This window comes from Castanea sativa, chromosome 1 (genome assembly GCF_040712315.1).
Source record: "Castanea sativa cultivar Marrone di Chiusa Pesio chromosome 1, ASM4071231v1".
In the NCBI taxonomy this organism is placed as follows: domain Eukaryota; kingdom Viridiplantae; phylum Streptophyta; class Magnoliopsida; order Fagales; family Fagaceae; genus Castanea; species Castanea sativa.
This window is the reverse complement of record NC_134013.1, coordinates 49,260,048-49,332,136: the sequence shown is the minus strand read 5'-3', so window position 1 is coordinate 49,332,136 and position 72,089 is coordinate 49,260,048. Positions and strand designations below refer to the sequence as shown.

At 34.4% G+C, this 72,089-nt stretch overlaps 2 protein-coding genes and 1 pseudogene across 2 annotated transcripts; 1 reads left to right on the top strand and 2 right to left on the bottom strand.

Moving 5' to 3' along the window:
- The first annotated feature begins 2,906 nt into the window (after nucleotides 1-2,906).
- Nucleotides 2,907-5,219, top strand: LOC142628858 (MDIS1-interacting receptor like kinase 2-like; annotated as a pseudogene).
- Nucleotides 5,220-14,847: 9,628 nt separating this feature from the next.
- LOC142622483 (translation initiation factor eIF2B subunit delta) lies at nucleotides 14,848-19,513 on the bottom strand. Its single transcript, XM_075795956.1, has 7 exons — nucleotides 18,797-19,513; nucleotides 17,764-17,907; nucleotides 17,123-17,487; nucleotides 16,080-16,824; nucleotides 15,882-15,978; nucleotides 15,739-15,793; nucleotides 14,848-15,351 (listed from the first exon to the last, which is right to left on the bottom strand). The coding sequence occupies exons 1-7, from the start codon at nucleotides 19,236-19,238 to the stop codon at nucleotides 15,289-15,291; spliced, it is 1,911 nt and encodes a 636-aa protein (XP_075652071.1). The 5' UTR covers nucleotides 19,239-19,513; the 3' UTR covers nucleotides 14,848-15,288.
- Nucleotides 19,514-35,798: 16,285 nt separating this feature from the next.
- LOC142613804 (cyclin-B1-2-like) lies at nucleotides 35,799-41,319 on the bottom strand. The gene is made up of 4 exons (XM_075786314.1): nucleotides 41,079-41,319; nucleotides 40,470-40,570; nucleotides 37,122-37,219; nucleotides 35,799-36,069 (listed from the first exon to the last, which is right to left on the bottom strand). Exons 1-4 carry the CDS (start codon nucleotides 41,202-41,204, stop codon nucleotides 35,969-35,971), a joined length of 426 nt encoding a protein of 141 aa, XP_075642429.1. The 5' UTR covers nucleotides 41,205-41,319; the 3' UTR covers nucleotides 35,799-35,968.
- Nucleotides 41,320-72,089: the final 30,770 nt, after the last annotated feature.

The following is a 72,089-nucleotide window of genomic DNA, read 5'->3' as shown; positions in this document are numbered from 1 at the left end:
AATATCTTATTATAGAAATAATTGTCAATTGATTGTATAATTTTGATGGTGTGATAAATTTTGTAACCACATGTTATTTAGGATTGAATTTTTTTTTTCTTTCTTCTAAAGGTCATTCATCAATGTTAGAGCAAGAATATGTTACACATTTATTTAAAAATTTCTCACACATTGTGCAAGTTAACAACAAGTTGATCTAAAATTGCTATTTCAATGCAAATTAATAAAAACAACTTAATGTGCTATGAACGTTATCTTGTCATCTTTTTTAATTGCAAACATATGTCTTAAATAGTATATAAGAATTTCAATAAGGCAAGACTTAGGTATAATACTTAGATATTATTCTTTAGGTTCCCCTTTTAAAATTCTGTCATATGGCTTTTTTCTCATGGATGAAAGTGTATTTTTTAGTTAAATAGCCATATGATAGAATTTTAAAAAAGGAAATTTAAGGAATAGCACCAAAAGTACTATACATAAATTTTGTCAATTTCAATATATTCACTTCAAGGCTCAAGCATTGAACTTTTTTTATTCGTTTTTTATTTTTATTTTTAATCCCTTCTAAAAAGCCCTTTTTCTAAACCATATACCAATTATTTTTTATAAGCCCCACAATGTTACACCACAAATAAAGAAATGCCTTTAATCTAAGCTACAATAAAAAACAATCATTTGCCCAAAGAGAGAGAGAGAGAGAGTGAAGCATCTGTTGATATTTTTGAGAGGAGATGAGATGAGAGCATTTGTTCTTCAAGAGGTGAATCTAGCTCAAAAGCCTAGAGATAATTTTTCCTTGTGTGTTTTGGGTATGTCAAGCTCAGAAGCCTCCTGCCCAATAACCACCAGAATTTTTGTTACATTGATGTTCTCCATCGTTTACTAGCTTGCACCAAGAAGTTGAAATTTGATGAGAGGTAAGACTAGGAGAGTTTTTGTTGCATTTGTCATTATTAGCGAGTGTTTGAGGGTATTTTAAGAAATGGAACCTAAAACATGTGCGCATTGTGAAAATGAGATCATAAATTCAAAAATGGTTGATTTGTGTTGTTGTTTAGCCATTTGGGCTGATTTGTATTTGTTTGGGGAATTTTTTTATTCAACTTTCAAAGAATGACATCTTAAATTCAAAAATGGCTAATTTGTGTTGTTGTTTTGGCTGATTCGTATATGTTTAGGCAATTTTTGGTTCAACCTTTATGGTCTGTTTGGATTGAAGGGGAGAAAATGGGAGTAGAGTAGATTTAACCCAAAATTAGCTTATTTTTAGCAAACTTTACTCTACTCTCTTCTACTCTCCCTCCTTTCTCCCTCCATCCAAACGTGCCATTAATAGACCAAAATTTTGAAGTTATTAAATTTTAAAATGGACTTAAATTTTTATTTAGTGTATCAAGTTTTCTACTCTCGTGGCTATTCTATTTGCTTCTTGTAATGCGAACCTAGAGCCTTTTGTTTTCCTTGACTGTGGTGTAGGAATTAGTGAATTACTACTTGTTGAGCTTTATCTTAGAAAAAATTTTAGTTTACATTGTACTTATAATATAAACCTACAATGTAAGCACATAAAAATAGTAAATATTGTATGCATTTGCAAGAAGTGTAAAATATTTACCACTTTTTACAAATATGTATAATATTTATAAGTACAAATCTATAAAAATGCATTAGCTTATTCCTATTGTTCCTTTTCTAGGTTAGCTGCTTATGTTCGTAGTGACAAGTGGGTGCTAGAATGTGATTGTTGTATTGCAAGCAGATAGCTATTGAGATATCAAGCACCTAGTTGTTGTTGAAGGAGTTTCCTATGCCCTATGCGTCAGGATTTTAAGTTTAAATTTAAAATATTGCTTTTGTGAGGAGTTATTTAATGTTTTTGTTAATCTTTTTAAATTTTATGGAATTTGGATCATTTGAATATTTTGGAGATTATATTTATTGATTAAATATAGACTTTTAGGGATAAAAAATTGCTGAGATTAAAAATTGGGACTTGTTGAGTGACTTGAGTCATGACCCTTTTTCGATTGTTATTTATTTATTTATTTTTGTTTAAAAAAAAAAAAAAAAAGAGTTTCTTCAGGGTAAACTCAAGTCAATTGAATGAATAGCCCTGCAACTTGAGTTTAGCATGAAGAAACTCAACTCGCTACAAGTTACAACTCAACTTGTGCGTGCTGGTAAAGTCATGTTGTCTTTGTAGAGGGAAGACTTTGAATGGAAAATGGAAAATCTGCTCTCGAAAGTCTTTTGACCCTTGTTGCATGCAAGACTTGCAACTCAAATTTCTGCATGTCACATCAAATAGACTTAGAAGTTAGAATACACAAATTACAATGATGCATGTGTTTTATTTTTTCTTTGAGAAGATGATGCATGTGTTATTAAGAGAGCCTAATCAATTAAATTTAATGTCCAACCTTAAATTTACATGTCACTAAATTATACTTAATTGATATTCATCTTTAAAAAAAAATTAAGATAATTATCATCCCATGCAAATCTTGTCAGAACTATTTGAACATTTACAATTGAAATAATTAAATTGATGACTAAATCATATCAAACTCCTTAAACAGCCCTATAAATATAGGTACACTCCTTTGAACATCAAAGCACCAAACTTTTGAAGAGCTTCGATCAATACACAAAAGCCTAATTTTTTTCCATGCGTTGTCTCGAACTTATATCCTTGAAACCTTCGAATCCTGATAATAATAATAATAATAAAAACAACTTTCTAATCAAAACCAGTTTTGAAGAGAAGAATAAGCGAATCTTCCTTTGCTAAAGATTTTATATGAAAAAAAATTGTTCTACTCTTAAGAATTCAATGATATAAAGAATTGCCCATACTATTTAGTCAATTTTTTTACTCAAATTTATTGTGTACAATATTCTTAATGAATATTGTACACAATAATAGACTTACTGGTTCAATTCCTCCATATTTGGGTCATTTAACCAATTTAAGATATCTAGACATGCATTCAAATCAACTTACTGATTCAATCCCCTTAGAAATAAGGAACTTGACATAGTTGGTTTTTTTGGATCTTGGTCTTAACAATCTCATTGGTACAATTCCTCCATTCTTTGGTCATTTAGCTAGTTTAAGCCATCTGGACATTCATTCAAATCAAATAAATGGTTCCATAAATTCAGAAATTGGAAATTTGCAATATTTGGTAAAGTTGGATCTATCAAATAACTACATATCTGGAATCATTCCAAAGGCTTACTCAGTTAACCCTACTGCAATATGTTAATCTTTCCTTTAACAGTCTTTTTGGCGAGATACCACAAGATGTAAAAAACTTCTCTAGCCTTTTTATTCTCGACCTCTCCCACAATAATCTAAGCGGATCCATCCCAATGCAACTTGACCACTGCTATTCTTTGGAGCTATTGGTTTTGAGCTACAACCAATTAAATGGAAGCCTCCCTCCTCAAGTTTTATATCCATATAAGTCAGCTATTGTCGACCTTAGTCATAACTTGCTTAGTGGAAATATACCTCCTGAACTTGGGTACCACACACCTTTACTGCGCTTAGATCTCAGCTTTAATAATCTCACTGGTACCATTCCTTACAGTATTCTTGTTTGCCTATGCCAAATGAATATGTCTTACAACTCCTTGGAAGGTCAAATCCCAGATGGCTTTTTGAGATATAATACCCTTGAGTCAGTTATGGGCAACAAGGATTTATGCAGTGATCAAATCTCAGGATTACCTCCTTGTGTTCACTCTCCCCCAAACATTATTGGCTCCGCAAGGATTTTGAAACACAAAAATGGCACTAAGATCATTGTTCTCATCACCATTACACTTGGCTTTTTATTACTAATAATTGTGTTCCTTTCTCGTCCTAAGATAATTTGGAACACTGAACATGAGTCTAAAGCAATGAAGAAAGGAGATTTATTCTCAATATGGAATTATGATGGAAATATTGCATTTGAAGACATCATTACAGCAACAGAGAATTTTGATATTAGATATTGCATTGGAACTGGTGGTTATGATAGTGTTTACAAAGCAACCTTATCCAGCGGAAAAGTGATTGCCCTTAAAAAACTTCACCGTTTAGAATTTGAAGAGCCAGCTTTTGATAAGAGTCTTAGAAATGAAGCCAAAGTCTTGTCTGAAGTTCGTCATCGTAACATCGTGAAGCTTTATGGATTCCGCCTACATAAACGATGCATGTTTTTGATTTATGAGTACATTGAAAGAGGAAGTTTATTGTATGTCCTAAGCAATGACATTGAAGCTAAGGAATTGAATTGGAAGAAACGTGTGAACATCATTAAAGGCATAGCAAATGCTTTATCTTACTTGCATCATGATTGCATTCCGACGATTGTCCATCGAGACTTGACTACTAGCAACATTTTACTAAACTCGGAATTTGAGGCATTTGTTGCAGATTTTGGCATAGCTAGACCCTTAAATCCTAATTCCTCCAATTTAACAACACTCGCTAGCACCTGCAGATATATTGCCCCAGGTGATTTTTTTTTCTTACATACACAAACACACACTCTAAAAAAAGAAAAAAAAAAAACGAGATTAATCATTGATCATATGCTCACATATATACTAGAAAGATCAAATTGCTGATATGTTTCCAAGTTGTTGACTAACTGTCATACAATAGTAAAATATTCCTAACAGGTTACATCTTCTAAGTAGTTCAGTTGTGCTCACACTTTCTTTTTCTTTTTCTTTTTTGTTATGTTTTAGAACTTGCTCACACCATGGTTGTGAACGAAAAATGCGATGTCTATAGTTTCAGTGTAGTGGTGCTAGAAACAATAATGGGAAGGCATCCGGGAGAGCTTATTTCCTCATAGGCATCATCATCTACTCAACATATCATGCTGAAAGATGTCTTAGACCCTCGCCTCTCACCTCATATCAACCAAACAATTGCTCAGAGTGTGGTTCTAGTTGTAACGCTAGCGTTGGCAGGCCTACATTCCAATCCCAAATCCCGCCCTACAATGAAACAAGTATCACAAGAGTTTTCTATTCAAAGGTCACAATTGCCCAAGCCCTTTGCTGAAATTTCAATGTGGCAGTTGATGAATCAAGAAATTTATCTAACTTCCCTCCCCCCCCCCCCCCCCCCACACACCCAAAAAAAAAAAAGAAAAAAAGAAAAAAAAGACAAGAGTAAGGATAAGTTTACAGATGTGATCCCATCAAGATAAGTAATCTATTTTCCTTTGTATTTTGTTGTAGCTATCTTAATTAATATATTATCATAATGAATCATTTCATCAAGAGTAATTACATAATTGCAATTGCATTTTTGTGGACATGAATGAATAATATACCATGAATTCCATTATTTATTATTATTATTATTATTATTATTATTATTAAACTTTTTCTTTGAAAATTCAGATATTTAGGATTTTAAAATCAACTTTCAAGCCTGTTTCCCGTTAATCCATTCAAACAAGATGATCTAGTCCAATTTTAAAAAATCTGCCTTTTGTATTATATAACAATAATATCCAATTGGCCTTCATGTCAAGATTAGACATGGCAAAACAAGCGGATTGGGTCGGGTCAAAAGAGTTGCAGGTCAAAAGACTCAAAACATGTCATTTTAAGTGAGTTAATAACAGGTTTGGGTCAATTGAGTTGCGGGGTGGGTTAGGTTGGGTTAATTCGTATTTTTTATATGATTTTTTTTTTTTTTTTATAAAGAAAACAACTTGTATTTGCCATTTGGAAAGTCATGCAACAAATTATTTGATGTAAAATGCATTACTATGAATTCACCACTTATATCAAGAATGAACTCAGTTAAACTTATTAATACTTATTCAATAATTTTAAAATTATACAAATCTCAACATTGCTAACTAAAACAAAATAACACAAAGATAAGTAAAATAAATACACAAGTTTTATTTCTACACAATATCAACATCCCAAAGTATAAAACAAAATTACAAATGACTTATTGGATAACTTATTTGACAAAGAATAAACATATAAGAAATTTACAATCTTGAAAATTAATTTTATAATCTATTATCAATTGTGGTTGGCACTTTATTTCAATTTGAGAATATACATTAAAGTTTGATTGTTTACTTATTTATACATGGTCTTTTTTATGAATATTATATCATTATTAAGCAACACACACTCTAGAAAATATCATAATTTATTTTGAAAAGCCGTTTATTTTGGACATAAATTGTTAAAAAAGGTCTAAACATTCATAATTTATGCTAATTTGATACTTTGGCTTCACTATTTTCACAGTTATGAATGTTTCCCACACATGTCTACAATTTTAAATCTATGTTTTTGACTCTAGTGTAACTAGATTATCTTGACATGTATTTTGCTATTTGATATCTAAAAATCTTTACTCATTACAAAATGTTCAACCATTCATGTTTCAATTCATTTGCATGCAGTTATGTAAATGTCTCAATTGTTCTCTTAAAACTCACAACAAACAATTAAACCAATATTGTCTTAATTTTATTATTTTTTATACTAAAGAAAAGTTTTAAAAATGGTTCAGGTTGGGTTGACTAGCAAAAAATACAAGTCGGGTCACGAGTCAAACCGTTTTTGTTTCGAGTAAAAAAAATAAGATCCGGGTCAGGTCAAAAAATTCTGATCCGTTTTGCCATGTCTAGTTAAGATCAAAATGTGGTCTCAAGATCAAGACCAAATGTAGTTTTGAAAACAAAATTGAGACCACTCTAGCCCCAATATCAATGGCTCAATAATAATAACGAGACTGAAATCAAGATGGTGATTTTGAGCATTAATAGTTATAATTGGCATAGAGTCAAATAGTAATCTTATAAATGACTACACATGTAAGTTTGCTACTATTTCATATGTTAGTTTGATAAATACGCCACTTGTAATTTGGCAATTACATCATGTGTAGACTAGTTTTAGCCTAGCTCATTATCTTGATAAGTGATAAAGGTGTAGGAAAAAACTACCTCCCTCCTTATGTGACATAAGTGACAATAAATGCCACTATTCAATTACATAGAAGACTTGAGGCCACTCGTCACTCAAGTGGAAGATATGAAGATGAAGCGAGGTCATTACTAAGAAGTCAAGATGCCACTTGATAATGCCAAAAATCATCAATTAGGCCAGTCATCTAAATCTAGAGCTTTGACGGTCTTCTAGGATCTACAACCAAAAAAAAAAAAAGGTGGTCTAAGAGACCATTGGGGTGTGCCCCAGTGGAGGAGCTTCTGATGTTTAAATTAGAAAGTGGATGATTCCCCAAAATATCATTAGTGATTAGAGTAATGAAATAGCTATTATTGCATATGTTGCCTACCTTTCCTTCAAGTGTTGGGTTTGTTTTATACTCTCTTCCTGTTTACGGTGTTGAATGTGATGTCTTTAAGGAATGAAACGCCTGTCATTTTTATGATGGCATTTATAAGGGCCAACGGCTAGTCGTTCGTTGATGAGCGTATGTTACTCATCATTCATTGTTGGCATTTTAATTTTTTGTCAAGTTGTTCGTCTTCAGCTTGAATGACCATTACTTATTTATGATTATCAGTTACATCTCTTTGATGACTCGCTGGTGATACAAAGGTCGTCCACCTTATATGTTACCGATTTTCCTGTACTCATCAAGTACTCATAATATATGTTTATGGGATAGTTATTGGGCAGAGAAATAACGGTCCTTTTGTCTATAAATTACAGGAGGGTTTATAATAAACAACTGGACCATGGACACGACAATCGTCCAGCACCAACACTCTTGAAATGCGTCTTCTTTTATCCTAGGACTAGGAGTAGTGTAATTCATGTAGCCGTTCTTTTTAGTGTAATGGGCTTGGGAGAAATGGCCTATGTATTATGGTTTTCCAAACTGTCTTTCATAGTCTGGGTGCTCCACATAGGAGTCTTTTCATTAAAATAATGGGTCCTTCTTTTTGGGTTTAGGCTCATCATTCGGCCGAAGAACGGTAGTCCAAAACAAAACAAAAATTTAGCCTACATTAGTGACAGGCCTTTTAGGACCAAATGGGCGGATATGGGAAAGTTGTACCCAATTTTGAATTAAACTTTTCGTAGGAGGATGTGGACGCGAATGATGATATACCATTAGATTGTGGTTTTTCTAGAAAATGTTGGCATTACTCTAGTGTCTAAGCCTAATTTTGGGCTTTGTTGGAGGGGGAAATCACATAAGCTTATTATTTTGTGAACACTTTATAATAACACTGTCATTTCCTTTAGTTTACTTATGATTTTTTCATAACTAACTTGATCGTTGGAGTACTTCTAATCGACCAACCTCATTAATTGGCTTCCAGCCTAGTATAAGTAGGATATCTTCATTTGGTAGACCTTTATGATTAAGGTCTGTTTAGATACCGTTTATTTTGCTGAAACTGAAAACTTATTACTGAAAATACTGTTAAATTAGCACAATAGAGCTCATGAATAGTACCAAAAAGTGCAGTGGGGCTCATGAATAGTAGCAAAAATAAGCTGAATAGTGAAATAATTTTCATTTTTAAGTGGTATCTAAACGGAGGCTAAATGATTAAATTCATAATTTCTAATAATTTAAATTTTACAAAAATTGATAATTTATTATAGTATTTGAGTAGAAGATTTTGAGTTTTATTTTTTATTATTTATTTTTTATGAATAGAAGATTTTGAGTTTGATCCCTATTTTCTCTCTACCACCTATTTAAAATATTAAAAATATAATATGTTGAGCCCCACATTAAAAGGAAGTTTGAGCCTACATGTTAAGAGGAATGTTAGAATTATGATTAAACTTTAAATTCACAATTTTCTAATATATTAAACTTTTGAGATAATTAGTAATATATCACATAACATCTACGCATACCTATTTGCTAGAGGGGATGGACTAAGTGATAGAAATTTAGTATAAATGAAATCAGCCATATGACTATTGCACTATGATATTGATCATGTGTATTTCTTTTCATGATAAATCCTTTAGTTTATTTTTTTTTTTTTTTTTAAAGAGAGGTTATATTAAGCTTAACCAAAACCTCGTAATGGAAAATTAATCAATACCCTGCAACTGCAAATAATGTTATTTTTTCCCATATGAATAATAGGTCTTATTCTTATCAAAAAAAAAAAATCTTACTTTAAATTTAGTTGGTAAAACCCTTTATTATGGGAGATGAGTAAATAATACTCTTGAAATACTGAATAATTATTCTTGAAGTTGATTGTTCAGAGAGAAGATTCACAACTTAAAGATTCAACATGACACAAACACCATAAACTTAAGGCAAAAGTACGCAAAGTTCCAATCTGATTGCCCAAATGAACCTACCAATATATAAGATTGTCGTGCTCTTGGTTAATGTTGGGCGGCAGCTCCTATTTGAAATCTTGTACGAGGAAACCAAGATTAGATCATTTATTACAGCAATAGGGTTTTAAATTGATAAGTAAATTATTTATAATTAAAAAAATAAAATGGCTTTTAATTGGTAAGTTACTCATTTAATCACACGCCCAATGAATCTTGAACTGTTCTTAGTTCTTACCCTCTATTATAGTATTGAAGAGAAAGAAGTGTCATTTAAAATAGAGCTCATTATAGCAACATTAGTTTATAGATCAATGATTTTAATAGATGGTGACAATAGGAAAGATAGAAACTTTACTTTTAATTACTTTGATTCACCCCCTAGTCCTCCTCCCTCTCCTCTTGAAGGACTTGGAATGGAAGATGGAAACTTTACTTACGATTACTTTGAATATCCCCCTGCCGAATCCCCCTCAACCATTGTTGGCTCCACAAAGATTAAGAAAGTCACAATCATTCTTCTTTTCTCCATTACACTTAGCCTCTTATTACTCTTATTACTTGTAGTTGTGTTCCTCTATTGCCAACGCCATTAGGTAACTAGGAACACTCAGCACGAGTCTAAACCACCAAGGAATGGAGATTTATTCTCAATATGGAATTCTAATGGAAATATTGCATATGAAGACATCATTAAAGCAACTGAGGATTTTGACATCAGATATTGCATTGGAACTGAGGGTTATGGCAGTGTTTACAAAGCAAATTTACCTAGTGGAAAAGTGGTTGCCCTAAAAAAACTTCACCGTTTAGAAGCTGAGGATCCAACTTTTTACAAGAGTTTCAAGAATGAAGCCAAAGTCTTGTCTTAAATTTGTCAAAGTAACATTGTGAAGCTTTACGGATTTTGTCTACACAAACGATGCATGATTCTAGTTTATCAATACATGGAAAGAGGAAGCTTACTTATTGTCCTAAGCAATGATGTTGAAGCTAAGGAATTAAATTGGAAGAAGCGGGTGAACATCATTAAAGAAGTAGCACATGCTTTATCTTACTTGCATCATGATTGCATCCGAACGATTGTCCATTGTGATATGACAACCAACAACATTTTATTGAACTTGGAATTGCAGGCTTTTTTTTTTTTGGCGAAGTAATCTATTTTCCTTTGTATTTTGTTGTAGCTATCTTAATATATTATCAAAATGAATCATGTCATCAATAGTAATTACATAATTGCAATAGCATTTTTGTGGACATGAATGAATAATATACCATGAATTCTATTATTTATTTTCATTAAAGTTTTTCTTTGAAAATTCAAATATTTAAAGGCATGTTTGGTACATGTGTTATAACACATGTTTTCAGTTTTTAAACAATATTACATGTATTTCCACATACTTTTTCACTCACACGCATTTCCAAAAAAAACTGAAAACTGTTGTTTAAATACACGTACCAAACGGATAGGATTTAAAAATTAACTTTCAAGCTTGTTTCCAGTTAATCCATTCAAACAACTAGTCCAATTTTAAAAACTATGTTTTTTTTTTTTTTTTTTTGTATTAAAACAATAATATCCAATTGGCCTTCATGTCAAGATCAAAATGTGGTCTTAAGATCGAGACCAAATGTGGTTTTGAAAAAATTGAGACCACTCTAGCTTCGATATTAGTGGCTCAATAATAATAACGAGACTAAAAATCGAGATAGTAATTTCTTGATCAAGAGGAGCATTAATTGTTATAATTGGCATAGAGTCAAATGGTAATCTTATAAATGACTGCACATGTAAGTTTGCAACTATTTCATATGTTAGTTTGATAAATATGCCACTTGTAATTTGGCAATTACATCATGTGGGGAGTAGTTTTAGCCTAACTCATTCTCTCTCTTTTTTCTTTTTTTGAGAAGAACTTAACTCATTGTCTTGATGAGTAGTAAATGGGAAGGAAAAAACTACCTCTCTACTTATGTTACATATGTGACAATAAATGTCACTTTTCAATTACATAGAAGACTTGAAGCCACTCGTTACTCAAGTAGAAGATATGAAGATGAAGCAAGGTCATTACTAAGAAGTCAAGATGCTATTTGATGATTCCAAAAATAGTCAATTGGGTCATTCGTTCAAATCTGGAGTTTTGACGGTCTTTTAGGATTTACAAGAAAAGAAAGTTGATCTAAGAGACCATCGGGGTGTGCTTCAGTGGAGGAGCCTCTTATGCTTAAGTTAGAAAATGGATATTTCCCCAAAATATCATTAGTGATAAGAGTAGTGAAATAGTTCTTATTGCATATGTTACCTTCCTTTCCTTCAAGTGTTGGGTTTGTTTTATACTCTCTTCCTATTTAGGGTGTTGAATTCCATGTCTTTATGGAATGAAGTGCCTGTCATTTTCATGATGGAATTTATGAGGCCCAACGGCTAGTCGTTCGTTGGTGAGTTTATGTTACTCTTCATTCATTGTTGCCATTTAATTCTTTGTCAAGTCGTCCATTGTCAACTTGAATGATCGTTACTTTTTTTTTTTTTTTAAGAGAGAATGATCGTTACTTTTTTTTTTTTAAGAGAGAATGATCGTTACTTATTTATGATTATTAGTTATGTTTCTTTGATGACTTGCTGGTGACACAAGGTTGTTCACCTTGAATTTAGATCTTCTAGATTTTTAAAGATATTTTACCAAATAAATTCCTTTAAATTTTAACCATTTTTTTATGATTTAAATGTTTAGATTCTGCACACCCTTGGTGCAATGGTCATTTCACAAGTATAAGTACTTGTGGGGTGTGAGGGCAAGGGCCGGGGTTCAAGTCTTCAGTAGGGAGATTCGCACACATATACACTTAAATTAGACTAGAGTGGAAATTCTATCTTATATAAAAAAAAATGTCTAGATTCTGCCATATCAGCATTCCACTTATAATACTCTTAATTGTTATGTTTGCAACATTATTTTATTATTTTAAGAGTATTGTTAGTGGAATGTAAACATAGCAGAACCTAGACCATTAAATCATAAAAGAAATGTTAGGTTTTAAAAAAATCTACTAGTAGAGTACTCTAAGAAATCTAGAGGGTCTAAATCTCTACCACCTTATATGTTACCAAATTTACCGTACTCATAATATATGGTTATGGGATAGTTATTGGCCAAAGAAATAACTGTCCTTTTTGTCTATAAAATAAAGGAGGGTTTCTAATAAACAACCGGATCATGGACACAACAATCATCCAACGCCAACACTCTTAAAATGCGTCTTCTTTTATCCTAGGAGTAGTGTAATTCATGTAGCCATTGTTTTTAGTGTAACTAGTAATTTGCTCGTGCAATACATGGATAACGATATAAAATTTTATGTAAGATAGTTTTAAAGAATGTTGTACATATATTGTAACATAATTGTTATAGAATTTTGTTAGTAATGAGTTCATTATAAGAAGAAACAATTATAAATTGCACACACATATTCATTATAATTATTCAGTTTAAGTAATGAGAAATAAAAAATAACTTTGGAGGAATATTGTAAAATAAAAGTTGATATAAAATGTGTTTTTCTCTTTCTCCTTAATTCTAAAACAAAATACACATCTCAAACACCCTCAATCAATCACATCATTTAAAAACTCACAAATCTACAACGTTTAACCTTAAAATCAAAATCGTAATTACTATTGTCACTCAAAATAAAATGCATGCCCCCATTTTTGGCTGTAGCCAATTTATAGGGGTTAGAATTAGATGAGACAATAATATTAGAGTTAGGTAGGTGTCCTTGAAAGATTGAAGATAAATAAAATCATTTTTGGTCTGTTGTATTTGACATAAAATGGCATAAAGGGTTATAGGTAGGTATATATAAAGAGTAGAAGTGCAAGAGATGGAAATGGTGAATTGAAATGTAAAGAATATTGTTTGTATGTGCGAGGGAGGAAAAGTCTTAATATATTAAACCAAAAGATACAAATAATATTTACTTTTTAATTAGAAAAGTCTTGAAACATTGAATCAAATAAAACAAAATTTTAGCATTTAATTTATTCTTATCTCTAATGTGTCACTTGAGAATATTTCAATTTTCTTTATCAAGAATGTGACACATGGCACAACTTTATACTTTTTTACGTAATTAATGGGCTGGGAGCAATGGCTTATGTATTATGGGTCTTCCAAACTGTCTTTCATAGTCTGGTAGCTCAACATGGGAATCTTTTCATTAAAATAATGGGTCCTTCTTTTTGGGTTTAGGCTCATCATCAGGCCTTCTAGGACAAAATGGGCCGATATGGGAAAGTTGTGCCCAATTTTGAATTAAACTTATCGTAGGAGGATGTGGACGTGAATGATGATATACCATTAGAATGTAGTTTTTCTGGAAAAAGTTGGCATCACTCTAGTGTCTCAGCCTAATTTTGGGCTTTCTTGGAGGGGGGAATCACACAAGCCCATTATTTTGTGACCGCTTTATAATAACAGTGTCATTTCCTTTAGTTTACATCTGATTTTTTTTCATCACTAACCTGATCGTTGGAGTACTTCCAATCGACCAACCTCATTAATTGGCTTCCAGCCTAGTATAAGTAGGCTATCTTCATTTGGTAGAACTTTATAGTTAAATGATTAAATTTTTAATTTTTAATAATTTAAAATTTAAAAAATGTATAATTTATCATAGTATTTGAGCAAAAGATTTTGAATTTGATCCATGTTTTCTCTCTACCACCCATTTATAATATTAGAAATATAATGTGTTGGACCCCACATTAAAAGGAAGTCTGATTGTCCAAATGAACCTACCAATATCTAAGATTATCGTGCTCTTGGTTAATGTTGGGCGGCAGCGCCTATTTGAAATCTTGTATTTCTTTGTATTTCTTTCATTGCGAGGAAAACAAGATACCATCATTTATTACAGCAATAGGGTTTTTAATTGATAACTAAATTATTTATAATTAAAAAAAAAGTCTTTTAATTGGTTAGTTACTCATTTAATTGCACACCCAATGAATCTTGAATTGTTCTTAGTTCTTACCCTCTACTATTGTATTGAAGAGAAAGAAGTGTCATTTAAAATAGAGCTCATTATAGCAACATTAGTTTCTAGATCAATGATTTTAATAGATTGTAACAATAGGAAAGATGGTTGAATCCACTACATCAAGCCGCGAATTTTCAATAGTAAAAAAAAAATCCTCTTCTTGTAAGTTGTAACTATTGAATTTTCAATAGTCAAAAACTTAGAACAAGGCAAAAAAAGTCGCTCTATTATAAATGGAAAGATGAACACGGCAGTTCAGCATCCATGGTGTCTGCTGTGACAATATATAATCAGATCGAGATGTATTTGTCCACCGTGCGCGTGCCCTCCAATTACAATTTACAAAACCAATTTCCCGTCTTAATGTTGACTTGAAACTGGCGTGTCAATACAAAAGAATATATAGGTACCGAATGAATGCTAACCTTACTTACGAAATTATGATATCCAAGAAAGTGATTGAATTACAACTCATTTAATGCTAGCCTTACTTATGAAATTATGATATCCAAGAAAGTGATTGAATTACAACTCATTTAAAGCATGTGAAAATCTAGCAACAAAATTGTCACCTAGCATTGTCTGGGGTTTTACATACCAAAAAAGGAAAATAAAAAGGTGAAAACAAAATAAATTTGAAAAAAAATAACTGTTACAAGAAGAAAGAACACAACACTAAAAATCTGCTCGGAGAGGCAAAGAAACTGCACTCTTCACTGAGTCAGGTTAAAAAGGTCAAAAAGAAAAGGCCGAAATTTGATGAGGCATACAAAACATTATTCCCCCAAAAAATTGGATTAAAAGAGAGAGAGAGAGAGAGAGATGGAAGAAACCAACTTATTGTTTATTGGTCGCTCAACAAACAAAATTTTGGAGAAGCTATCCAAGCCGTTACCCAATCTATATCCATACTTGATCTCTACAATATTCTCGCACAATGACAGGCACACTGGTGGGTGGGACCTAACAGAAGCACGAAAGCACATATACTAGATTCATAAGAATATAAATTAAATGTATGTATGAACATATATGACCTATTAGTGAGGTTAAGCAAAGGACGTGTGTTTTAAAAACGCAGCACTTCCTCTCAAAGCATACACTATTAAGTTTGTCAAAAGTAATTGAAATAAAATTAGGCCCACATAGAATGTATGAAATTTTACATTTCTGTTATAACAATTAAGGCTCTAGGGGTGTCAATTTGTGTTGGCATGCCGTGTTTGTGTTCATATTCATGTGTCAAGTTACAGGTATATGAATTGACATAAACACAACCCATTTAAGAATCGCATCAAAACTCCATCCCTAAATTAAGCTAATAGACTTTGACTTTGTAAAATAACTTACCATGCCATAATCTGTGACTATCATTGAAACATAATCTGAAGGTGTTGCATCATAACTGCCAATAACAATCCAAATAAGAACTTCAAGGTCAGTTAGAAAAATCTCACTTGGTACTGCCTATCACCTAAATCATCAAAACTTACATCAGATTCAGAAGTTGCAAATTTTCACTATTAGTGCAACCATCCAAGTAGTTAATGTCCTCTTTACCAGGAACTTTCGAAATGGCATCTGGATCACCTGCAAGAGATGAAACAGATACTTGATCCATAGGCTAGAGAGCACAAGGAAAATCATAAGTTGTAAGCACTTTCCAAATCTAAAACCGTAGAGATGCATACCAAGTTCATTCGAGCATATTGAATCAAGTTGTACCCTTTCATGAAATTTATATGCCTCGCAACATACTAAGACTGGTACTCGAAATTCATGGGCAACCATAGCAACACATGCAGTTCCAACTCTTGAATAAACTGTTCCATTAGATAATACTGATGAAGCTCCCAGAAAAACTGTAGTAACTTCATGCATGATATAAGAAACAGCATTTATATTAGCGTAAGTACAGCTAAGGCCCTTTCCCACCAACCTACGAAGTAAAAGTTGCCCCTCAAGCTTGGGGCGAGAGTCCACTATTACAACACGGAACTGTTTGCCAAGCTCATGGGCATGTAATAGAATCATTTCAACAGCAGAAGATGACCCATATGTAAGAAGAACATCACCATCCCTTATTTTTGTAACAGCATGCTTGACTATCACCTTGTCTGCAAGTATGATCTTCTCATTTATGAATTGCTCAATATCTGACCGAAGAAATGCTTTTGCTTCTGACTCAGAAAGTGTCAAAGGTAACTTAGCAATTCGATTCTTTAGAAACCTAATTGCATTACCCATGCTGATTGAAAGAGGCCTGCACTCATTAAGAAATGAAACATAACTATTTATTTTTGCAGTTAAGTCTCTAGTCACAGTTTTTTCATCTGGTGTTGAGTAGTCTTTGATAGCCTCTTGAAATGCTTGAAGCATTGCGATGCAACGAGCATTGCCACCAGATATATCCCCTGATATATACTGTAATCCAACCTGACACAAGCATTAAAAAATCATAATTAGGCAAGAGTATAGTAATCTCTTTCACAGAGAATATCTTAAACCAATGTACCAAACTGCTACACACCATCTCATTCACACTGTCATCTAGATCAGACCCCTCCAAGGTAGAATGAAATAGTGGAAAAAATAGAGTAGCCAGTACTAAACATTTAGTTGAGCTGACATGGTTTTCAAAAAATTAATCTCCTCAGCTCATATATGCATGTACTTGTTAATTCCAAGCAAATAACTCAATCAAAGGTGCAAAGTAACAAGTTCATATTGGCACCTTGTAAACAACAGGATGCACGGGATCAAGTTGGAAAAACTTTGACTCGAGATCAGGAAGCTGAGTTCCATGTTCATATTGAGGCAAATGCCTAAACAATTCAACTCTGTTCCTAGCTTCAGTTTGTTTTACCACTGCACGCCTTTTTGCCTTTTCAACTCGGCTCTTATCATCATATTGCATACGTGGATGAGGAGCATCTTTCTTTCTATCTTTCTCTGGTGGTCGGTCACCTCCCTTCTTCTCAGAAGATGCAACTGTAGCACTGTCATTCTTTTGTGAAGAAGGCTTTGTGGCTTTAGCTGGTTTCACATTTGCTGAAGCCGCTGCCCCAGAAGTAGTAGCAGGTAATTTACTTCCTTCAGCTGATAGACATAGTAATGAAGAAAAGGATCATTACAAAGTGGCACTTAAGGATACAATGTAATGTTCCACAAATCAAACTAATAAACAAAAATAAAAATATCACAGATTGTTCTTTTAAGACATACTGCATTGTCAAAATAGAAAGGAAAAGGACAAAGGCCTGCAGGTGTGGAAAACACATTCCATAACAAACAATGAAGATGATGACACTATATTGCACATTCACTCAAATAGGTTCTAGCATGATAAACCGCTAGCAAAAGAAAGACATGCACCTTTTGCAGCAGCTTTTGCAGCTCGCTGTGCCTCTTGAAGGGCACGCCTTTCAGCTTTCGAAGTTCTCTCCTTCAGTGGCTTCGAGTTTGCAGGTAGGTCATTTTGTATTTCAACTGATCCTCCTACTTTTTCTACAATTGTTTCTGGGTCAAAAAATGCATCAATGGTCAACACTAGCAATGTAACCTTCCAAAGCAAGAATCATAAATAGTAGAGAGTTACTTTTCTTATATATGATAGAGGAAACTATCTGTGCGACTGAAATCAAGTAACAGGCGTTCAATTATATCTGGATTCAAACAAACTCCACTCAACTCAACAAATCACCGTTGTAGTTCTGACTTACCAAAGACCCACCCCCATTTCTCACGCTTGTAAATTTGACACTACAAAAGATATGGTTGAGCAACACCTGAATGGGGTTACAAGTTCAAAATTCATTGCCGTGGCACAATCCATTCACACACTGCCTAACTCATTGTTATAGAGGCCAAATTGACTATAACTATAGTTATACCAATAAATTACACAAGGTATCCCATTTAACCATTGAAAATCTTTTTCCTTGGTATTCCATAAATTGCTCAATAAAAACAACAATTATGTAGTATAGAGTATAGAGAGAAACCATGTCAAAGCAATAGCTTCCATGCATCAAGATTGGATCTCTAAAACTCAAGCTCAAGAAAGTTTCAACTAATATGGCCATATGTATCTACAATTTACATTTTACAATCCATCAAAAGCAACAGCAACTGGTCCCGAGTTCCGGGTATTGGGGGTAAAACTGCCTCCCAATTGCATCTCTTACAAAAGTAAAAGCTTTGTAAAGGTCTCAAAACAAAAAAATTAATTAATTTGTACCTAATGTCACGTCATTCAAAATAAGTCAACAAATTTGACCATTATACCCAACAATCAAAACCTTTTTTTTTTTTTTTAAATTAATCTTTTCTTTTTGTTTTGGTTCCAATAGTAAAGAAAAATAATAATATTATTAAGGTTAAATTGGGAAGCGAATTTTGGAAATACCAGTGAAACCAGGAGGCAAGGTTTTGAGGACGGAGACGGTGGTCAAGCCACTGGCGGGGACGCTACTGGCCTTGACGGCGGTGAGATCAAACCCTCCGCTGGGAGAGGACGAGATGTTGTTGTTGTTGTTGCTGTTGCTTCCGACGGTGAGGGAGAGAGTGTCACGGCGGAGAGGGGAGGGAACCAGACGGTGAGTGGTGTCGGAGGAGTGACGCGGCGGAGGGATCATGACCGGAGGGAGCGAGTTGCCGGTGGGAGAGAGGTCGGAGATTGGAGGAGAAGAGGGGGACTTGGCGGCGGTGGTGGTAGTGGCGGGGTATGGGGTGGAGGTGGAGATCGGGTCGGGTGGGCCCGAGAAGGAGCGGTCGGGTGGTGGAGCGAAGAATCCGACTTGGCGGATCTTAGGGTCGCTGACAGTGCGTGAGGCTCGGCGAGAGTCCATTCGTTTGGGGATTTTGGTTTTTTTTTTTTTTTTTTGTTTGGGTGGCGGGAAAAATGGTATGGGCTTACGACGGGAAATATGAAGGTTTTCTTGGGAAATTTTTTTAAAATTTTCGTGGAAAGTTTTGGGGTTTGGATTGATATCGCAATGGGCAGAGGGTTTTATGGAAATGGGAGGAGAGAGAGAGTGAGAGAGAGAGAGAGAGAGAAAAGGGGGGAGAGAGAGTGGAGAGTTTACAGTAGAGAGCTCAGAGAGGAGAGCCGAGAGGAGAGCTGCGCTACCAAAATAATTAATAAATTTTTTATTCTTTTTTTTTTTTTTTTTTGGAGAGAGGGAGAGAGATAAATATAAATAAAATAAAAAGTTTCATCCTTGTTTTTTTATTCATTTTCTATTTCAAACCTCATAGTTTGTACTAGTTTTTAAAAATATATATATAATAAAAATTCAATTTATAGCGTCAACCGTAGTAATAATTATTTTTATCGTCCAGTGTGAAATAAGATTTATTTCAACTACCATTTTGATTTGTATGAATTAAAAAAATACAAATGCAAGTCAAATTAATAAAAAAGAAAGAGGGAAGAAAAGACCATAACCTTTGGGGTTTTTTTAAAAAAAATTCTTTTAATAGATACAATATAATTAAATTAACTTGTAGAGTCCGCTTTATGATTGTTGCTTTTATTAAATTTACCTTTGGATTTGATGCATCAATAACACTCATATCCTTTGAGTTCTCATATATTCCCTAGGATCAAATCAATGTGGTTTTATTCAACTACTACAAAATCAGAAACAACAATATTAAAATATCTTAGAGAATAGACTTCAACTAAACTAATAAAGGAAACAACAACCAAGTTCTCTTAGTTAAGGCATCTCTTTCTCCACAAAAAAAAAAAAAAAAAAGCTAAGGCATCTATAGCATTGTCTTGCCTCTTGGTGCATTATAAAGATATCATTTATGAGATTATGTAGTCAAAAGTTTTGTAGTTAATGGTATTACTGTTAGGATGTATGCCCTTAAATTTTATTGTATGATGCTATATATGTTATTATGTATGACTTAATATTGTGCTTAATAAAATTGTTTTGCTATTATCTAAAATAATGGTAACATGAATATTGAGACATTATCATATAGTCCATGAGATGCATAGTATGTGATTTATGTGAAAAGTCACAGAAGATATAAATCACAAATTTTTTATAAATTCAGAATTTTAATTCGTAGTCAGTGATGAAATTGGGCATTTCATCTGCGAAGACTATAACATATCAACTAAGATGATTTGTATTAATCATGAAAATGGAGATTTCTAGTTGATATGTTTTAAGAGTTAAAACATATTGAACTGGACCGGTGTGAGATTTATTATTCTCCTAATGACTGTCAAATGGATAATAAACTCACGACTTATATTTGCATGAACTCTTAATCCTGAGAAAATAATGGACTTGATCATGAGGTGTAGGTTGCTTTGATATATCAGAAATGAGATCTAGAGGTACGATCAAAACTTCAGTATGTTGGGCAACCACATTTAATGTTGATGGAACATTTATTCTCAAGATGAAATTCATAGTCTCTTAACGGAGATACAAAATATTCCCTTGAGATAAGTTTAATGGGTTTGTTATTCAGAATATTAGGCCTAACTACTTTAGTAAATGGTTACTAGAGTATATATTTATGAAATAAATATATGATGAATAACTTAAAGGATTAAACCGAGTACTCAAGGATAAGATGTAATCTACAAAATGGTAGTCTACATCCATGATTTTGTGTTACTACGAATATTTTATGAAGGGGTTGCATGTACAATAAAGTCTTGGGATATAATTTATAAATAAGGTCTAGAGTGTAACTATATTTATATAGTGGTATTAAATATAGTTAATAGTAACTTTAGACTTGTCAAGAGTTGACAGAAAAGTCCAAGGCTCATTGGAGCTAGTGGCTTATTGTTCCCTTTTGGTCCCACTCCAAGCCACACACTTAAGCCCAATTGGAAAGACCTAAAAGACCAACCCAATTAGATAATCGGTTAGACACACAAAGGGAGATACACACAGAATTTTCTGTAGAGAATTTTGGAAGAACTATTGTGAAGTAATGCAAAAAGTGTTAGATACTTTTTGACTTTCTCCATTTAGAACTGATTGAGAGATCACACATCTTGGGCATTAGTGGAATTGGAGTGAAGATTGAAAGTATTCCTAAGTGCTTCTGATTTTCGGGTTTTGAAATTCACCGCTCCAAGGTACACTCTCTTGTTCTTTAATTCTGAAACTTATATAGTACATGTTAACTTTTATGAATGAAGTAGATCCGTTTGTTTTCCGCTGCGCATATCCATTTTTCCATCAATTACCTCTTCTTATCTATGAAAAAAATAATCTCATAAACTAATGTTAAAATCTCTTATTCCCACTTATAGAAATTATATTTTTAAAAAATGAATTTATGTGAAATTGATGTATCACTTTAACGTGTTGGAAAAAAATATTTTGACCATAATAATGCCCTGACTACATTTTCCATTGAGCTTATCAAATCCAGAAGATAAATTCAATATCATATACAAAATCTTTGAAATATGACTAATTTGATATATCTACGCTCTTACTGCATTTTCCATACAGACGGTCAAATTAATCCAAAAAATAGATACAAAATCAAATACAATTTTTTTTTTTTAAAAATATGACTAGTGTGATATATCTATGCATAGGCACACCAATTAGTAATTCATGGTATAGTTAGTACTTTAAAATATGTAAAAAATAGTTTTTTTTTTTTTTTTGGGTTAGTGAGAAAGTGCCAAGTCCTCATAATCCAACCAAACTCTCTTCTATGGGAAAAGTTGGGAATACCACTTGAGTTAAGATGCTCATTATTATGCATATAGGCTGTGTTCATATTTGTTTGTTAAATTATTTAAAATGAAAAACTTGTACATTCAGACATCTCAACCATGCTAAAGAAAACTAAAAAAATTAAAGTAAAATATAATTAATTAATTAATTAATTAATTAGTACTTTCAAATAATTGATTACATTGAATGGAAACTACAGTTAGATGCAATGGTGCTAAAAAAAAGGGGTCAATATTACTATTATTTTGTCGATGGTAGTCAATATGAACATTATGAAAGTAAAGTCATTATGTATGATTGTCCAAACGTCTATAATAGAGAAAAAAATAATTAGTTTAATTTTTCAAAGAAAAGAAAAGAAGTAATTTAACAAAAACACTTCACTTTGGATTAGATTGGGATGAAAATTGGCGAGTATCCACGTGGCTTTAGCAAACCAAGAAATGACACATATCAAGATTAGGAGGCTGAGAGGACAGGTGCTGTCTTGATCTTGAGAATTTATTTCAACGAAAGGGACGTTATTTATCAGTGATATGATATGGTATTTTGATGCTTGATTGGACTAGCAAACAGAGAATAACAGTAGAGAAAAGCACCACAGAAAAAATATATATATTATGTGATAAGGAAGAACAAAAAGAAACGGTAAGAAGAAGATAATTTGAGCACTTTTTGTGTACCACTGGAAGCAACGGTGCAAAATCAATTTGTGTTGTGTGTAATAGAAGGAGAGAATCTGTTTTATGATCTGGTAGTTGTTCTTTTAAACTTGATTAAAGTTTTTAATCACATCACTTTTTTTTCACTTTAACAGAATTGGTAATGCATAATTATCCACCACTTATAACTTATAGTTTTAACAAATTGTTGATGTTAAATTTTTTTTTTCTAACAAATTGTTGAAAAGGTTATGATTTCAATAACTATATTTATTGAGCTACACAGTTATATTTACACTGATTTTGGAACTCAGTTTTTTTTTTTTTTTTTTTTTTGAGAAAGATATGAAACTCAGTTATCCTAAAATAGATCTTTTAAAGTTAACATCATGACCTATTTTTCTAAATGAATACGCATATCAATTTTTTTTTAGTTTTTAAACAAGATAAAATTTATACTCTAACTTAATTCAAGTGTGTGTGTGAAACTCTTTCTTAAAAACTTGAACTCCGACCCTTACCTCCCACATCCCACAAGCACTTATACCTGTGGAGTGACCATCGCACCAAGAGTGTGCGGTGGCATATCAAAATTTAAAAGCAAACATTTTCGCATCTCAAGTATATAGATAGCAACAAATACAAGTGTGTTTATATCTTCTTCTTCTTTTTTGACAAAAGTGTGTGTATATCATTTTATGCATGCATGCTTGCTTTAATTTACAAAAACAATGATAATAAAAATATTTCACATCCCAATTATATATATATATATATATATATATATATATATATATATATATATATATATGGTAATGTTAACTAGTGTTATATAATTCAATATTTTTTATTTATTAAAAGCGATTTTTGACAAACTTACTAATGCATCACATCTTCTTCTTATACTTTTTACCAACAAACTCTCCAATGGAGGTGTGGGGGGTAAAAGCTATTGAATAAACGTTTGGGCTTTGGGCCTGGTCGGTTGGTACCAGTTTGTTTTGATCAGGGCCTCTAGGCCTACAAGTCAATCTGCACTGTAGTAGTCCGAGGAATAGTCCGAGGAGTTGTCCGAGGAGGAGTGTCTCCTCGGATAGGTCCAGCAATGACCCTAGGACTTGCTAAGTGGGTTAGAGGCAGAACTCTAGAAGAACTGGTGGGTAAAAGGGTGATCCGAGCACCCTTTAGAAGCATAGACATGTGAGAAATATCTAAGGAAAAAGCTGCTACCACCACATTAAAGACCCTGCATCTACCTCCCTGGCCACATTAATGGGGAAATGATCTCTGAACAACAGGATTCAGCCTCCCTGCTATTATTTGAAGACTTCAAGAAGGTGGTGGATGGGACAAGTATCCAAGGGGAAGATTTGTATGGCACGTGAATGAACCAGTGAAGAAGAAGTATATAAGGAAACGAGAGAGGAAAGAGAAGGGGGATCTGCACTTTCTGCTGAGAGAAAACGAGAACCAAGAATTGTAAATTTTGGCATAGAAAGAGAATATATATATACAGATCGTCCTCGGCTTACGTCCGAGGAGGTCCCTTTGTCATATTCGTTTACCATTCGCATAGATTGTGGCACTCTAGTCTGTTAGTAAAACTTCCAACATCCCGAACCTAGATTTCAAATCCATACTCTACAAATTTTATTGTATAAGGCTCGTTGGGCCTGAGCCCAACACTTGTTTTTGAGTCTGGGTACAATTGTGCACTTACAATTGACGCCGTTTGTGGGGAATCTAGTGTTGAAGGAAGTGGAACATCATGGTAGGCTTGGGTTCGCATCATGCAGAATCTCAAGGACCACAGCCCGAAGATCTTTTTGAGCGTCTTGAGCGCCAGAGGAATCGAAAGGGAAGTGTTCATACCGTATATCCTGGCGCAAATCATACACGCTGCGGAGGCAGTGCCACCCATGAGGATGATGCCAAGGCCATGCAGAGGGAGATTGACCACCTCAAGAAGAAGCTGTGTCGTGCCGTGTTAGACGAAGGCGGGCTTCACCCCCATCCAATCCTTCTTCAAGGGAATCTCGGGGAAGCAGTTACAGTTCAAGGTCCAGGACTCTCCCTAGCGAAACCTCCTCTCGCGAAGAGGATGACCTACCAGGTCGTAAGCATAGGAAGCTTCCTTCTAGGGGCTTGGAGAACGATGCTATGAGTCGAGCGTTACACCAACTCTCCAAATCGCCCTTCTCACGCAGGATTGAGAATGGAAGGCTCCCTAGGTGGTTCACCCAGCCCACCTTCACCATTTATAATGGCCGGACGGACCCGGTGGACATGTGAGCCACTTTAATCAGAGGATGGCGGTGCATTCTCATAACGAGACCTTGATGTGCAAAGTCTTTCCTTCTAGCCTAGGACCTGTTGCTATGAGATGGTTCAATGGGCTGAAGTCGGGGTCTGTCGGTTTGTTCAGGGAACTTACTCGGGCGTTCGCGTCTCGGTTCATTACATGCAGCAGAGTGCCTCGACCATTGGACTCGCTATTATCTATGGCCATGAGGGAGGGTGAGACATTGAAAGCATACTCCGACAAGTATTGGGAGATGTTCAATGAGATAGATGGAGATTTTGACGAGGTGGCGATTAATACTTTTAAAGTGGGTCTTCCCATTGATCATGATTTAAGGAAATCCTTGACTAAAAAGCCCGTACGGAGTGTACATTGCCTCATGGACCGTATTGACGAGTACAAAAGGGTTGAGGAGGACTAACAGCAGGGTAAGGGTAAGGCGAAGGTTATCCCACAGGAAAGAAGGGATTTCAGGTCGGACAGGTACCATAACAATAAGCCGAGGAGAGATTACACTGGGCAATCTGGTTTAGCCACTCCTCAAGTAGTTATTACTGTATTTCGAGAACCAGTGCACCAACTGCTAGAAAATGTCCGTAAGGAACCCTACTTCAAATGGCCCAGTACGATGGCGGGGGACCCTACGAAGCGGAATCAGAACCTTTTTTGCCAGTACCATCAGGATATGGGTCATACTAGCGAGAATTTTCGGACCCTCTGGAACCATCCAAAGCAGCTTGTTAGCGAGGGGAAGTTGAAGCAGCACCTATACCAACCTAACGGGCAAGGCAGTCAGTCAGACTCAAATAATCAGAAGAACAATTCATCTCGGCCGCCCTTGGGAACGATTAACGTCATCTTCGCTGCACCTGGCAGGATCGGTTCATGTCCTACCAGGCTGATGGCAGTGTCACACTCCCAAGCCGAGGAGTCAGGCTCGAAGCCAAAGAGGATCAGAGGGAATGTGCTTATCTTAGGATTCTCTGATAAGGACAAGGTTGGGACTATTCAACCCCATGATGACGCCCTGGTGGTCACGTTGAGGATAGGGAATTACGACGTCAAAAGGGTGATGATCGATCAAGGCAGCAGTGCGGATATTATGTACCCCGACTTATTCAAGGGGCTTAAGTTAAAACTGGAGGATCTCATTCCTTATGACTCACCATTAATAAGTTTTGAAGGGAAGACTGTTATACCAAAGGGACAAATTCGATTGTCTATATAGTCTAGCTCGGAAATGGTCGAGGTAGATTTTATTGTGGTTGACGCATATTCCCCATTCACAGCCATCCTTGTCAGGCCTTGGCTGCACGCTTTGGGTGCTGTCTCTTCGACTTTGCATGTTAAAGTAAAATTTCCCTCGGGGGGATTTATCGAAGAAATTCTTGGTAGCCAATCAATGGCCAGGCAAATCAGAGTCCTCGGTCTCAGCTGGGAAGGACTTATAGCAATTAACAACTCTAGCTGCGCCCAATGCGGTGACAGCGGAGGAGGCCATGTGTGAAGATCTAGAGAGGTTTCTCATAGCCGATGACCCCGAAAGGTTCTTTCAAGTTGGTATACGGTTACCACACCAAAAGAAGGTGGAATTGGTGAAGTTTTTGAAGGACAATATCGATGTCTTTGCCTGGGATCCCTATGAGGCTCCGGGGGTTGACCCAAGCTTCATTTGCCATCATTTGAACGTCAACCCTGCCGTTGTTCCTAGGAGGCAGCCACCTTGGCGTTCCTCTAAAGAGCATTCCAAGGCTGTCAAAGAAGAAGTGCTCAAGCTCAAAAGGGCTGGGACTATTAAAGAAGTTTTCTACCCGGAGTGGTTGGCGCATACAGTTGTGGTGAAAAAGAAGAACGAAAAGTGGAGAGTATGTGTGGACTTCACAGACCTGAACAAAGCCTGCCCAAAGGACTCGTTCTCGATGCCACGCATCGATCAGCTTGTGGATGCTACGGTTGGGCATCCTCGGATGAGTTTTTTAGATACTTTTCAGGGTTATCATCAAATACCATTGGCGTTTGGTGATCAGGAGAAGACTGCTTTCATCACTCCAACAGGGAACTATCACTATAAAGTGATGCCATTCGAATTGAAAAATGCCGGGGCTACTTACCAAAGGATGATGACCAGAATGTTTGAGTCGCAACTTGGAAAGACCATTGAGGTATATGTGGATGATATGGTAGTGAAGAGTAAGACAGTACCCACGCATGTGAAAGATCTGGACGACACCTTTCAAACACTTAGAAAGTACAAGCTGCGCCTTAATGCCTCAAAGTGTTCTTTTGGGGTGGGTTCCGGAAAGTTCCTAGGCTACATGGTGACTCATAGAGGAATAGAGGTGAATCTGGCACAGGTCAGAGCCATTCAGAGCTTACAACCACCTCGGAATCCAAAGGAAGTTCAGAAGTTGATCGGGATGATCGCTGCTCTCAGCAAATTTATCTCTCGGTCAGCTGACAGGTGCAGGCATTTTTTCCAACTGTTAAATAAATGGAAATGATTCCAATGGTCCGAAGAGTATGCTTTAGCTTTCTAGCGACTTAAGGAATATTTTTCCCAGCCACCCATTATGTCTCGGCCGGAGGTTGATGAAATCCTGTTTGCATACCTAGCTGTGGCCGTCGATGCAGTCAGCCTAGTCCTTATAAGGGACGACGGTGGGGTGCAAAGACCGGTCCATTATGTCAGTAAATCCTTGAATGAAGTTGAGGTGCGTTATCTGCCTTTGAGGGGTGCAACCACTTCTGGCTGTAGTCCATGCCACGCAGAAGCTTCCTCACTATTTCCAGTCCCACACCATTGTGGTTTTGACCCAACTGCCTCTCAAGTCAGTGTTACACAGTGCTGACTACTCGGGAAGGGTAGCTAAGTGGGGAACTATTTTGGGAGCTTTTGATATCAAATACATGCCACGCACCTCGGTGAAGGGCCAAGTTCTCACGGATTTGGTGGCAGAGTTCACTGAACCATTGTTGGAAGAAACTGCAAAGGAATCACACATGGATGAAAAATCAGTTGGCATGATCATGGACAAAGGACCTCCGATTTGGAAAGTGTCCATTGATGGGGCAGCCAACCAGAGGGATTCTGGTGTTGGACTTGTTTTGGTATCCCCTAAGGGAATCGTCTTCAAAAAATCATTGAGATTAACGTTCTCGGTAACTAATAACGAGGCCGAGTACGAAGCGGTCTTGGTTGGTATGAACATGGTATGTAGAATGGGGGGAAAGGAAGTTCATATGTTCTCGGATTCTCAGTTAGTGGTTGGCTAAGTGACAGGGACCATGGAGGCTAGGGATCCAAGAATGCAAGAGTACCTAACCTAGGTCAGGTGTTTACAATCCGAGTTTGATTCTTTTATACTTTCTCACGTTTCTAGAAGTGGAAACACACATGCGGACTCGTTGGCCACTTTGGCGACATCTTCGGCTCAGTGTTTGCCTAGGATTATCCTTGTTGAAGACTTGCTAAAACCAGCTCTGACCATTGAAGGTGCCGTCCGTATCCATCTGATAAGGCCTAGACCTAGTTGGATTGACCCTGTGATATCTTTTCTAAAAAGCGATATTCTTCCCGAGGACAAGTCTGAAGCAGATAAGATTCATCAAAAGGCGCCTCGTTTCTGGTTGTCCGAGGATCAGAAATTGTATAAACGCTCCTTCTTCGGACCATATTTGCTATGTGTACATCCTGAGGCAATGGAGGCACTTTTGGAAGAATTGCATGAGGGAATTTGCGGAAGCCATATTGGGGGAAGGTCCTTAACCCATAGAGCTTTGACTCAGGGATATTGGTGGCCCAATATGCAGAAGGAAGCTCAAGATTACGCGAGAAAGTGTGACCATGCCAAAGGTTCACTCCCAACATTCATCAGCTTGGGGGGGTCCTTAATCCTTTGTCCAGTCCTTGGCCATTCGTTCAATGTGGACTGGATATAGTTGGGCCTTTTCTGAGGGCTATGGGAAACAAAAGGTGGCTACTCGTGGGAACCGACTACTTCACCAAATGGGTCAAAGCGGAGCCCTTAGCAAATATTAGGGATATCGACTCCAAGAAGTTTATCTAGAAGAATATTATCACTAGATTTGGGGTACCTCACACACTTATTTCTGATAATGGCGTCCAATTTGATAGTAAAGCTTTCAGGAAATATTGTAGTGACATGGGCATCACAAACAGATACTCCACTCCAGCTTATCTTTAGGGAAATGGGCAGGCCGAGGCCATTAATAAAGTCATAGTCAGTGGACTTAAGAAGAGGCTCGATGATGCGAAGGGTAGATGGGTAGAGGAGTTACCACATGTTTTATGGATGTATCGGACTACGCCACACAGATCCACTGGAGAAACACCCTTCTCCATGACCTATAGGGCCGAGGCGGTGATACCTTTAGAATCTGGTTTCCCCACGCTAAGGACAAGTTCTTTTAACTCGGAAAATAATGATGGCCTCCTTGAAAAAAGCCTGGATCTAGTTAAGGAGCGGCGAGAGGCCGCTATGGTCCAAATGGCTTACTATCAGCAGAAGCTTAAACGAGGATATGATGCTCATGTGAAGCTAAGGCCACTAGCGCCTGGAGATCTGGTGTTGAGGAAAGTTGTGGGTGTTGCCAAAAACCCAGCATGGGGAAAGCTAGCACCAAATTGGGAAGGACCCTATCGGATCATCTCTGTAGCTGGCATAGAATCATATTGATTAGCTGATTTAGATGAAAAAATTGTACAACGCCCTTGGAATGTAAACAACCTATTAAATGTATTATTATTAATAAAAAGTACTCTTATCTTTCATTGTTCAAATTATCAATATGTACTTGGGTTTATCTCTCACTATTTCCAAGTGTCAAACAAAAACTTGGTCATGCATGGTCCTCGGACCACATACCTTGTGGAAATTGATATCTTATCAAGTGTCAAACAGAAACTTGGTCATGGATGGTCCTCGGACCACATACCTTGTGAAAATTAATATCTTATCATTTGTTAAACAGAACCTTAGTTATGTCGGGTCCACAGACCTTCTACTTTGGGGAAATTAGCATTTCAAGTTACTATTTCTAAGTGTTAAACAGAAACTTGGTCATGCATGGTCTTCAGACCACATACCTTGTGAAAATTGATATCTTATTAAGTGTCAAACAGAAACTTGGTCATGGATGGTCCTCGGACCACATACCTTGTGGAAATTGATATCTTATCATTTGTTAAATAGAACCTTAGTTATGTCGGGTGCACAGACCTTATACTTTGGGAAAATTAGCATTTCAAGTTACTATTTCTAAGTGTCAAACAAAAACTTGGTCATGCATGGTCCTCGGACCACATACCTTGTGGAAATTGATATCTTATCAAGTGTCAAACAGAAACTTGGTCATGGATGGTCCTCGAACCACATACCTTGTAGAAATTGATATCTTATAATTTGTTAAATAGAACCTTAGTTATGTCGGGTCCACAGACCTTCTACTTTGGGGAATTAATATTTCAAGTTACTGTTTCTAAGTATTAACTAAAAACTTGGACATGTATGGTTCTCGGACCACATGCCTTGTAAAAAATTGACATCCTACTTGTTGTTGAAAGGAAGTTTGATTATGCTGGGTCCTTGAACCCTCTACTTTGAGAACATTGGCAAAAACCATATCACATTAGTATTGAGGTGTTGATGAAACATTTGGATTGCTTTATGCCCCAAATTAAATTCTAAGTTAAGTTTTTTATTGTATATTGCTGTGTAACATATGTTATGCTCTTGAGGCATGATTTTCAAAGTATAAGCTAAGTATGTGTACTTCTCTTTAAAGTCATAACAAATTGACATATTACAAGTGGAGTTAGCTGTTCCATTCATTCATTTTTGTGTTGATGGGTATTTTTATACTAAAAATTGCAAGTCAAATGAAATTAAGCCAGACAGTTTCTCATTAATTACTGTTAATGTACATTCAAAGCAAAAAATTTAAGAATTTGTTACATAACAAAAAGAGAAGTCCTATCTAGCCTAGACCCTAAGCCTTTGAAGGGGGGTTCTGCTCGGACGTGCTGGCAGCCTCTGTACGTTTCAGCTCTATTTCAAATGAGGACTGTGCTTGTTTTCCCTTGTCTGTTGCCACTGGTGGAGGGACATTAGGCTCGGCGCTTTGGCTCGTAGTCTTCTCGGCACCTTCACCCTGTTCCTTCTCTTTATTGGAACTCGTAGGTTCTGTAGGAGTAGGAGTGGGCTCTAGGATCATAGGAGGGAGCATGGAAGATGCTGTCTCAGGGGCAAGGGCGACAGGAGGAAGTTCTTCTATCACCTGGATGTCTAGGGGGAGCCAAATGTTTTCAGGCTTCCTCAGCTCGAAAGTTGAGGGAATCCCTGCCACATTTAAGGCTTCCTCCCACACCTATTGGCAGTACTCTCGGCACAGCCCGGCGAACTCCTCAGTTAGCTGGTTTTCTGTCGCCACCACCCCTTCCTCGTAAGCAATTTTCTTCGCGGCCTCCATAGAGTCCTTGAAAGTACGAGCCTCGTCCTTCATCCTGGCAAGTTCTTTCTTTAGGTCGGAGTTTTCCTGTTGAGTTTTGGACAAGTCTTCATCCTTTTGACGGAGAAGCTTACGTTGCCCCTCCACCTAGATCCTCATCGTCTTCAAGCTGGCCTCAGCACCGTCCTTTTCCCTCTTTAGCTCCGCCAGCTGTGTGGTTAGCTTCTCATTATGTGCAAGAGCTTGGCCTAAGGATTTCTCGGTCTCCTGCCTAAGCTCCAGTTCAAGTCCAGCCTTCTTCCAAGAATCTTCCACCCACTTCTTGGCAGCGAAGACTTCCTGGATGGCCTGTGGTGAAATATGAAAATGAATGCACTATTAGAAACGCAAGTATCAAGTACATAAGAACGTTTCTTACGATAAGGTGTAATGAAAAATAAGGTGAGGATAAGACTCAAATACTCACCAGGGCCAAGTCCCTTTTTAGTGAAAGGAACAGATGCGGCTGGTTCATTTTGTCTAGGGCGTCCATGTCCTTGGGCAGAAGAAGGGGACGTTCCAAGGCGTCGGCCAGATGGAGAGCATGGCCTTGCTGGAACGCTCGGATACTAGACTGGCAAGAGATTGGTACCCCGTCCAGTTTAAGCTCGGGAGACTAGGAAGCCGGTGCACGGCGTACCTCGGCAAGGTCCTTGTTCTCCCCACTTTCTACTGAAGAGGCACGTCTCTTGCCTTTGCTAGGCTTTTGTTGTTGTTGTTGTTGTTGTTGTTTTTGTTGTTGTTGCTTCAGCTTCTTCTGCCTCTCTGCATCTGCCTCCTCGGCCTCACTTTTCCTCTTCTTCTTGGGCTCTGGAACAAGAGGCTTAGGGTCGGAAGGAGGAGGGGGTGGTGGCAAAGACAGAGGGACCTGCGACCCACCCGTTCCCTTTTTGGAGACTCTCGCGCCCCTCTTGTGCATCAGCTGCGTAAAGCGTCCATGTCTTCTTCTTCTTCGGAGCTAGAGTCAGGCTGGGCAATCACCAGACCTTGTATCCCCGAAGTCTCGGCGGGCGTGTGTTCCTCGTCCGAGAGAATGACAAGTGGATCTCCTCGAGGCCTTTCAACGTCCTTAAGTTGAAATTGGTCTATCTCCTCGTCCAACGATTTTAGAGAGGACGCTTGCTCTTCTCGAACGGCAGTTGTCTGGGAGTGTGCCGAGAGAGGAATCGCGACGATAGGGCATGTGTACAGAATGATGGAGGGGTCGTCGGGGAGTTCACGGTTGGAAAGGAAGCTGGGTCTTGCCACGTCTATCCTTCTGCGTCGCTTATCTCCCGCAATGATCGCGTTGTCAATTTCTTGGAAGTCCACAGATATGGGGTCGTATCCCAGTATCAGGTGGGCAGCTCTCACTTGTAGGTCCTCACTAACGAATACTTCGGAGCGGAGGACACGGTTCAAGTCAGCAACGTTGCAAAGGCTGAGGCGTGGGTGTACGTGTTGTTTATCTGTAAGAAAAAGCATCCGAGAAGATGAGCATGGTCAGAATAGTGATAAGCATCAAGACAAGAAGTAATAATGTGCAATAAAAATTAAAGGCAATAAAGGCAATGAGATTGAATCATGGGTTAAGAAATCTAACTCCTAAGGAATCACACCTGGCTCTCCCTATTCGACTGGGCAGTGAGGACCGTCATACCAGTTTTCTAAGGCGATGAGGTAGTCGTCCTTCATGCCTTTGTTGGATTTAGGAAGGCAGGAAATCAGCCTAACTATGCTAGACCGGGATTTAATATAATATCCTACATTTTTAAATTTATGGCACTCGTACATATAGACAACGTTGTGCCATGTGAGGTTCAGACCCATTTGCTCATTCAGAGTATCGACACAACCTAAGACTCTAAACATGTTTGGTGTGCATTGGTCTGGGCATAACCTATAATTACGAAGGTATTCACTAGTCACATTTTTCATAGGGAGAGTCATCCCACTTTCTATGAAGGCGATCATGGGAATGAGGACTTCTCCCTCTCTTCTAGCGTTACCTACGGCTTCTATAGGGCAATATCTTAGACCTACGTCATTGGGAATCTGGTATTTGGCCCTAAACCCCTCCATACTGGCGTCAGTATCTACCAAACACTTAAATCTACCCATTTGGGAGAAGTGAAAATGAGAGTTTTAAGAAGAAAGGAGGTTTAGATGGTGGCCGAGGACAGAAGCCGAGAAGGAATGAGTAAAGAAAGTAAAAACTTACGAGAGTTGGTTATGCGATTCTTCACGAGCTTCTGGAGAGAAAAGGTAATGATTGACACTTAGACATGATTGATTTCTGAAGAAATGAATGAAGGCGCGGATTTCCAGGCGTTTTTGACGTGCGGGAGGTGGCCTCGAAATTAAAATTGTCCCGCTCAAATTTTTAGAGCTAATCTGGGCCGTTGGATGCGCATCCCACTGTTGAATGTGGGGAATAGGATGTAACTTGCGATCATAAATGCGCGCGTTCCGGGGTTCGAAGTGTTAGAGGCGTTTTTAGGGAGCGAAAGGACCCATACACACATGGCAGCTTGCAAAGCGTGTAGAAGGTATGTTGGTCGGTTTAAAACTCTATTTCTCTCCTCGGATGGGTGGGAAAAATAAAGTTTTGAGGGGCTATTGTGGGGGGTAAAAGCTATTGAATAAACGTTTGGGCTTTGGGCCTGGTCGGTTGGTACCAGTTTGTTTTGATCGGGACCTCTAGGCCCACAAGTCAATCCGCACTGTAGTAGTCCGAGGAATAGTCCGAGGAGTTGTCCAAGGAGGAGTGTCTCCTCGGACAGGTCCAGCAATGACCCTGGGACTTGCTAAGTGAGTTAGAGGCAAAACTCTGGAAGAATTGGTGGGTAAGAGGGTGATCCGAGCACCCTTTAGAAGCAGAGACATATGAGAAATATCTAAGGAAAAAGCTGCTACCACCACATTAAAGGCCCTGCATCTACCTCTCTGGTCGCATTAATGGGGGAAATGACCTCTGAACAGTAGGATTCAGCCTCCCTGCTATTATTTGAAGACTTCAAGAAGGTAGTGGATGGGACAAGTATCCAATGGGAAGATTTGTATGGCACGTGGATGAACCAGTGAAGAAGAAGTATATAAGGAAACGAGAGAGGAAAGAGAAGGGGGATCTGCACTTTCTGCTGAGAGAAAACAGGAACTAAGAATTGTAAACTTTGGCATAGAAAGAGAATATATATATATATATATATATACAGATCGTCCTCGGCTTACGTCCGAGGAGGTCCCTTTGTCATATTCGTTTACCATTTGCATAGATTGTGGCACTCTAGTCTGTTAGTAAAACTTCCAACATCCCGAACCTAGATTTCAAATCCATACTCTATAAATTTTATTGTATAAGGCTTGTTGGGCCTGAGCCCAACACTTATTTTTGGGTCTGAGTACAATTGTGCACTTACAGGAGGTGAGAAAGATTCAAACCTAAAACCTAAGTCTTATTAGCTGAAGACTTGGTAAATAGACATCTATGCATCTACCATGTTGGTAACTATTAAATGTTTGTACTTTAATATTATGCATAAAAAATGAATTTTTGAACCGAATAGTAAAAAAACATTTGATTTTGTACAAAATTTAGCATGTATATTAAAAACATAAAAAACATAAGATTTTTAAAATTTAAATCCAATAAAAATTTATTAGGTGATATAACATTTTTTTTAGTTATATTATGCATAAATTTTTAAAAATTTAATCCAAAAAGAGTTTTTATGTAAGAGTAATATTTCTTAAAATTTAACCAACTCTTTTAGTGAGAGCTGGAGCAACCCCAACCATGATAACTCGTCTTTTCCTCTTACTAGGATTATAATATTTATAATTATTATATGCATAAAAAGAGTTTCTGTTTTTGGATAAACATAATCTTTAAAATTATTAAAGTCAATAACAAATAATAATTACAACCATTTTAAAGAAAAAAGAAATAATACCCAAAGTCTTGTAGTTCAATGATGACATTGTTTAGTCTTCCTTACGAGTACAACCAAGATTCAAATCCCCTACCTTCGCAAGTAATAGAATAGCCATTGCCCATTCCTTAGCAGGATCTACTCACACAAACCAAATATACCTTTAATTTTTTCTTTTTTAAAGGCCGTACTAGTATCAACTTTAACAGTCAGTCTGAGTAAAAACTTTTTTTTTTTTTTTTGAATCAAGAACCAAAAGAACAACCGGTAATGTTGATTTGTTGAGAGTAACTAGCAAAAGAAAAACCAAGTAGAACAATAAGACCAGATAATCTTACATTGTAGGATACGTTCAGATTCTAATAAGAAAAGTATTTATATCCTTAATAGTACAGATCCATGATTAAACATCACCGAGTACCACTTGATTGATTCATTTTCTTCCAAAAATTAAATGCATAATCATATGAAACTTGGACAGACTGGTCCCTTGGAAAGACCAAGACGAACTTCCATCCCATGATGCATATTGAGAGGCCGGAGAGTCTCAGAGTCCTTGGGATCTGCAAACAGCACCAACGAACAATTTTAAAACCCAGGACATGCCAGAGCGTTAATAAAAAACTAGTCATTACCATATTGTTCATCTGCCAACATGACTCTAATATTCATCTAGAACTTATTGCGAAGAGCCAAGTGATTTAAGAGGAAATTTTTTTGAAAAGAATGTAACCTTTCCATGCTCATGAAGAACGGGATAATAATCCATTAAGAAACTAGGCAATTATACTTGCTAACACAAACTACAATTTCCAAAGACCCATGCACAAACACTATTTTTATTTTTTTAATAAATAAATGAAGAAATTTATTGAAGGGAGAAAAAGGTGGGGGGAAGCTGCTCCCTATGTAGAGTTTTTGCAAACACAAACTCGTCAAACCAAATCACAAAACTAGAATGCAAAAACAGACTGTTCCTCAAATTGAAAAATCTGGAAACTTGGAATTGGGTTGGCATAAAGCATGGTCAGAAATTTGCCGAGAGTTATCATTTTTTACAAGGAAATACCTTAATTCATGGTTTCAAAAAAGAGATTTCTCACTCATTTCTTTAGTTATTATAGATACAGTAAGCTCAAGTCACAAAAGAATCAATAACTCAACTCCCTTGTACTTCTATTTAGCCAAGTTGTTCAAGAAAAATGGCAAGAATAAACCAGAGAAACAACTCTAAGCATCAAGCAATCAATCTTTAAGTAAAATTGAATGCAGAGGAAATGAGGGCAGTGACCACACTTGCGAGCCCCCTTTTTTTCATTAATAAAAATGCAGGGAAAATGAGTAAAAAAATCTCTTAAACCTTAAACTTTATTTATTATTATTATTTTTTTTAGGGAAGTAATGGCTTAAACCTTGAGTATGATGTTAGACATTTCTGCAAACTTTAACTTACTGAGAAGATGCAGATAAATATAAAAGCTTTACAATGAAGAATCACTAGAGGATGTTATCAGTTATTGAAATTGAAGCAGATCAAACCAAAATTTCAAAATAGAATAGCAATGGTTAGAATTCCCAATATCAATTGGTTGGTTTATGAACAGAATTTCCTCACCATTCAGATAATCCTCAAAACCAAATTCATCCAAGCTTCCTGTAAGAGCCTCAAGACCCAGCATTGAAGATGAGATTGCTCCTGGAGGCCTCTGGAATCTACAATTATTTCAAAGAAATTATCGCAAAAGGAACGAGGCATTGAATGGCATAGATATTCCCAATATCACATGTATGTAAATCTGATAGAAATGATTATAGCAACTTAATTTTAAAGGGCATAAAACTTGATATGAATTGAAGTACCCAAAGAAGAAAAGCAGAAAAATGTGTTAGGTTGCACACTTGCTGCACATACAATGATAAATATTTACATGCATTCACTATGCCCATGGGCCTTAGCTAGGAGGTAATTTAAGGAGTGAGGTTAAGGTATCATTGTAATCTGAATGGCAAATGCAAATTCAGCTATTATCACAGAAATAAAAGTAGCATTATGCAACAAATAGATCTATAACCAATGTCAGAATTATATGGTCTACAATCCAAATGAAGAAGCCAAATGGGATCATTTTTTTGGATATGGTTGTGGTTGCTGGCATCAAAGGTTTTGGTTTCTATATGTAGACATTGGTGAAGAAAAATTCCAGAGTTAGCAACAGACACCAAAGTTAGTGGCAGAGGGTCTTTTGCTCTAAATTTAAGATAAATTACCGTTTATCATAAAAGCTTAAACTGTTAAGAAATAATAAATTTAATCATTTAACTATTATTCTAATACTCTCCCTCAAGTGAGCCCCAACCGGCCTTTTTAAGTGGGACTCAACACATGGTTTTTATTTATTTTTTAATAGGAAGAGTGGAAAAAGGGTTCAAACTCAAGACCACTTGCTCTAATAGCATGTAAATCTTGACAAGTGTGCACAAATCTAGACAAGCATGCACAATGTTAATTAAATTACCCTCACACACATGCTTACCATGTTAATCTTAAGAAGAGTATGATCAAGCCCCTGTTTAAATACATAACCTAGCTAAACTTATAGGATTTTGCAGTTTTTTTTTAAAGACTAATTTTCCTTGAAAATTTGATTGCATTAAGTAATTCCTTTTTTTTTTTTTGGGGGGGGGGGGGGGGGGGGGGATTATTTTTCCTTAAAAGAAAGCGCATGCCTTTGATGCAAATAATGTTACAGGTTCTGGTGGTTTTCTGTTTGGTGCAAGAAAAGAACATACAACCTTTTCTAGTTCTATGCCTGCAGTCTGATTAATATAGTTAAATGCAGTATCCTACTATTCTTCCACTTGTTTCTAACAGAAGTGAAAGTTTTGGACAAAATCCTTCTATTCAGTGTATTTTAAAAATAGACACTAGCAAGAGGAAAAGATTCTGGATACATAATAGATGTTTACCCCAGGTCCCAATCATCAACATATGATACAAAACCCCAAGGGGTTGGTTTAGTGGTTTCTAAGTCCTCATGATATCCGTGATATCTTGGGTTCAAAAACTCTTGCAAACATCTTGGGGCCACTCCCAAGGAATTTCTCCCTATAATAACCCGGAGTGTGTGAGATTGGGTAACTGCATGCACCCGAGGGAATAGTTAGATATTCAAAGAGATTTGGATACCCTCGTTTTTAAAACACAAAAAACATAAGATACAACTGCTACCAGACAATAACCAACTAATATTATGGAATTTTCCATGTCTCAACTCCTAACATCCAAAAGCATATAACATTAAGTCACATCAACAAGACCGTTAAACAGCCATATACCTACACACGTGGTTTGACTAGATTGTTCAAAAAATCCTTCTTTAGAAGTGGCAATTTTTTTGAGTCGCTTGAGATAGTTTGATCATGTACAAAGGATATCAAAGAAGATGAGTAAGTTGATTCAAGTTGAATAATCTATTGAGGATCCACATCCAAGATTCCAAATCAAAGTTTTGGTGGTTGTTTTGAAAAAAAATAGTTTCATTGAGAAAAAGTAGAAGCTGGAATACACAAAAATATGCACCAAACTACACATGGAGGATTCTTTGAAGTATCACTCTTTAAACCCATAAACACCTAAAAAGCACAGAACACAACAACCTAGGAAGCATGGACACGGAAATGACATAAGATACAACAGCATGGCAATTCTTGACAAAAATTAGAACACGACATGTATTATTAGGTATATTTGTTTATTTAATCTTTTAAAATTAATAAGAATGATATAAATATTTAAAATTCTTTTAAATTTTTTTGAAAACTTTAAAAACATATCTAAACTCAAAGGAGAGCTTGTTTTCTTTCTGTACAACTTTTCGAAACCTCATTTTTTTTTCAAGTGGAAGTATACTTTAGCTGACTTTCAACCAAAAAAAAAATCAACAAAGAGCCAATCAACAAAAGCCAATTTAACTTTAAAAACATATTTCAAATTAATAATAGATAACAAAGCACATTGATACTAAAAACCAATGTTGCAACTATCAGGCTGCTACAATTCCATGCTAATAATAATTAAAAAATTATGACTAAACTCTCAATCTATTAAATTATTAAACTAACAAAATTAAACATTTTGAATTCTATTGTTTTAGTACACTGTTCAAAAAAAATGTGACTTAGTGGGAGAAAAAGGGCTAAGTCACTATGAAGAACAGAGTAGAAAGCATAATTGAAACCAAAAAAGAAACCTACTCACTCGACTTCGAGAGATTGGTGATGGCAACAAGATAGAACTACTGTACCTAGTTGAGACAAGCACCAGTGAGCCAAGAACAAAGCCTCTATGGTGCAAATCGACCAGATCAAGCGAGATGAGAGTTTTGGCGTACAAATTCGAGAAAGGTAGAGATCAATCAAGCATTTAGATCAGATTGTGCAACCTCACAGATTTACTTTTCAATTTTTTTCACTGTTGTGTTGACCCTAATTAATTTGTCGAGGATTCATAGCCGACCCCAAAAAGTTGGGACTAAGGGTTGTTGTTGTTGTTGTTGTTGTGTGGTGATCGTGCCCAACCATGTCAAGATTATAAAATAAAAATAAAAGTTCACCATACAGCTCACGGATAGGCAGGGCAATCTGCCATGTCCATGCTTCTTAGGTTAACATTATGGACTGCATATTTCCAATCAGGAACCCTAGCCGATGAAATCTTCACCCATTGTATAGTCCTACAATCAAGGAGGCATTTGAAAATTTTCTTCTTATGCAAATTAATTTGAGGGTTTGGGACATAATCCCAACTATGCTCAAACAAAGATACAAATCATAATCACTAATAGAATGAATAACCCCAAAATCGTGTACATTACCATATGCATGCTCTTCAACACTTTCTAACTTCCAAGGAAAAAAGAAAAAACACAACTGTTCATCAATAAGGAGTGGGAAAAACTCATACCGAGACAGAATTTGCTTGTCAAGATCCATCTTCAGTGGAAATGCACTTCCATATGTGTTTGCCAAGATCTTCCTATTCATCTCCTCTTGTGTCTTCATTGCCTAACAGGTACATTTGAACCAAAAATAAATAAACAAACCAGTATTTTAATACCTCTTCTTCTAGGGAAAATAGCTCCAGAAATCATTCTCAATCGCTCTATCAACATTGACCAATACTGTGCAACATCATTCAAATTTTCCTCTGCAATCAAATTTTCACTCGAAACAAACGGAACCCTAGGAGAACAGATAAATATATAAACCGAAACTGAAATTAACCTAGCTAAATCTCACAAGAATGAGGAATCATTCTCAAGGCTCTCCAACTACAATATCACATATATTTCTTTATCCAAAACTACAGTTTAAATTTTCCTCGTAAATATTTTCACAAACTGTGACCTAACAGAGCAAAAATACACAAACGCCGAAACTAAGACTAACCTAGCTAGTTTTCCTTTACTTCTAACTTTTCTCAGCAACCAAACACAGAATAAGTAATAAAAAAAAATCAATAAACAAAATCATAAGAATTGAGAAAAATAAATAGAGAGAGTGATTAATTTACAGATTGATAAGCGGATTCGAGAGGATGAGATCCAACGATGTCGCTCTTGACGCCATGAAGTCCGAATCGGAGCGCGTCGTTTTGGATCCCTCCGATTTCGTGAGCTATGGTCTTCGTTGCCTCCATTTTTGTTGTTCTTCGATTTCCTTCTTTGTGTGAGAGAGAGTGAGTTTTTTTTGACACAGACTTTGTGAGCAAGAAAATAAAGAAGTAGAGGGAGAGAGACTTGTGCGAAAAGTTATACTGTGGGAAAGTGAAAACGTCGTCGTTTTTATGTGTTAAGTTCTGTGTTAATGGGCTGGTTGGGCCCATACGGGGTCCGAAGAGCGGTTGACTTTTGAATTTGAAAGAGTTAAGGCTTGAAGCCCAGTTAATTTCCAACGGTTTATGATTGTTATGGGCCAGCCTAGGCTGATTGTGATTAGAATTTTGAACTTTATATCAATGGAGTCGGTGTAGCTAAGAAAGGTAAATCAGAGGAATTTCCTTGGAATAATGCTATTTTACTCATTCTTTTAAATGCTATATTTTATAGCCTTCTTGATGTGAATACTATTATTCTGCTAACCTTCACAAACTTTGATCTTAGCCTTTTGTTATGGGATACAATGTTCAAATGTATATTTAATTGACTTTCGAAATTGATGCTAAAGATCATATAGTTTGTGATTGTGATAATAGGTGTTTTTTTTAATTGGGTCTCCAGTTTTATTTATGGCTCTTTTGCATACCATCGATGTGGGTCACTTCCTTTTTCAATAAAGGAACTCTCACTTCATAATAATTTGGGGGCTTCATACCAATTTCTTATCATCCAATGGATTGAATTGAAACTTTGTTAAATGAAATTGCTGCTTCATACATCCACCTTGCTATATCAACACATTTTTTTTTTTCTCTCTTAACTCTTTCTTGTAAGCATCAATAACGATTGTTTGGATTCCCTTTCCATTATTTCCCATTTGTGGTGTTTTAGGGAGAAGTGATGAATAAATCCATAGGACCCACTTGTCTTGGTGTCTTTTTGCTAGTGCCACTACTGAACATTTTGCACCCGTTTCATGAGCATCAACTTCAACAACCTCCTTCTCCTCTTTCTCATCAAAAGGCACATCATCAAAAACAGCTATTAAATTCAACAAGCATTTGAGTGGAATGCTAAATTGCTAATGCATGCAAACAATGTGGCACAATAAGGAAAACACACATTAGAATGAAAAAATTAATTAAAAGTCGATCTATCAACCAATGGAAGAGTGAAACATGACACTTCATTAAATATCCCCACCTACACCCCACTTCTTTCTTTGCCTCTATCTCATGCACACGACTTCTAGTTTCTAACTCCTCGACTTCTACCCTTATCACTTTTGAATTTCTTTTCATCTTTATCTTCACCTTTATCATTTTATGTTTTGTCTTCCTTTTTGTTATTCTTTCTGTCTGCGTCTTCAACCCAATACCAGTGCTTCTTCAATTCTTCTCCACTTTTCACTCTCATTTTTCTCATCATGACTTTTTTGTCTTGTTTTTGTTGTAGCTATATAGGTACGTTCGTTCTCCTTTTGTTGTTGAGGTTTTTGCTTTTGGTGTACAAATTCAAAGGGTAGTAGGGGTATTGTTCAAACCATAAGAATCGATCACGGTTCTTAGAACCGTGTGGTCAACCACGTTCAAACTATTTCCTTCTTTTTGTGCACAGACAAGTTCTTAGAGTTAAAAAAAAAATAGCATTTAGGAGAGGTTCACTTTTAACCTAGTCGGACCGTAAGGTCCGGCCCGGGTCTAAAAGCCATGATTTAATCACTTAATAAGCCTAAGAAAAATTCATAGTGCTATATTCACATCTATTAAATTATCTAAATAATTACCACATATATATAATTTCATACATTCATACTTTTTTTTTTTTTTTCATGAATGACCTAACTACTAAGAAAGGGAGAAGTTAGTTTTATTCCGGGTTTTTATGTTGTGGGTTTTCGGGAAAAACCCAAAAAAAAAAAAAAAGAGTAACCAAAGAGAAGAGTTTATGTTTTGGGGGCAAATTTTAAAAAAGAAAAAAAAAAAAGGATTCATAGGTTTTTAGAATGAGTAAAAAATAAAAGGTTTTGAAATGAAAAATTTAGAGAGAGAGAGAGAGAGAGAGAGAGAGAGAGAGAGAGAGAGAGACTTGTTGAGTCTAGGTTTTTAGAATGAGTAAAAAATAAAAGGTTTTGAAATGAAAAATTTAGAGAGAGAGAGAGAGAGACTTGTTGAGTCTATGGAGTTGTGGGGTTGAGAGAGAGCCATGGGGTTGGGTTCGCTAACTTGAGTGTAGTGAATGTGGTTGTAGTAAATGTCCTAAAATATGTTAAGGTGAAAGAGTAGGGGCTTAGGTGTATGGTAGCACACCAAAATATTAGTTTTTATATATTAAATCAATGGCTTTTAATCAACCATATTTATATCCAACTGCTATAATTCAAATTAGGATTTAAAAACAAAAAGCTCATAAATGTCAAATGTGAGCTTTGCGCTTAATAAGAAAAGATCTAAAAAGTGCACTTCGTTTTAGAGGAAAAATCTCCAGAGCTTGTGCACTTCATGCTTAGACATGCTATAAAGCACACTTTTAACAACATTGATACATAGACACCCATTGTTTATTCATTCGCGACAAGTTTTATAGATCTTTCAAGTGTGTTGATAGACTTTTGTCGTTGACGTGGATTTGAAGAAAATTTCTTTTGTTGGTGGCATGAGGTATACGACTTGAGCATACAGGTAAGGAAAATATTTTTCGGCCATAGTTTGGGAGTGGCTATTCACATTAAGAATGACCCCTATTTTTTTTTTTTTTGAAGTTAACTCAAAGAGAGAAGGCTTCATATTCAGGAGTTCTTGGGGTTAGTTATTCTTTAAGGAATGTTGTAATGGTGTTTGCTAAGTGTTAAGCATTTGTCGGTGATGTCGTTGAATGTTGTTATTAACCGCAAGTTTTTTTTGTGTGGAGGTTATAAACATGTTGTGCTTCATTTGGCAGCACAGTGGCTCATGTTTTTTGGACATGGTTTATTTCAGTGAAGTTGCAAATCAACACAGATAGCTCATTAACTTGTGATCCAAACAGATGCCATTTAATAAAGCTGGAGTCTAAAGAAATGGATGCAAGGACATACTTTAGCGAGGCTAGGCCATAATCTAAAATAAATATTGGACAACAACCAATTTTGAATAATTTGATATTGGTGCTAGGATTCATGGGGATCATAGTGGAAGATATTATGAGGCCACCAATCCCCCAAGCATGATATTTGTTAAAAAATGTAGGAAAGTTTATATTGACATATCTTACTTTGCTTCTTTGACTAAGAAAATACTTTTCTCCCCTCTTAAATAATAGTGGCCATTGTCAAGGTTGCTGCTAACCCAATCATATTAACTAGTGTCAGTCCATGGACTAGGAAGTGTTAGGATTAATACTCTTAAATCCTATTGTATGATGTTATGTATGATACTATGTATGACTTAATATAATGATTAATAAAGTTGTTTTATTATTATCTAAAATAATAATAACATAAATATTCAGACATTATCATATAGTCCATAAGATGCATAGTATGTGATTTATGTGAAAAGTCACAGAAGATATAAATCACTAGTTCTTTGTAAACTCAAAATTATAGTTTGTAGTCAATGATGAAATTGGGTATTTCATCTGTGAAGACTATAACATATCAACTAAAATGATTTTTTTTGATCATGAAAGTGGAGACTTCTAGTTGGTATGTTGATATGTTTTAAGAGTTAAGACATATTGAACTGGACCGCTGTGAGATTTATTATTCTCCTAATGACTGTCAAATGAATAATAAATCTTACTTCTATTTACATAAACTCTTAATCCTGAGAGGATAATAGACTTGATTATAAAATGTAGGTTGCTTTGATATATTAGGAGTGTAATCTAAAGATACGATCAAAACCTCCAAATGTGGGACAGTCACATCTAGTGTTGATGAAACATATATTCTCAAGATGGAATTCATAGTCTCTTAACGAAAATACAAAATATTCCCTTGAGATAAGTTCAATGGGTTTGCTAAAGTATATATTTACGAAATTGAATTTCATAAATATATGATGAATAACATAGAGAATTAAACCGGGTACTCAGGACTAAGATGTAGTAATTTACAAAGTGGCAGTCTACATTCATGATTTTGTATTACTATGAATATTTTATGAAGGGGTTGCATGTATAATAAAATTTTGGGATATAATTTATAAATAAGGTCTAAAGTGCAACTATATTTATTTAGTGGTATTAAATATAGTTAATGGTAACTTTGGACTTGTCAAGAGTTGACAAAAAAGTCCAAGCGCCGTTGGAGCTAGTATCTTATTGGTCCCTTTTGGTTCCATTCCAAGCCACACACTAAAACCCAATTGAAAAGGCCCAAAAGGTTAGCCCAGTTAGATAATCAGTTAGATACAAATGAAGAAACATATAGAATTTTATAAAAAAATGGTGTGTATGTGAATGTGAGACACTCTCTTATTCTTCCTTTGAAAATTGATTGAGAGATCACACTTTTTGAGCGTAAAGTGGAATTGGAGTTAAGATTAAAAGTGTTCTCGAGTACTTCTGATCTTTTGTTTTGAATTTCACCGGACTAAGATACATTCTCTTGCTCTTAAATTTTGAAATTTGCATAGTATATGTTAACAATTGCGAATGAATTAGATCCGTTAATTTTCTGTTACGTATGTTTTGTATGCGATACAAACATGTATTTAACCAACATGAAGTTCACGAGAGATCAATCTTTCATGGCTTTAAGCATAACAAAGATAAATTTGACCAAGAGAGAAGCATCACAAGGGATCCCCTACAATAGATTGTATGACAAATTCTGAGATGATTCGTCCATCAAGAGAGCTGTTGTTAGAGGCTCTTACTTGTTTATTTATTTTTGGATGAGCTATCTCTTGTTGATGTTTAGGGTTCTCATTTGAATACTTTGTTTCCTTCATCTGTTGAATGGTTTCAACAAGTTCAAATTGAATTTGCTACATACTTTGTAGCATCTCATACAACATGGTGATCTAAGGTATGTTGCCTCATAATGCTTATGTTATGATGAAATATCATGGACTATCGTTAGACTTCATGTTTGTGTTTATGATTCTTTCTTCTTGTGTTTTTTTTTCTTTGTGCATGTACATGTGTGTGTGAGTTCCATGCCTTTGGTGCCATGGTTTCTTCAACTTGAGCTTAAGGGGAATGGCAAGCTTAAGGGGACTTGTGAGCCTATTTACTTGGGTTTGAAAATGTATTTATATATAAGTGACTCGATTAACTACTCACTCTAATACAAGGATGGAGGCTAGTGGTGCATTATGAAGGAATAATCAAAGATACTAACTTACAAAAATAGAATATCAATAAAAAAGATTCATTATTATTATAATGATCACAATATAATAGTACAAGCAAAAAGAAAGAAATGGTGGAGGGGGGGGGGTTATTTCCATTACCACACATACAAGAGCACCTTTGACTCTTTTAAGATCTACTATTTTTTATATCAGAAGCTTGGATGCTTGGAAAAGTAAGTTTGGTGGGGTAGATAAAATCTCTTATTAATGCATGGCTGGGTGACAAGATTTTATGTAGCAAGTCTATTGCATCCCCTAATATTCTTTGTTGAATAAGAATAATAGCTTTTGGCTTTTAGACTTCTAAAATTATGGCAACCTTAAGCTTTGTTCTTATTTGAATAATAGGAAAATGTGGCTTTATCACGATTTGGGTAATTTTGCTGACAAATTTATGTTGCTATGCCTTATGGGAGGAAATGGGTCCTTAAAGTATCTGCTAAATTTGTTAGAACTTGTCACTGGGAATTTAATAAAGCCTACATGCTTCTCATGACTAAAAGTAGTTAGGCCTAGATCTTAAGTAAATGAAGTAGATTAGTTAGGTGCCTTCCATGTATAAGGGGCTAGTATATGGGCTTGCTCATGGACTCATGTACAATTTGCAAATGTTTCCAACTCACTTAGCAATTTCTAACTCTCTTGGGTCCATGGATAAGCCCAAAATAAGCACACTTTTTACCCTCCATACCACATTCTCTCAAATCTATTAATATTACATGGGCCTAGGCCATATTGAGAGAGAAAAAAATACAAAATAAAGATAGTAGGTCCGAAAGAATTGGGCTTTTCTATAGAAAATATATTTTATGTAAACTCCTTTTTCTTGCATTAATTTTTTCCATTCAATTTGGGTAAAAATAGATGAATTGTTTGACGATGAATTAGAGGCTTCATATATATTGTTAGGGTCATATTTTTTTTATGTAATTGGCTAATTCTTTGATAAAATGCACTTTATTTGTAGTGGATAGATCTAAGTTGGATTTAATACTTCAAGAACTATGTTATTCAAATATATCAAGTGTTAGTATTAAAAACATAAAGATTGATCCAAGAAACAAGTGAAGAAAAGCTGTTTTATTAAAATTCGACAGATAGCTGCCATCGAGACTAAATGGGAAGCTTGACACAAGCTCAATCTATCGAGAATTACAATTTTAGAATTCCGGACCTTTAAATTTAGCCCAAGCTAATGTATTTGTTTAGGGTTTCTTTTCTCATAACCCTAGACATATATAAATCCTATTTTAAGAGCCGTTATACACAGACATAGAGACAGAGAGTTTATTTTTCTCTATAAGAAGCTATTGCGTTTGTACACCATAGGGTTTTGTAACTAAGTGCATCTTGATCTTCATCATTTATGAAGTGAAGAACTTTGCAGTCAATAAAAATCATTCAAATTGCAGGAGTTAGTCACGTACTGGGATCTGTGCAAAAGAGTTAGTCACAGATTGAAGATTTGTGTATCAAAGGAAAGAAGACTGCTATAAGATCAAGTCCAATTGAGTATTGAAGTAATGGTTTAACTGTAGGTTGGACTTTTGGGATAGGCCAAGGTAGTGGTAAAAGTCCTCATACTTGTAACCACTTGATTATTGATTAGTGGATTTTTGGAAGTGGTGACCTTAAATTCACCTGGTGAGATTTTTGCCGTGCGAAAAGTTTTCCCACTACAAGATCTGGGTTTAGGCAGCATTTTTTTTTTTTGCGATGTTTCCAAAAATGTCACTATAGGAGCTCTATTGCAATGGTTCTAAGAAACGCTGCTAAAGAATGGACATATGGCGACGTTTTCTAAAAATGTCACTATATCCTACACAGTAGCAGTGTTTTTTAAAAGCATCGCAAAAGATAATATGTTTAGTGGCACTTCTATGAACTATAGTGACGTTTTTTAAAACTGCCACAATACAATTTTTTAAAAAATTTTGCTTGTTTTTGATAAACTCTATAGTGACGTTTTAGAAACGTCACAATAGCCCAAACTATAAAAATAGCTTTAGGAACACTTGGAAAACACTGCCATGGGGTTAGGTTCCGGCAAAAAAAATTTACCTTTTTTGCATAAAATTTCATTTCTCCCGCCCACTCACCTAAAAGTTTTTTAGTCCTCCCTCTCTCATTATCACCCACTCCTCACACAAAATTCAAAACCCTCTCTCTCTCTCTCTCTCTCTCTCTCTCTCTCTCACACACACACACACACACACACACACAAGTGGCTCCCACTGTCATAGCTGTTGACGCCGCCAAACCCAGCCCAGCCACTGTCGCCGCCTCTTCGCCCTTTGCCACCACCTCACTCCCTCTTCTCCATGGTTTGACTTCTTCTAACATGAATCTAAGGTAAAATTTTCGTGACCCACCTTCTTAGATATTTGGGTTTTTATTCTATATTGATAGTATTGCTCTTTGATGTTGTGGGTTTTGTTTTAGGGGTTGTTTTGTTGTTTTTGTTGGGACATTTAAGATCTAGTTGGAGGTTTTTAATTTAATGGGGTGAAATAGATTTATTTTTTGGAAACAATGTGAGTTGGGTTCCTTGAGAAATCATTTGGGTTTTTTTTATTTATATGGGAAATAGGGTTTAATTTTTGAAAGAGAGTTTCCTTGCATTTTGAACTATCTTTGGCATATGTGGTTGTGATTGTGGTGTTAACTATAAATTTGTGCAAGTAATGTGAGCATGTGTCTTTTGCTTACCAAGTATTTGATAAATTGCCTATATGAGTTATGAGATTGAATTTCTTGATGTGTGTTGTGATGATTGTTATATGAGGTTATGGGTTGTAATCCTAACTGTTTATATGTGCTAACACATGTAGCTTTAAGGTTTAATCAAGTCTCAAAACTTTTATCATGGAGTTAAAACTATAGTATTTTGTGGGACTTTAAATCTGTCAGGGACAGATTTGAGTCAGATGCACTACGTGATTTTTAATAAATTACAAAAATATTATTTTGAGTTGAATTTTTTATGGTACATACTAGACATATAAAGGCTTCTCCATATTTAATTTCAAACTTTTTGGATAACACTAAGTGAACTAAACAAATTTTAAAAAATAGCTGACCTATTGTAAATTTAATCAGAATGTATGTTTTGAATTTTGAGACTTTAAGGAATTTACTACAAGCTTTTGTTGTGTGGTTTATCTGGTAAGTTCATATGTGCTTTCTTTGACAAGTGTTTTACTTTGGCTAATTTTGCGCAACTAATGTGAGCATGTGTCTTTTGCTTACCAAGTATTTGATAAATTGCCTATATGAGTTATGAGATTGAATTTCTTGACTTTTGTTGTGATGATTGTTATATGAGGCTATGGGTTGTAATTTTAGTTGTTTATATGTGCTAACACATGTAGTTTTGAGGTTTAATCAAGTCTCAAAGCTTTTGGCATGGTGTTAAAACTATAGTATTTTGTTTTTGGGACTTCAAATCTGTCCCTTAACGAATTGAGTCAGATGCACTACGTGATTTTTAATAAATTATATAAAAATTATTTTGAGCTGAAGTTTTGATGGTGCATACTAGACATATAAGGGCTTCTCCATATTTAATTTCAAACTTTTTGGATAACACTAAGTGGACCAAAACATTTTTTAAAAGGAGCTGACCAGTTGCAAATTTAATCAGAAAGTATGTTCTGAATTTTGAGACTTTAAGGAATTTACTACAAGCTTTTGTTGTGTGGTTTATCATGTAAGTTCATATGTGCTTTTTTTGACAAGTGTTTTACTTTGGCTAATTTTGTGCAAGTAATGTGAGCATGTGTCTTTTGCTTGCCAAGTATTTGATAAATTTCCTATATGTGTTATGGGATTGAATTTCTTGACTTGTGTTGTGATGATTATTATATGAGGTTATAGGTTGTAATCCTAGTTGTTTATATGTGCTAACACACGTATCTTTAAGGTTTAATCAAGTCTCAAAGCTTTTGGCATATTGTTAAAACTATAGTATTTTGTTTTTGGGACTTTAAATCTGTCCCTGATAGATTTGAGTCAGATACATTACGTGATTTTTAATATATTATAGAAAAATTATTTTGAGTTGATTTTTATGGTGCATACTATACATATAAGGGCTTCTCCATATTTAATTTCAAACTTTTTGGATAACACTAAGTGGACCAAAACATTTTTTAAAAGGAGCTGACCTGTTGCAAATTTAATCAGAAAATATATTCTGAATTTTGAGACTTTAAGGAATTTACTACAAGCTTTTGTTGTGTGGTTTATCTTGTAAGTTCATATATGCTTTTTTTGACAAGTATTTTACTTTGGCTAATTTTGTGCAAGTAATGTGAGCATGTGTCTTTGCTTGCTAAGTATTTGATAAATTTCCTATATGAGTTATGGGATTGAATTTCTTGACTTGTGTTGTGATGATTGTTATATGAGGTTATGAGTAGTAATCCTAGTATTTTATATGTGCTAACACATATTGCTTTAAGGTTTAATCAAGTCTTAAAGCTTTTGGCATGGTGTTAAAAGTATAGTATTTTGTTTTTGGGACTTTAAATTCGTCAGGGACAAATTTGAGTCAAATGCACTATGTGATTTTTAATAATTATAGAAAATTTATTTTGAGCTGAATATTTTATGGTACATACTAGACAAATAACGGCTTCTCCATATTTAATTTTAAGCTTTTTGGATAACATTGAGTGGACCAAACAAATTTTTAAAAAGAGCTGACCTGTTGCAAATTTAATCAGGAAGTATGTTCTGAATTTTGAGACTTAAAGGCATTTACTACAAGCTTTTGTTGGGTGGTTTATCTTGTAAGTTCATATGTGTTTTCTTTGACAAGTGTTTTACTTTGGCTAGTTTTATCATGGTTTGATAATGACATGCTTTGTATTAAATTGGTAAATGCACATTGTTTATGGTAGGGAAATGAAAGGTTTTGGTTGTGTTATAGCCTATGAGTTTCTTATATTCTTGCTTGGCTCCCGTTTGGGTAGGGGTACTCGTCTTAGGATGGTAAAGCTAGGCTTTAAGGCCTTAGGTTTGGTTGAGTTATATTTGCTGATTGCTTTTTTTTTTCAATACTTGTTAGCATTCTTAAACATTCTATATTGTGATGTTGATAATTGTGATGGGGGTGGATTGTTGAGTTGAAGCAAGCGGGTGGCTTGTGTGGTGTTATAAGGTGGTTTTAATTGTTATTGTGAGTGTTTATTGATTTTTGAAAATTTGGATATATATTGCTGAGTTATATTTGTTTGATTATTTCATTTCTTTCACATGTCGAACATGCAAACTAAATGAGAATTTTTAAGAGATATTGGCTAGTTACCATGGTTTTTGCTTATTTCTTAAGATTTTCAAGACTTGGTCAATTTGTGTGAATAAAGAAATGGATATACTTGATATGATTTATTTATTATATTTAGGGTTGTGTCATCTTATTTGTATGTTTATGAAACTAAGTGCTTATAGGTTGTTGTGTCATAAATCCCTAAGTTTATGGTTTTTGCTTGTTTCTTAAGAGTTTTAAGACTTAGTTCATTTGTGTGAATGAAAATATGGATAGACTTGATATGGTTTGTTAATTATATTTAAGGGTTATGTATAATCTTATTTGTATGTTTATGAAACTAGGTGGTTATGAAGCTGTTGTGTATTATATTTAAATTTATGTGTAATCCTATTTCCATGGCTTTTGCTTATTTCTTAAGAGTTTCAAGACTTAGTCCATTTGTGTAAATAAATATATGGATAGACTTGATATGATTTTTTTATTATATTAGGAGTTATGTGAATCTTATTTGCATGTTTATGAAACTATGTGGTTATAAAGTTGTTGTGTATTATATTTAAGTTTATGTATAATTCTATTTCCACGGTTTTTACTTATTTTTTAAGAGCTTCAAGACTTAGTCCATTTGTGTGAATGAATATATGAATATACTTGATATGAATTGTTGAGTTGGAGCAAGCAGGTGACTTGCATGGTGCTATAAGGCGGTTTACATTCATATTGTGAGTGTTTATTATTTTATGAAAATTTGGATGAATATGGTTGAGTAATATTTGTTGATTACTTTTTGGACTTCAATACTTGTAAGCATTCTATATTTGTGATTATGATAATTGTGTTAGGGTGGATTGCATTGATAATTGTTTTGTGGTGGATTTGATTATTTCATTTCTTTCACATGTCGAACATGCAAACTAAATGTCAATTATCAAAAGATATTGATTAGCTACCAAATGTATTAATAAATTACTTATGAATTTAGACTCTGTATGCCTACACTTAGGACATTGGTGTGACTTGCAAGACATTTTCTCAAATTTAGAAATTTTGCCTTGTTTTCTTGAAGCATAGGTTTCTTTTGTTAGAGTAATTAAAATATGGACTAATGCTTTGTTTATGCTTTCATGATATCATGCTATTGGTATTTATTGTGTAAATTTGTTCTATAGTTATGGACAAGAGTTGGATAGACATTAGAGATAGGACATTTGTGGAATATAGAAATGAAGTTGCACAATGAAGATATTGATAGACTTGATATGGTTTGTTTAATATATTTAAGATTATGTGTAATTCTATTTACATATTTATGAAACTATGTGGTTTTGAATATGTTGTGTACTATATTTAAGTGTATATTAATTCTACTTTAATGGTTTTTGCTTAAGTTTGTAGAGATTTAGTTCATTTGTGTGAATGAGGATATAGATAGACTTGATATGGTTTGTTTATTATATTGAAGATTATGTGTAATCTTATTTGCATATTTATGAAACTAAGTGGTTTCGAATTTGTTGTGTGAATGAAGATATGGATAGAAATTGATATAAATCTTCTTTGTTTATTTTAGTTCTTGAATGTATAAATGAAATTGAGAGGCTTAGTTATACGTGACGTTTTAGGTATTAAAATTTTTAAGTATAGCAAATATTATTTTGTTATTTAGAATAATTTCTTTATGGACTTATTAGATACTTTTAATTTCTATCCAGTGTGGTTACGATTTAGATCATCAATCTCCAACTCCTCATAAGTCGCAGGCTTCATCCCATCAAGAAACCAGTATATAACGGTAAATGCAGTGTTTTAAAGGCTCCATGGGCTATTACATAGTTGTTTTGAGTAACCACATTTATTTTGAAAGTATTGTACTTTATTTATAATATTGTCATAGTTTGGGTGGTTGTTTTTTTGGTGTAGGTAGGCAAGTGTTTTGTTACAACCACATTTATTTTGGAAGTATTGTACTTTGTTTATAATAGTGTCATAATTTAGGTTGTTGTTGTTGTTGTTTTTGTGTGTGTGTGTGTGTGTGTGTGTAGGTAAACAAGTATTTTGTTCAATTCAAGATGATACATGTATTGGTATTATATATATATATATATATATATATATATATATATATATCTATATCTATCTATCTATCTATCTATCTATCTATTGAATCTATGGTTAATGTGTTAGTGTGTTTGTTTGGACATTTGTTATTGTGGAATATTGATGATTGTAGAAACTCGATTTTATACCCACGATTTAATCAAGGAAGATGACTGGAGTGACCATCCATGTACAAAAAAAAGCTTATTCTTGCATTACATGCATCATTTGTCTTTGCATCACATGCATCAATTTGTTCTTGCATTGCACACATCAATTCATTGATTGCACATCATAAAAATGATCTTGAGATTTTAATGATCACAACGGTGTGTCTGGTCCATATGCATTGTGTCTAGGAAGAGTTGACCATACACGATTAATTTAAGTTAATTCTAATTGGTTGAACAATTAAAATTAATTAAATAATTTTGTGATTGGTTGATAATTAGTATTTAAAATAGGGTTGCATGCATAGGAATAAAAAGGATGATTGGATAACAATAAAGTTGTGGATAATTTGAACTTTATCAATATTTACTTTAAGGGATTTATCCACAAGATAATTGTTCATGATAATTGTTCAAGATAATTGTTCTTAAAAATCCTGAATTATCTAGAAAAGAGATAAAAAAAAATCATGGACGAAAGATGAAAACACGTCTAGATACAAGGATTGGTTATAAAGCCCTAGAAAGGAAGTCCAAATGGCACCCGAACACGGAAGTATGTTCGGCACCTAAGAGCCAATTCAACACCCTTGAAAGTGCCGAATTGCACCTTGTTGGGCTTTGGCCCAACAACCTCTGGGTGACGATAAGACACACATTTTTTCGACTTTTTTGGTAAAAGGATGAGTTCGGATTCACATCCTAATCATCTGTGTCTACTTTTTAGGGATTTCTGACCTTTATAAATAGAGTCTGGGTCTCATAATTTAGCACATTTTTTTTACGCTCTGAGAGGCACACGTTTTGAGGCTTACAAATTGCTGTTATTAGTTGATCCTCTCTAAGATTTGCTACAAGAATTATGGTTCTTAGGTTTCAAAGAGAACGGATTTAGTTTCTTTGAACCCTAAAACATCATCTCAAGTAAAAAGGGTGCTTATGCAAGAGGTTGCTTTCTAACCTTTTTGTTTTTATGTTTCTCTTATCATGATGGTGCATGCTTTCTTGTTTTAAATATTCATATTTTGATTTGTTAACTTAGATTATCAAAATATGTTCTTAATTCTTTTATTATCACTATAATTTGTTTCTTAGTTTTAGAAATTTGCATGTACTAAACTAATTTTTCTTCAAAATAAAACGGATCTACATCTTCTTAGATGTAGATCTGAATTTTTCTTCAAAATAAAACGGATCTACATCTTCCTTAGATGTAGATCTGAATTTTTCTTAAGATAAAAACAAATTTTGTATATTTTTTAGATACAAGTCTGAATTTTTTTAATGCATGCAGATTTTTGAAATAAAGAAAGAGATTATGTATTTTTGTTTGATTTGTTTGGTCCATGTAGCATGAAATTATTTTATGAGTGAGATCCTCTCCATAAAAATCTTGTATTTCAAAAATAAAAATAGATTTGAATTTTCTCTTCAAAAACCATTTTTTTATTAATACAAAATAGATCTGAATTTTCTCTTTAAAAACCACTTTTTTTACATACTACAAAACAATGTAATATTTTTCAAATTAAAATTCTTTTTTTTACCAACTAAAACAGATCTGATTCTTTTCAAAATGAGAGATTTCATTCATAAATAGACTCATGTAATTATGTTTTTCACATGTTCAACATATCATTCATGACATGCATAAAATGGTACATTGGTCACAAGAGTCTAGAAGACTAGACTTTGTCTGGATGAATTGGGTTCCTAACACCTTCCCATTCCGTAACCTAGCCTCCGGATTTAGATTTTTTTGGTTAAGTAGATCTAGTTTTATCTTTGTTTCTATTTTGGGTAGATTGTAACTAGGACAAAAAGTCATGTATTTTTGGTAGATTGTTACTAGAACCCAAAGCCATGTAAAGTTCAAATATTCAAGTTTGTATTTTTTTTTTATTCAATCAATGAATGAAACATTTAGTCATGTAAATTTGTATTTAGTTTTTCTTATTTTTTGTACATAAAAAATAAGTAACGACTGCACACCATTTACCCAAAAAGAGAGGTGCCCTAAAAAGCACACCACAAAAATCTCTTTTTTTTTTTTAGGGGCGCTCTCAGGCAAAGTCTCTCACAATGATCAATAGGTACATTTTATCTATTACGAGCTTATGTTAGTTATTGTTGAATTTTGAACAGGTTTATCATTTTTAACATTTTAAAAAATAATGAGCAGGTTTTAGTGACCTTTTTAAAATGTTGCTAAAAAGTAAGAGGAAATCAGTTTCAGTGACGCTTTTAAAGTGCCACAAATAATCAGTACTATAGCGACATTTTAAAAACGTCACTAAATGTATTTTCCTACATTATATACAAAGATGTTATATTATTTAGTGACGTTTTAGAAAACGTCACTAAAAGTTTTTGAACACCATTAAGGTCACATATGGTGACGTTTTTATAAACGTTGCAATAGATCTATAGTGACTGCTTTATTGCGACGTTTTTGAACATCCCAAAAAAAGTCGTTGTAGACCATTTGTGTCTATAGTGATGTTTTTTTTGGGTTTTTAGTGACGTTTTACAAACGTTGGCTAAACCTAGATTTCTTGTAGTGTTCCCATTTGTCAACAAATTACTGTGTCAATTTACTACTACATCTAGTTTATTTGGTGATTTGTTGGTGCCTCCACGATATGCATGTAATTTGACCTAATTAATCAACTTGGGTAATTGAATTAATTAATCAGGATCAAGCCATCTTAACCCAACATATATAGTAGTTTATTTAAAACAATTTTTTAGAATAACTTATTTTTATGTTTAGGCTTTAGCTAAATCAAACCTTGGCATTGTTTTTATGATAGATAAGTTTATAAAATGATATATTATCATGTTTGGACTTCAGTTGAATTAGATTGTGCTACCTTTGTATTGGAACCATATTTTGGTGTTTCCATTTTTAATAAACATCTTTAGTAGTACTTGAGTTCTACATATCATTTTATAATTGTGAATTTGTGTGAAAGTTGAATTTATCTTGCTTTTGCATTTGAACAAGGTTGAGAACATTTTCAAGATTATATGTAGGTTCTTTTTAGTTTGACTAAAGCTAATCCATTAATCATACTAGAAGAGAATTAATTGTATCTATTTTTTTAAAGAAGAAGACAACCTAAAGTGAGCTTAGTAGTGTTAATTGTTAAAAAATTTTCTTAGATGCCAAAGGGATGATTAGCTTTGATTATAATAACTGGATAATTGATAAAAAAATTTCTTATATTGAAGATATATAAGGCTTCTGTAGGGGCAAAAGGCCCAAGATACGTTTTTGGCCCATGGGCTTGAGTCGAGGATGTTTGCTTGTCCGAGAACGGGTTGATGGTAATAACGATATCAAACTTACAGCTCCAGAAGTAAATGTGATAGATGAGGTGAATGTAAATAATCCGAGGAAGACTACCTCCTCGGCTGAGTACAACAAGGATTAAATGATACGTCATGTTAACTAGAATGATATTTTAGAAGGTCTTGGGGATGAAGATATGTTAAAAAGGGGCACAAAGAGCAAGGAGGGAGGGGTAAAAAGATCTAAGAGAAAGCTGCTACCACCGCATTGAATGCTCTGTGCTAAAGTTTCTGGCCGCATTTATGAGAAAGTGAAACCTGAACAGTGATTTTCAGCCTTACAGCTATTACTTAGGGACTTTCAAAAGAGGCGGATGGGACAAGTATCAAAGAGAGCAATCTGAATCCAGAGGAAGGGAGAAGGGACTATAAGAGAAGTAGAGGTCCTGTAGAGCAGGAGGAGGAGAATATTTGTAAAGGATCTTTAAAGTAAGAAGAAATATAAACATTTGGTTCTCGGCTTGAGTCCGAGAATAAATTTCATCTTATAAACTTGTTCATCTACATAGTTTTGTGATCTTGGGTCATTGCCATTACCTTTCAAGCTCATTAGAATCAAGATTTCTAGCCTACACTCAACAAATTCATTGTATCGGGCTCTTTGGGCCCACGTCCTCTTTTTTGTTGGGCTAGGGCACCCAACTGTGACCTTACAGCTTCTTCATTGCATAATTAGAAATAATGAAGTTTTGTTGGGTTATCGAGAGAAATGAGGTGAGCAAAAGTGAAATTCGATTTTCCTTTTTTTTTTTTAATTATATTCTTACATTAAGTTTTAATTTTATTTTTTAATTACCCATTCCTCTTAGTTATTAGTCATCTGTGTTTTCTTTGTTTTGTGTTTATATGTTTGTTGAATTTTGTGGCTTCATAGTTAAATTTGATTATGGAGGATATGATATGTTTGGCCGATTAAAGATGAATGAGCTTAGTACTGTTGTTTTGTTCCTTTATTTGGCTATGTTGTTAAATTAGTCAGCTCCGTATAATGAACAATTTTAAATATTTACTTTTCAAATTACAATTATATATTTTATAAATTCATCATGTGGCTTTCACTGTTACATTTTTTTTCCTCACTAGTACATGCATATATATGTTTTTTTTTTTATAGTATGTATGTATCATAGCACCATATATATTCAAAATATAGCTTGTGCTCAAATAGTTAATAACTTATTAGAGTATTCCCATCAGCTCTTCCATAAAAAATGTCATTTTAACACACCAAAAGCTTACTTTATTATTTTAACACATTATTTTATAATATACCATTTATCACATGTTCTATTCTTCAAATCTCATACATTAAAATAATATATATATTTCATTAAAATATCATTAAAAAAAACTTCAAACAGTAATATATACTACACAGCCCACCACCACCACTACCCATAGTAGCCCACCCCTACAACCACCACAATCCACAACTGCTGACAACCATAACCAAAACCCAAAATCAACCAACCAACCCACTACCACCGACCACCATAGCTAAAATCAAAAATCAACCAAACCACCAAAATTAACCCACACTCATTGCCATAACCCACCAACATCAGCCCATTACAACCCATGAAACTCAACCCACATCCACCAAAAAAAAAACCAAGGTGATCTGAGAGTGTGAGGTGGACGGCGATCTGCCCATCCAAACTCACCCACCACCAATCTACCCATCCGAACCCACCCATTGCCTAACCCACCCATCAAACCACTGCAAAAAAAAGAAAAAGAAAAAGAAAAAGAAAAACCATAGGTAGAGAGAGATTGGCGTGGAAGTGATGCGTCGGCGTCGGCGTGGAAGAGAAGTGATGGTGAAGAAAATATGAGAGGATGAGAGAGCTATGATCGATGTTTGAGAAAAAAAGGGGGGAAGAGACTGACAGAGAGATGAGAGAGAAAAGAATAAAAAAAGCATTAAAATTTTACAACATCTGTCCGTACACTTCCATATTTGAGAGTGTACTGTTCATCAATGTCAAATTTTTTGACATTTAGAACATCTCATGAGAGATGTATTTTGGTGTTTGGTGTGCCAAATGCCAAATATTTTGGCATTTGGCACACCTGATGGTAATACTCTTACAAACCACGTACCAAAACTCTAAGCGAGGACGAAGTTAGGACTTGAAATTATGGGGGCCAAAATATAAATAAACAAAAAAAATTATTATGAAATTCCAAATAAACATCTATTCACTATTAATAAACCATCAACAAAGACAAAGAAACAAAATTATTGTATCTTAGTACGGTACAATATAATCATTTATGAAAAGGAAATTTGGCGTGCGTTTACTACTAGGTAAGGGCAAAACTATTTTGTTTAAAATTATTTAATGGGCTACATTTTTTTTTTCCTAGGTAAAATTGATTGATTAGATTTAATTTTTTTTAGCTTTGTTATTAGTAATTTTTGTTGTTGGCTAATTTTTTTGGGCTTGTTAATTTTTTATTATTTATTTTAGATCTATAACTTTTTTTATGGCCATTAAAAGGATTAATTATATTATTAAGAGGAGGCTAAGTGTAATTTTATTGTACCAAATTGTTAAAATTAGTAACTATTGTCAAAGTATAGCTATGTCCTTGACTCTAAGTATTTAATTTAACATACTATATTTTTGTTGTAGTTACTTTTCTATGTTTTTATTAGAGCATTTACAGCTCTTGCAAATGCCATATGTAAGAGAATTTTAGCATTAAGAGATTAAATGTGAGCAATATCCCGGCTTGTAAAATTGCAAAATGGTAAAAAAATATACAATCAAGCTACAACAGTATTCTACATTTAGAATCTACTGTAGTAACTTGCAAAACCAAAATAATATTTTTTTATTCCTTTCTACTAAAATATCTTCTTCTTTCTCTCTCTTCAGCCTCTCATCTCCTCTTTCTCCCTACTCTGTTTTTTTAATATTATTTTATTGTATAATTTATATTATTTTAATGTGTTGTATTTTAAAATAAAAATTGGGATGTTGGGTGTATTGTAAAATAATATGGTATAATAGATAAAATAGCTTTTTGAGATGGTAAAATAGAATAGTTTGAATATATGGAACGCGAATGCTCTAATTATAGATTCTATTTATTTATTTATTTATTTTATAAAATCTACTTTTGTCCATGAAATAGACAACAAAAAATATTTAAAATGGAGAGGATTGTGGCATAGCAGGAAAGCCATTTGTACATTCTTCAGCTGCCTCTAAACCAAGCTCTGTTTTGTATACATTATCAGTAAAACATGACACACATCTATATACATGAGAACAACTCATCTCAATGGAAGGACTACTAGAACTACCACCGTGGGTTCACCTAGTGTTCACGGGATCTCCATAGGATTTGAGAAATGAATGTCTTAGTTTGAATCCTATAATGAAAATTGCTTGAAAATTAACTTCATGTTCTCGGCTCATGCTTATTAGAGTCCTTAGAGCATCCACACCAGCCCATGTAAAATTTCCATCTATTTTACAAGAAAAAACCAACTTTTTCTATTTTACACACCCACTTTTACACAACTTTACAAAACTCCCACATCAGTTTATCTATTCTACACATTTATTCAATAAAATAATCATTTCTTTTTAACACTGTCATCTCTCAACACAACCCCATAGCCACCGTTATCAAGCAATCACCGTCATCAATCCAGCCTCTAGCCTCCCCCTGAGCAACAAGATCGCCACCAGCATCCAACCAAAAAAAAAACTAGAAAACCATAAAAACAACCCAAAAACCCACATCAGAGAGTGACCCACATCCATTAACTGATGGTGGCTCCAGTAAATCAAGCCATCGTCATCAACCTACCCAAATCCATAAACCCATTTATCAGAAAGAGTGAGGGACAACGGTAAAGGTCAGAGAGAGTGAGGGACGACGATGACCTGAGCAACAACGAGCAACGGCCTGAGCAACAACGAGATCGAGCGACACCGGCTTGAGCAACAGCGAGATTGAGCGCCACCGGCTTGAGCAACAATGAGATCGAGCAAGCCGGCTTGAGCAACAGCGAGATCGAGCGACGCTAGCTTGAGAAACAGAGAGATCGAGCGACGCTGGCTTGAGCAACAACGAGAATGTGGGTGTTGCTCAGGAATGAAACGGGGAGAGAGTAGCTGAGAGTGAGAGGCTTGGTGTTGCTCAGTGAGATGAGAGAGAAAAAAAAGAGCGAAAAATGTTTTTATACCGTACAAAGTTAATAATAAAATATGGGATAAAAGAGCTACAATGTCTGTGTATATTTACACGGACACTGTAGCCCGTGGTACACGTTTTTGCACTCACTGATGTGGGTGGTTTTTTACTCAAATTGTGTAAATTTTATCAATTTTTACATTTTAGAAAATTTTACATGGACTAGTGTGAATACTCTTAACAGGGCTGAATGCACCGTTACAATTCATCTGCATTCCTTACTCGTATAAACTTTAAGTCCAATATTTAAGATGTCACTATAATCCTGCCAAGGTAACCTTCTACCCATTTTTTCCATAAAAAGAAGAGAGAAAGGAAGAGCACTAGAGCTAGAAGCTAGAACTATGATGAGCAGACTTGTCTATATGTTCAGAAATAATAGGGGGGGAAAATTGATTGCAGTTGCAGAACAGTGATAAATTCCAGCTACTTGGTACCAGCTATAGGTCAGCCGTATCAGCAGCATGGCTTAGTGTATTAAAATATGTAAGGCTGCTCAAGCCCTACGGGCTATTGTTTACCCTCATGCACGTTCTGCTAGATTTCATGTGCAACATCTTTTGACTGATTATTGTATATTCTATCGTGGACGCGTACTGTACCTGCAGAACATTTTTTTATAAAAATCAATAAAAGTTTTTACAACGGTTGATGGGTAAAAGATTATTAGAGCATAAGTTGGTGCAAATTTTTATTTATTTATTTTAATATAAGAATTTATTTTTTTATTTTACACAAAAATTTTAAAATAGTTACATTTTATTATCTATTTTTTAAAAACATCTAATTATCTATTTACACTATATTTTATTTTAAAATTTTTTTATTCTATCAAGTCATCTCTCTCTTTGTTTATGTATATAAGTAAAGAATTATTAAAAAATGGATTTACATATGAATAGTAAGAGCATTTGCATTTTGCTTATTTTAGTATAAATTAAAACTTATTTTTTCTATTTTTATATGTATAATCACTTTTCAAAAAACTCCCTACTAAATTATCTATTTTACACTATATTTTATTAAAATATCAATTTTATTTTACTTTTTTAATTGTTTTATTTATACACAACAAACATCATTCATTATATTTCTTCATCCTAAAAATACTTAAAGAAAAAAAAATACAAAATGAATAGTACCAATGTAAATTTAAATAGTTACTGTAGTAATAATTTATTTTTACACAATTTTGCATGACTTGATATGAGTAAATTTTGAATTTGATTAGCTAAAAATGTATTGATTTTTCTATTATATAAGTATTAATGCGAGTGTTCCAATGTAAATATATACACACTTTATAGATTAACTAATATAGGTGGTTTTTGAGCTTAAGTGCATAAATTTAACACATTTTTCTATTTGATAAAAAACACATAAAAAATTCGTAAAAACTTGAAAGATGTGAAGATTATTGTGTTTGTAGCGTTTTTATGGAGAATTGAAAAAGCTGTTAAAATAGTTAATTACTTTTTCATTTTTTTCATAAAAAAATTTCTAAAATGGTTTACTAAGGCTGCGTTTGTTTGGGTGTAAAATATTTTCCAAGTGTAAAATAATTTCAGGTGAAAATATTTTCGAGAAAAGAAAATATTTTTAGATGTTTGGTGGCATTTTAAAAAATACTTTGAAAAATATTTTCAGATTGTGTCCTTGAAAATATTATAAAAAACACATTTTCTCCTTATTGCTCACATTTTCTTAGCTTCCAATCAATATATAAAAATCCTTTCTCAGATAAACACAGAACAAACAAAACCAAAAAAAAAAAAATCATCAAATCCGGGAGAGAAGAAGGAAGAGAGAGAGAGAGAGAGGAGAGAGGCTTCGATCGCTCGAAGCGCGATCGACGGCGAAGGCGAGCTTCGATCGCGCGATTGACGGAGAAGGCGAGACACGCGACGGAGGTTCGATCGCTCAATGGATGGCGAAGGCAAGATCGTGTGATGGACGGCGAAGGCAAGATCACGCAGCGGGGATCGATCTTTGCTTAATCGCGCGGCGGGGATTGATCTTTGCTTGATCGCACGGCGTTGGATCGATCTTTGCTTGGTCGGCGGTGAGAGGCATAGCCCGAACGGTGAGATTGCACGTCGTTGAGTCGATCTTGGTTCGGTTCTTTTTTCCTTTTTTTTCCTGGAAATGGTTTGAAGGTAATGGTTTGGAGATGGTTTGGAGATGGGTTTTTCTGGAAATGGTTTGGAGATGGGTTTTGGACCGTGGGAAATGGTTTGGAGATGGGTTTTCTGGAAATAGTTTGGAGATGGGTTTTGGATCGTGTGAGGAGTGTGCTCGAGCTCTTTGTTGTGGTTTTCGAAAATTGTTTGAAGGTAAAATAAAATTGTAAATGATTTTTCCTCGGAAGGGGCGTATTTTCCGGTCAAACCGTAAATGATTTTCCGTTAACCGAATTTTTCGTGGATGCCAAACACACGTAAACGCATAAAATGATTTCCTGAAAGAGTTTTCAGTCTAAACAAACGCAGCCTAATATATGACCTAAAGTCACACATTAATAAAACCCTTTTAAAAGAAGATATTTTTTTTTGGAAGAATCCATCCATGCTTTGTTTGTCAGATGATTTAAGAAGAAGATTTTGGTAAGTCTTTTTTACTAGATTTTCCGTATAACATCTCTCAATTTACGGGAATTTTATAATAGATACTGAATCAACGAAGTCTCACTTCAGTTCATTGATATGGTGCAAAGATAAGCTAGCCCTAGTACACTGCAACTTTACTCTCCGGAAAACACTCCACGCTATCATTCAAAGGCAACGACTTGACTCAGAGACTCACAGTCACACTTCACACACTCACATATACCACCAAAAAGTTACGACCAACTCCACTATAGTTTTACCAACTCTCAAAAAGGTTAGACCGTAAAGAAAGCTCACCACTATCACTATCACTATCACAATCGCCATCATTACCACGGAATGCTTCACAAACTTTACTGTGCTATTGTCTCTCTCAAGGCCAACTACCATGTCTTGCCGTTGAAGAAGCTCTTACAAGTAAACTATTCACGTCTCTCTCTCTCTTTTTTTGTTTGTCTTTCTTTTCTCATGAGTCATGGGTTGTCAACTTCAGTTCCACGGTTTCAGTGGTTTCATGTTAAGTCTCTATCTTCAAAGCTTTTCACTGTTTGATGCTACTGTGTCCCCTTGTGTCGTTGTCACTGTTAAATGCTAAAGCGATCGATGTCGGTTTTGAGCTAGGCAAGAGAATCATGGCGATCTAACTGTTTTAAACTTTTCCCCATTTACGAGTTTTTTCATTTTTGGTTTATTAAAATATGATTGATTAATTAATTGGTGGAAAAGAAAACGAAAATCTGTAAATGAAATTCTTGAGTTTTAAATATTTAAACTTCTTTGACTAGACTTTAAAACAAACCTTTTCAACTTAGCTAAAAAAAAAAAAAAAAAAACTTTAACCTTTTCAGAATATATATGGCATTTGTCGTTTTCTGCAAATTCATAAGGATAATATATAATGTCATATGGTGAAAGTTTATATATATATATATATATATATATATTTCTTTTCTTGAATTTCCTTCACTAATTTGATGAAAATTTTGTTTTTCCTGCCTAGTTTCTACAATTTGACAACGAAGATTTCTTCTAAAGAGAACATGGAAAAAGATTCTCCACTGATAGGTGAGCAAAATCTCTTCTTCTTTTTTTTTTTTAAATATTTATTTCTATGGTTTTTGGATTTATGCTTTTTAAAAATAAAGATAAAAACCTAACATCTGTTTCTTGACTGTATAAAGATAAAAACCTCTTGATGTTAAAGAATAGAGAGCTTACTTTACTAAGACAAGACATTAACGTTGACACGACATTTTTTTTTTAAGAATCATGTTGACACGACACTTTGATAATGAAGAATTGAATTTGCTGGCACAATTATTGGTTTATATTCATTGTTTATGAAAATTGTACACAATTATACGAATTTGCATGAATTGTGTATAATATTGTACATTTTTATTTAAATGTGTACAACATTATCCATATTTGTTTAGTTTTTTTTTTTTTTTTTTTTTTTTTGAGAATCCACCCCAGGTAGTGAGGGGACCATATTTGTTTAGTTAATAATATAAATCTTACATAAATAATGTAATGTATTCTATACTCAATAAAAATGTAATGTAAACTAATAATATTTTTATTATGCATTATTTACACTAAAAATGCTGGGCAACATCCATTTTGAAAGCTATCTTAATGCTAGTACTAGTATAAATAATAGAGTAAAAAATTACTAATCAACAGATTAATGCACTAAGAATTAACCTGTACAACTGGAAATTTCTGAAATATCATTATTATATACCAGGAATTGGCCAATACCATAGAAGAACTTTAACGGTACAGAACATGAATTAAGTTTCCTTCTATTAGTACATAACGGTATTTAATTAAAACATTAATAATGAGTTCAATGAATGTGGTCAATTCTTTACTTTTTTTTATTTATGGAAGGAAAAGGAGGGGACGGGGTTGCCTTAGTCTTTAGATGACACGTGCAGTTAAGATAATTATATAGATATATATAAGTAAAATTAAATGCTACATATATATAGACGAATCTTTTTTTTAAAGAAAAAAAACGTTTTGTATAATTATTTATTTAGTAAATTGTTATTGATTCTTATACGTGTCAATCATTGACATCACCTTCATGTTTACTATTAACAATTTGTCATCCTAATAAGAGATCTTTTTTTTTTTGGAGGAGAAGTCAAATATACCAATAATTTGTAAATCAACAAAATTGTAACAATAGTTTAGAAAAAATAGTTTAGAAAAGATAATGCATGCAAATCAATTAATTTAAGATAAACAAAATAATAAATGTCACTTTTATTCCTCAACTTATAAAATATAAAAAAAATAACAATAATAAATTAATAAATTCTTATGTTTATGGATGATAAAGTAGATAGGTGCCAAACTTTTAAATATTTTTGAATAGATCATAATATCATTGTAATTTGAAATATTTTTCAACTCTAAGAGCATTCTCATCAAATGTTTCAAAAAAAATGTCATTTTAACACATCAAACACATACTTTATCATTTTACAACATTTCATTTATCAGATGTTTTATCCTTCAATTCTATACATTAAAATAATATTTACTACACATTAAACTAATATATATTAACTCCTCTGATCATCAAAAAAAAAACTCCTCCTGTTATCACCACCACCATCATCATCAACAACCACAACAACAACAACCACCACCACCACCATTGCTGCAACAACGGCCACAGCCACCACCGGCACAAACCCACATCCACCAACGCCACCTAAAAAAAAAAAACACAACACACACACACACACACAACCAGAGAGATCGGCACACATCCACCAAACCAAACAAACCCACATCCACCATCGGCACAAACCCACGCCTCCATCGCTGTCGTTGAGGGAAGTTTTCACTTCTGGCCACCGTGTCCTTCACACTGGAGTTCCTCTTCATCGCAAAGTGAGTTAGTGATCAGTGGTGAGATCGGCGATGGCAAAATCAATGATGACGAAATCGGCGATGGCGAGATCAGCGTGGCGAGATCGGCAATAGGGAGATCGGCGTGGCGAAATCGACGATGGCAAGATTGGCGTTGGCAGATCGGCGTGGCGAGGCAGTGAGGTGAGACGGCGATGAGAAAAAAGAGATCATCGACGTGGCCAGAGAGAGAGAGAGAGAAAGAGCTGTGTTGCAGACGAGAGAGAGAGAAAGCTGTGTTGCAGACGAGAGAGAGAGAGAGAGAGAGAGAGAGAGAGAGAGAGAAAACGAATTTAATATGCCAAACAGTGTTTGGCATATATCTCTGTACCGTCTCCTCTTTGAGACGGTACTGTGCATATGTGTTAAAATTTTTGGCATTTAGAACATCTCATGAAGCTCATATTTTGGAGTTTAGTGTGCCAAATGTGCCATATTTTGACATTTGACACATTTGGCATGCCTGATGAGAGTGCTTTAAGACAATTTTATTGACACAACTCAATTTTGATATGTTTTGACACTTGAATTTACCAACACATCTATTAATCTAACAAAATGGATTTGTTTTTAGTGAGATGCAAGGTGTATTGAAAAAATAGAAGGTAATTTAAAAAAAAAAAAATTTAAAAATTGATCAAACCTTAGAAGCATGGATGTGAATGCTCTAAAAATGAACTGAATCTTTTTTATTCTTTGTGTTCTCATATGCCCAATACATTTTAAATATATAAATAGTACTTAAACACTAAGGTTAAATGACTCAATTTGCATTTTAATTTGAATATGGAGAGGAGAGAGGGATTTGGAATTGATTACTTTATAGTTTATATTATTGCTATGAAGCTTTGGTGACATAAAACGTTATAGTAAAGGACGGAGTTCAGTAATAGGCCTCCTGCTCCAGTTAAATCTTTTGGAAGATGAATTTGGATTAGCACATCCCTGAAAATCTCAATTCTATATAACAAATCTATTGAAATCGACATGTAGACGTCACTCATAAAAGTAGAGAAAAGAATAATCTTTAAACTCATTCAAGAAATTTAAATTGGACAAATTACAAATACCATCCTTTTTTTTTTTTTTTTTTTTTGTTGAGAAACTACAAATACCATCCTTGTGGTATACTTTTAAAACTTGAAGCTATCCTAAGGTTTATTTTGTGGCATTTACCTCCCATGTGATTTGTTTTATGAGGTATTTACCTTCTTTGTGGTTTGTTTTATAAGGAATTTCTGCTAATTTTAATGAAAACACTCGTTGAAAAAGCAACGCTCATTGAAAAAAGAATTGATGAAAATAATTGTTTTGTGTTAAAGCTTATGTCATGTAAACATACACAAACCCGAATGAGGATTGAAAATGAAAGTTAGAGAGAGAATCATAAATGTGAGGGTTGAACAATTTTTTATTTATTTTTAACTCTTTCTCTATATGTGATATTGGTACTTGCCACATCATCAAATTCTATTACAATTAGCGGAAATGCCTTATAAACAAACCACAAAGAAGGCAAGTGTCACAAAATAAACCATAGAATAGTTTCATGTTTTTAGGGTATACCACAATAGTGGTATGTGTAATTTTCCCATTTAAATTTAAATCCAATGTCAAAACATGAGATTGGATTTCAAACTTTTCTTTTTCTACAATTTCATTCAAGTAATTTTTATTTGAAAATTAAATCAAAATTCAAAATGCCAGATAGGATCTCAAACTGTTGGGTTCTTACTCACGCTTTGAGCTCCAATAGAATTCAATTTTTCTTCCTTAAAATAATCTCTTCCCTTGAGGGTAACAATAATTTTATTGGAAATTCATTGAAGTAAATGTTGGGCCACAGCCTAGATATGAACTAGGAAAATCAAACAAATACTAAAATTAACAAGTGAAGATCTAAAACCAATAAGAAAATAAATCAATCACATAACAAAAAGATTTATTTAGAAAACTCTTACAATTTGAAGGGAAAAACCATTGTACCAGCTTTGAATAAATGAAAATGGTTTTCCTTAATGCACAAGACTTCTACTTTTATGAGATATGGGAGAGGTGTTTGGTATATAGTTGTACTATCAATTTTGAAAAGCCTAATAATTTACATACTTAAACCTCCGACACATTACTTGCGTGAAAGGCACTGGCCATTGCATAAAAAGTGAAAAAATTCACTCTAATAAAATAAGCTACATATTCTGAAGTTTATGCCCACTCTACACTAATAATGGAAACAATATAAGAAACTGCCTCTCAATAATTTACAATGGAATACTCTCACAAGACTAAAAACTCAATGTAGTAGAAATTGCAAACCCAAGCCTCACAAATTCTCTTTCATTGGTGCACTTCCTAAAAACCGTAAATAAGTTCCCAAAATTTTCATCTTCCCTTCTTCCACTCATTCCAAAGCAATTTTTTTTTTTTGCGTTTGCTCTCTTGGTTTAATGTTGAGAATAGTATTTTATGTACCATTTCATATCTCTAAACCATCATAATTTTTCATATCGATATCAAAATTGGTATAATTAAAGCTCATTTTTCGACACCTACAAATATCGAGTGTACTAGTCAATTTCAACAAGTATTGGTTATATTGGTTACGAATGTACCGATTAATTAAGGAGTTTTTGCTCATAATAAGATTCTTTATTATATTGGTATTCTTTAATATCATATACCAAGTTATACATGATTTAACTTTTGTTAGGATTATATTATTCAATAACTTTCTGCATTTTTTTGATAAATTTATTGTTAGATTACATTATATCTTTTTTTTATCTCACATTCATGCAAAATATCAAAACGATAAAAAATTAATAACTATGCATCTACAAAATATTTAAATTTCAGGTGTTTTTAACTTTAAAACTATTTAAATAAACATAAATTATAAATAAAAATGTAAATAGGATATGATTAATATGAAATTTGGTATAAATGTTAATATATATAACATATAATCCAGTAGTTGGATTTTTAAACATTAATCTGCTAGGTGATATAACACTAAAAAAAGAGTTATGTTAGATTTTACATGATCTTAATAATCCCTATAATGAGAAGCTATTGTTTTGAATTTATAAATATACAAATTGTTGATATTTATATATATCCAAAATGGTTTGTTTTTTCATAAAAATAAACCCTTTATTGTGTCTTACGATCAAAGAAAACTGTCCTTCCATTATCTCGTACAGTCGCCACACCACTGATGAAACCCTAAGTGGGCTGGACTTGACCCACTCAACAGTAGCATATATCAGTACTACTACTGTATGCTCATTTTGTAAAATTCTAGACACAAACGTTTTAGCCAAAAAAAGACACACACGTGCTTAGACCTGAGATATATCAGTTTCAAATTAATGTCATTTGACAGTTACCTAAGCCATTTACCAAAAAGACAGTTACCTAAACTTTTGTCTTTGTGTTTGTGTTTGTGTTAGGTATGATAACAATGACACCAACAGGGTTCTGAATAACATGAGTTTTTTTTTTTTTTTTTTGAGAAACTGAATAACATGAGTTAAATTGTGTAAATAGGAGAACTTAAAATAATAATAATCTTTCTTCTTGATATATACAATATCATTAAAAGGTATACAAAAAACAAGGTCATGAATTAGATGTACTGTTACACTTTTAGCTAATGACTCTTTGGGCTATTTAGCCCTCTCACACCCACTGGCTTGTGGACCTCTAATTTTACAGGTGTAGTTACTACAAAAAAGGAGGGCTTAAGCCTAAGCACTACCCTTGTAAACGCAGCTAAAAACACCGTAAAACATGGTTACAGATCTCACCTATAGGCGTGAGTATTACTCAAGGCTATAGGTTTATCCCTATAGTTGCGTTTTTTAAACACACGGCTTAAAGTCACTCTATAGTCCCGTTTTCCGTAAATACGGCTAAAAAAAACGAGGCTATAGCAAGTGTTTTTTGTAGTGAGTGGCAGCGAGTGGTGAGAATAGCACGCATTGTCAACATGATAAATGACATCTAAAGCATACTCTTCAAATGAAAAATACAGTTTGCTGAAGAAGATTTATTTTATTATTTGTATATATTTCAGGTCAGTTCTGTTGAAATTAATAGTATTCATCATTTCATCAAAAAAAAAAAAAGTATTCCATCATTTTCCAAAGCATGAAACTACCTAATATCTTACAAAAGGGTGTAACAGATGCAGAATTTAATATGTCGTAAATAATATAGTCATCACAGACACACAATTATGAAGTCTGGCCTTCACTTGATACTAAGTTATAGGTAAAAAACTTGCAGAAATCACGGAGGAATTTATAAACTGTACCAATGACAGCATGTGCTCATATGTGAACTTCGTCTACAAATACAAACACTAGTTCAGGTTTTCAGTTATCCTAGGAATCATACAATATTTTGATTCTTCTTATAGCTACACTGTGGTTGCTTGGTCCAAACACTGGTAGGAGTCAACTGCGGTGAAGTAGTTTACTAATACAAGATTGAAAAAGCAGAAAAAACTTGTAAGGCTTAGTTGTTTAGCCTGGGGATAGTTAGAAAATAACTGGATGATGTGATACAAATTGCATTAATTGAGATAGCATTTCGCGTATATGAAATGAATTAGAGATTGGATAGTAGCATTTCGGTGCTCAAAATTAGCTTGTGAAACAAATGCAGTTGAAATATAATGAACTGAATTTAGCATTTTCATAATTCTTTCAAAAGAGAAGAACAAATACCCATAAATTTACAATCTACTGATGAGAAGAGGCAACAGATTTGACATCATTGGACTGCATTGACATCCAGCTAAATACTATCATTTTTGGCATCATAAATAAATGTGTGCATTTATCTATGATAGGCAATCTTGTTTATGTTACTTTTTATGCTTATTTTCTGAAAGTAGCTAGGTATATATACTACTTGAAATTTGAGTGTC

Coding starts and splice junctions, on each gene's coding strand:
- LOC142622483 (XM_075795956.1), bottom strand. CDS start 19,238: ATGGACTCTCGCCGAGCCTCACGCACTGTCAGCGACCCTAAGATCCGC. Junction 16,825..17,122: donor TGCATCCTGTTGTTTACAAG/GTGCCAATATGA, acceptor TGCTTGTGTCAG/GTTGGATTACAGTATATATC. Junction 15,352..15,738: donor TAGTCACAGATTATGGCATG/GTAAGTTATTTT, acceptor TGCTTCTGTTAG/GTCCCACCCACCAGTGTGCC.
- LOC142613804 (XM_075786314.1), bottom strand. CDS start 41,204: ATGGAGGCAACGAAGACCATAGCTCACGAAATCGGAGGGATCCAAAAC. Junction 37,220..40,469: donor GACAAGCAAATTCTGTCTCG/GTATGAGTTTTT, acceptor AAATAATTGTAG/ATTCCAGAGGCCTCCAGGAG. Junction 36,070..37,121: donor TTTTGAGGATTATCTGAATG/GTGAGGAAATTC, acceptor TGCTGTTTGCAG/ATCCCAAGGACTCTGAGACT.